This window comes from Genypterus blacodes, unplaced genomic scaffold (genome assembly GCF_046128005.1).
Source record: "Genypterus blacodes isolate CSIRO-AG114 ecotype Tasmania unplaced genomic scaffold, CSIRO-AGI_Gbla_v1 ptg000118l_1, whole genome shotgun sequence".
NCBI classification, from domain to species: domain Eukaryota; kingdom Metazoa; phylum Chordata; class Actinopteri; order Ophidiiformes; family Ophidiidae; genus Genypterus; species Genypterus blacodes.
In genome coordinates this window covers 1854254-1926342 of record NW_027466921.1, presented here as the reverse complement: position 1 = coordinate 1926342, position 72089 = coordinate 1854254, and the positions used below count along the sequence as shown (strand labels likewise).

The 72089-nt window shown below is 40.6% G+C and overlaps 3 protein-coding genes across 5 annotated transcripts; 2 read left to right on the top strand and 1 right to left on the bottom strand.

Moving 5' to 3' along the window:
* Positions 1-25167: 25167 nt before the first annotated feature.
* Positions 25168-28563, bottom strand: agr1 (anterior gradient 1). Its single transcript, XM_076161889.1, has 8 exons — positions 28450-28563; positions 27843-27967; positions 27638-27701; positions 27121-27173; positions 26629-26705; positions 26157-26220; positions 25573-25656; positions 25168-25310 (listed from the first exon to the last, which is right to left on the bottom strand). Exons 2-8 carry the CDS (start codon positions 27943-27945, stop codon positions 25261-25263), a joined length of 495 nt encoding a protein of 164 aa, XP_076018004.1. The 5' UTR covers positions 27946-27967; positions 28450-28563; the 3' UTR covers positions 25168-25260.
* A 379-nt stretch (positions 28564-28942) lies between these two features.
* Positions 28943-43843, top strand: traf3ip1 (TNF receptor-associated factor 3 interacting protein 1). Of its 2 annotated transcripts, XM_076161992.1 has the most exons (16): positions 28943-29201; positions 30617-30685; positions 32369-32530; positions 32988-33116; positions 33231-33638; positions 33727-33801; positions 33975-33998; positions 34173-34248; positions 34407-34427; positions 34655-34742; positions 35085-35177; positions 35353-35482; positions 35569-35605; positions 35709-35773; positions 41842-42059; positions 42307-43843. In XM_076161992.1, the coding sequence occupies exons 1-16, from the start codon at positions 29079-29081 to the stop codon at positions 42470-42472; spliced, it is 1884 nt and encodes a 627-aa protein (XP_076018107.1). In that variant the 5' UTR covers positions 28943-29078; the 3' UTR covers positions 42473-43843. The 2 variants fall into 2 exon arrangements, with proteins under 2 accessions (XP_076018107.1, XP_076018108.1); XM_076161993.1 differs by lacking the exon at positions 33975-33998.
* A 3012-nt stretch (positions 43844-46855) lies between these two features.
* asb1 (ankyrin repeat and SOCS box containing 1) lies at positions 46856-50533 on the top strand. 2 transcript variants are annotated; one of them, XM_076161883.1, is made up of 5 exons: positions 46856-47102; positions 48046-48184; positions 48767-49069; positions 49219-49601; positions 49761-50533. In XM_076161883.1, the coding sequence occupies exons 1-5, from the start codon at positions 47006-47008 to the stop codon at positions 49889-49891; spliced, it is 1053 nt and encodes a 350-aa protein (XP_076017998.1). In that variant the 5' UTR covers positions 46856-47005; the 3' UTR covers positions 49892-50533. The 2 variants fall into 2 exon arrangements, with proteins under 2 accessions (XP_076017998.1, XP_076017999.1); XM_076161884.1 differs by lacking the exon at positions 46856-47102 and adding an exon at positions 47132-47334.
* Positions 50534-72089: the final 21556 nt, after the last annotated feature.

Genomic DNA, 72089 nt, shown 5'->3' with positions numbered 1-72089 from the left:
TTAGAGCTCTAAATTTCAAAAAGACAGCATCTACAGGACACGAGGATTATTTCCTGTAAGTTTGGGGCAAATTTTATTTTTGGTCCAATTTGCCATAAACGACGACAGTGTATACATGGACCAAATTGTTGGTTTTTCTGAAAAGCCCATATCTCGGCGAATTTAAGGTTTAGAGCTCTAAATTTTAAAAAGACAGCATCTACAGGACATGAGGATTATTTCCTGTAAGTTTGGGGCAAATTTTATTTTTGGTCCAATTTGCCAAAAACGACGACAGTGTATACATGGACCAAATTGTTGGTTTTTCTAAAAACCCCATATCTCGGCGAATTTAAGATTTACAGCTCCAAAATTTAAAAAGACAGCATGTACAGGACACGAGGATTATTTCCTGTAAGTTTGGGGCAAATTTTATTTTTGGTCCAATATGCCAAAAACGACGACAGTGTATACATGGACCAAATTGTTGGTTTTTCTAAAAAGCCCATATATTGGCGAATTTAAGGTTTAGAGCTCCAAATTTTAAAAAGACAGCATCTACAGGACACGAGGATTATTTCCTGGAAATTTGGGGCAAATTTTATTTTTGGTCCAATATGCCAAAAACGACGACAGTGTATACATGGACCAAATTGTTGGTTTTTCTAAAAAGCCCATATCTCGGCGAATTTAAGATTTCGAGCTCTAAAATTTAAAAAGACAGCATCTACAGGACACAAGGATTATTTCCTGTAAGTTTGGGGCAAATTTTTATTTTTGGTCCAATACGCCAAAAACGACGACAGTGTATACATGGACCAAATTGTTGGTTTTTCTAAAAAGCCCATATCTCGGCGAATTTCAGAATTAGAGCTCTAAAATTTTAAAAAGACAGCATCTACAGGACACGAGGATTATTTCCTGTAAGTTTGGGGCAAATTTTGTTTCTGGTCCAATATGCCAAAAACGACGACAGTGTATACATGGACCAAATTGTTGGTTTTTCTAAAAAGCCCATATCTCGGCGAATTTAAGGTTTAGAGCTATAAATTTTAAAAAGACAGCATCTACAGCACATGAGGATTATTTCCTGTAAGTTTGGGGCAAATTTTATTTTTGGTCCAATATGCCAAAAACGACGACAGTGTATACATGGATCAAATTGTTGGTTTTTCTAAAAAGCCCATATCTCGGCGAATTTAAGGTTTAGAGCTATAAATTTTAAAAAGACAGCATCTACAGGACATGAGGATTATTTCCTGTAAGTTTGGGGCAAATTTTATTTTTGGTCCAATATGCCAAAAACGACGACAGTGTATACATGGACCAAATTGTTGGTTTTTCTACAAACCCCATATCTCGGCGAATTTAAGATTTAGAGCTCCAAAATTTAAAAAGACAGCATGTACAGGACACGAGGATTATTTCCTGTAAGTTTGGGGCAAATTTTATTTTTGGTCCAATATGCCAAAAACGACGACAGTGTATACATGGACCAAATTGTTGGTTTTCCTAAAAAGCCCATATATTGGCGAATTTAAGGTTTAGAGCTCCAAATTTTAAAAAGACAGCATCTACAGGACACGAGGATTATTTCCTGAAAGTTTGGGGTAAATTTTATTTTTGGTCCAATATGCCAAAAACAACGACAGTGTATACATGGACCAAATTGTTGGTTTTTCTAAAAAGCCCATATCTCGGCGAATGTAAGGTTTAGAGCTCTAAATTTTGAAAAGACAGCATCTACAGGACATGAGGATTATTTCCTGTAAGTTTGGGGCAAATTTTATTTTTGGTCCAATATGCCAAAAACGACGACAGTGTATACATGGACCAAATTGTTGGTTTTTCTACAAACCCCATATCTCGGCGAATTTAAGATTTAGAGCTCCAAAATTTAAAAAGACAGCATGTACAGGACACGAGGATTATTTCCTGTAAGTTTGGGGCAAATTTTATTTTTGGTCCAATATGCCAAAAACGACGACAGTGTACACATGGACCAAATTGTTGGTTTTTCTAAAAAGCCCATATCTCGGCGAATGTAAGGTTTAGAGCTCTAAATTTTGAAAAGACAGCATCTACAGGACATGAGGATTATTTCCTGTAAGTTTGGGGCAAATTTTATTTTTGGTCCAATATGCCAAAAACGACGACAGTGTATACATGGACCAAATTGTTGGTTTTTCTAAAAAGCCCATATATTGGCGAATTTAAGGTTTAGAGCTCCAAATTTTAAAAAGACAGCATCTACAGGACACGAGGATTATTTCCTGGAAATTTGGGGCAAATTTTATTTTTGGTCCAATATGCCAAAAACGACGACAGTGTATACATGGACCAAATTGTTGTTTTTTCTAAAAAGCCCATATCTCGGCGATTTTAAGATTTAGAGCTGTAAAATTTGAAAAGACAGCATCTACAGGACACGAGGATTATTTCCTGTAAATTTGGGGCAAATTGTATTTTTGGTCCAATATGCCAAAAACGACGACAGTGTATACATGGACCAAATTGTTGGTTTTTCTAAAAAGCCCATATCTCGGCGAATTTAAGATTTCGAGCTCTAAAATTTAAAAAGACAGCATCTACAGGACACGAGGATTATTTCCTGTAAATTTGGGGCAAATTTTATTTTTGGTCCAATATGCCAAAAACGACGACAGTGTATACATGGACCAAATTGTTGGTTTTTCTGAAAAGCCCATATCTCGGCGAATTTAAGGTTTAGAGCTCTAAATTTTAAAAAGACAGCATCTACAGGACACGAGGATTATTTCCTGTAAATTTGGGGCAAATTTTATTTTTGGTCCAATATGCCAAAAACGACGACAGTGTATACATGGACCAAATTGTTGGTTTTTCTGAAAAGCCCATATCTCGGCGAATGTAAGGTTAAGAGCTCTAAAATTTAAAAAGACAGCATCTACAGGACACGAGGACTATTTCCTGCAAGTTTGGGGCCAATTTTATTTTTGGTCCAATACGCCAAAAACGACGACAGTGTATACATGGACCAAATTGTTGTTTTTTCTAAAAAGCCCATATCTCGGCGAATTTCAGACTTAGAGCTCTAAAATTTTAAAAAGACAGCATCTACAGGACACGAGGATTATTTCCTGTAAGTTTGGGGCAAATTTTGTTTCTGGTCCAATATGCCAAAAACGACGACAGTGTATACATGGACCAAATTGTTGGTTTTTCTAAAAAGCCCATATCTCGGCGAATTTAAGATTTAGAGCTCCAAATTTTAAAAAGACAGCATCTACAGGACACGAGGATTATTTTCTGTAAGTTTGGGGCAAATTTTATTTTTGGTCCAATATGCCAAAAACGACGACAGTGTACACATGGACCAAATTGTTGGTTTTTCTAAAAAGCCCATATCTCGGCGAATGTAAGGTTTAGAGCTCTAAATTTTGAAAAGACAGCATCTACAGGACATGAGGATTATTTCCTGTAAGTTTGGGGCAAATTTTATTTTTGGTCCAATATGCCAAAAACGACGACAGTGTATACATGGACCAAATTGTTGTTTTTTCTAAAAAGCCCATATATTGGCGAATTTAAGGTTTAGAGCTCCAAATTTTAAAAAGACAGCATCTACAGGACACGAGGATTATTTCCTGGAAATTTGGGGCAAATTTTATTTTTGGTCCAATATGCCAAAAACGACGACAGTGTATACATGGACCAAATTGTTGTTTTTTCTGAAAAGCCCATATCTCGGCGATTTTAAGATTTAGAGCTGTAAAATTTGAAAAGACAGCATCTACAGGACACGAGGATTATTTCCTGTAAGTTTGGGGCAAATTGTATTTTTGGTCCAATATGCCAAAAACGACGACAGTGTATACATGGACCAAATTGTTGGTTTTTCTAAAAAGCCCATATCTCGGCGAATTTAAGATTTCGAGCTCTAAAATTTAAAAAGACAGCATCTACAGGACACGAGGATTATTTCCTGTAAATTTGGGGCAAATTTTATTTTTGGTCCAATATGCCAAAAACGACGACAGTGTATACATGGACCAAATTGTTGGTTTTTCTAAAAAGCCCATATATTGGCGAATTTAAGGTTTAGAGCTCTAAATTTTAAAAAGACAGCATCTACAGGACACGAGGATTATTTCCTGTAAGTTTGGGGCAAATTTTATTTTTGGTCCAATATGCGAAAAACGACGACAGTGTATACATGGACCAAATTGTTGGTTTTTCTGAAAAGCCCATAACTCGGCGAATGTAAGGTTTAGAGCTCTAAATTTTAAAAAGACAGCATCTACAGGACACGAGGATTATTTCCTGTAAGTTTGGGGCAAATTCTATTTTCGGTCCAATTTGCCAAAAACGACGACAGTGTATACATGGACCAAATTGTTGTTTTCCTAAAAAGCCCATATCTCGGCGAATTTAAGATTTAGAGCTCTAAAATTTAAAAAGACAGCATCTACAGGACACGAGGACTATTTCCTGCAAGTTTGGGGCCAATTTTATTTTTGGTCCAATACGCCAAAAACGACGACAGTGTATACATGGACCAAATTGTTGGTTTTTCTAAAAAGCCCATATCTCGGCGAATTTCAGATTTAGAGCTCTAAAATTTGAAAAGACAGCATCTACAGGACACGAGGATTATTTCCTGTAAATTTGGGGCAAATTTTGTTTTTGGCCCAATTTGCCAAAAACGACGACAGTGTATACATGGACCAAATTGTTGTTTTTTCTAAAAAGCCCATATCTCGGCGAATTTCAGACTTAGAGCTCTAAAATTTTAAAAAGACAGCATCTACAGGACACGAGGATTATTCCCTGTAAGTTTGGGGCAAATTTTGTTTCTGGTCCAATATGCCAAAAACGACGACAGTGTATACATGGACCAAATTGTTGGTTTTTCTAAAAAGCCCATATCTCGGCGAATTTAAGGTTTAGAGCTATAAATTTTAAAAAGACAGCATCTACAGCACATGAGGATTATTTCCTGTAAGTTTGGGGCAAATTTTATTTTTGGTCCAATATGCCAAAAACGACGACAGTGTATACATGGACCAAATTGTTGGTTTTTTTAAAAAGCCCATACGTCAGCGAAATTTCAGAGTTAGAGCTCTAAATTTTAAAAAGACAGCATCTACAGGACACGAGGATTATTTCCTGTAAATTTGGGGCAAATTTTATTTTTGGTCCAATATGCCAAAAACGAAGACAGTGTATACATGGACCAAATTGTTGGTTTTTCTAAAAAGCCCATATCTCGGCGAATTTAACATTTAGAGCTCTAAATTTTAAAAAGACAGCATCTACAGGACACGAGGATTATTTCCTGTAAATTTGGGGCAAATTCTATTTTCGGTCCAATTTGCCAAAAACGACGACAGTGTATACATGGACCAAATTGTTGTTTTTCCTAAAAAGACCATATCTCGGCGAATTTAAGATTTAGAGCTCTAAAATTTAAAAAGACAGCATCTACAGGACACGAGGATTATTTCCTGCAAGTTTGGGGCAAATTTTATTTTTGGTCCAATACGCCAAAAACGACGACAGTGTATACATGGACCAAATTGTTGGTTTTTCTAAAAAGCCCATATATTGGCGAATTTAAGGTTTAGAGCTATAAATTTTAAAAAGACAGCATCTACAGCACCTGAGGATTATTTCCTGTAAGTTTGGGGCAAATTTTATTTTTGGTCCAATATGCGAAAAACGACGACAGTGTATACATGGACCAAATTGTTGGTTTTTCTAAAAAGCCCATACGTCAGCGAAATTTCAGAGTTAGAGCTCTAAATTTTAAAAAGACAGCATCTACAGGACACGAGGACTATTTCCTGTAAATTTGGGGCAAATTTTATTTCTGGTCCAATTTGCCATAAACGACGACAGTGTATACATTGACCAAATTGTTGGTTTCTCTGACAAGCCCATAACTCGGCGAATTTAAGATTTCGAGCTCTAAATTTTAAAAAGACAGCATCTACAGGACACGAGGATTATTTCCTGCAAGTTTGGGGCAAATTTTATTTTTGGTCCAATATGCCAAAAACGACGACAGTGTATACATGGACCAAATTGTTGTTTTTTCTGAAAAGCCCATATCTCGGCGAATTTAAGATTTAGAGCTCTAAATTTTAAAAACACAGCATCTACAGGACACGAGGATTATTTCCTGTAAGTTTGGGGCAAATTTTATTTTTGGTCCAATTTGCCATAAACGACGACAGTGTATACATGGACCAAATTGTTGGTTTTTCTGAAAAGCCCATATCTCGGCGAATGTAAGGTTAAGAGCTCTAAATTTTAAAAAGACAGCATCTACAGGACACGAGGATTATTTCCTGTAAATTTGGGGCAAATTCTATTTTCGGTCCAATTTGCCAAAAACGACGACAGTGTATACATGGACCGAATTGTTGGTTTTTCTAAAAAGCCCATATCTCGGCGAATTTCAGACTTAGAGCTCTAAAATTTTAAAAAGACAGCATCTACAGTACACGACGATTATTTCCTGTAATTTTGGGGCAAATTTTATTTTTGGTCCAATATGCCAAAAACGACGACAGTGTATACATGGACCAAATTGTTGGTTTTCCTAAAAAGCCCATATATTGGCGAATTTAAGGTTTAGAGCTCCAAATTTTAAAAAGACAGCATCTACAGGACACGAGGATTATTTTCTGTAAATTTGGGGCAAATTTTATTTTTGGTCCAATATGCCAAAAACGACGACAGTGTATACATGGACCAAATTGTTGGTTTTTCTAAAAAGCCCATATCTCAGCGAAATTTCAGAGTTAGAGTTCTAAAATTTAAAAAGACAGCATCTACAGGACACGAGCATTATTTCCTGTAAGTTTGGGGCAAATTCTATTTTGGGTCCAATTTGCCAAAAACGACGACAGTGTATACATGGACCAAATTGTTATTTTTTCTAAAAAGCCCATATATTGGCGAATTTAAGGTTTAGAGCTCCAAATTTTAAAAAGACAGCATCTACAGGACACGAGGATTATTTCCTGGAAATTTGGGGCAAATTTTATTTTTGGTCCAATATGCCAAAAACGACGACAGTGTATACATGGACCAAATTGTTGGTTTTTCTAAAAAGCCCATATCTCGGCGAATTTAAGATTTCGAGCTCTAAATTTTAAAAAGACAGCATCTACAGGACACGAGGATTATTTCCTGCAAGTTTGGGGCAAATTTTATTTTTGGTCCAATATGCCAAAAACGACGACAGTGTATACATGGACCAAATTGTTGTTTTTTCTGAAAAGCCCATATCTCGGCAAATTTAAGATTTAGAGCTCTAAATTTTAAAAACACAGCATCTACAGGACACGAGGATTATTTCCTGTAAGTTTGGGGCAAATTTTATTTTTGGTCCAATTTGCCATAAACGACGACAGTGTATACATGGACCAAATTGTTGGTTTTTCTGAAAAGCCCATATCTCGGCGAATGTAAGGTTAAGAGCTCTAAATTTTAAAAAGACAGCATCTACAGGACACGAGGATTATTTCCTGTAAATTTGGGGCAAATTCTATTTTCGGTCCAATTTGCCAAAAACGACGACAGTGTATACATGGACCGAATTGTTGTTTTTTCTAAAAAGCCCATATCTCGGCGAATTTCAGACTTAGAGCTCTAAAATTTTAAAAAGACAGCATCTACAGGACACGACGATTATTTCCTGTAAGTTTGGGGCAAATTTTGTTTCTGGTCCAATATGCCAAAAACGACGACAGTGTATACATGGACCAAATTGTTGGTTTTTCTAAAAAGCCCATATCTCAGCGAAATTTCAGAGTTAGAGTTCTAAAATTTAAAAAGACAGCATCTACAGGACACGAGCATTATTTCCTGTAAGTTTGGGGCAAATTCTATTTTGGGTCCAATTTGCCAAAAACGAAGACAGTGTATACATGGACCAAATTGTTGTTTTTTCTAAAAAGCCCATATATTGGCGAATTTAAGGTTTAGAGCTCCAAATTTTAAAAAGACAGCATCTACAGGACACGAGGATTATTTCCTGGAAATTTGGGGCAAATTTTATTTTTGGTCCAATATGCCAAAAAGGACGACAGTGTATACATGGACCAAATTGTTGGTTTTTCTGAAAAGCCCATATCTCGGCGAATGTAAGGTTAAGAGCTCTAAATTTTAAAAAGACAGCATCTACAGGACACGAGGATTATTTCCTGTAAATTTGGGGCAAATTCTATTTTCGGTCCAATTTGCCAAAAACGACGACAGTGTATACATGGACCGAATTGTTGTTTTTTCTAAAAAGCCCATATCTCGGCGAATTTCAGACTTAGAGCTCTAAAATTTTAAAAAGACAGCATCTACAGGACACGACGATTATTTCCTGTAAGTTTGGGGCAAATTTTGTTTCTGGTCCAATATGCCAAAAACGACGACAGTGTATACATGGACCAAATTGTTGTTTTTTTCTGAAAAGCCCATATCTCAGCGAATTTAAGGTTTAGAGCTCTAAATTTTAAAAAGACAGCATCTACAGGACACGAGGATTATTTCCTGTAAGTTTGGGGCAAATTTTATTTTTGGTCCAATTCGCCATAAACGACGACAGTGTATACATGGACCAAATTGTTGGTTTCTCTGAAAAGCCCATATCTCGGCGAATGTAAGGTTTAGAGCTCTAAATTTTAGAAAGACAGCATCTACAGGACACGAGGATTATTTCCTGTAAATTTGGGGCAAATTTTATTTTTGGTCCAATATGCCAAAAACGACGACAGTGTATACATGGACCAAATTGTTGGTTTTTCTAAAAAGCCCATACGTCAGCGAAATTTCAGAGTTAGAGCTCTAAATTTTAAAAAGACAGCATCTACAGGACACGAGGATTATTTCCTGTAAATTTGGGGCAAATTTTATTTTTGGTCCAATATGCCAAAAACGAAGACAGTGTATACATGGACCAAATTGTTGGTTTTTCTAAAAAGCCCATATCTCGGCGAATTTAACATTTAGAGCTCTAAATTTTAAAAAGACAGCATCTACAGGACACGAGGATTATTTCCTGTAAATTTGGGGCAAATTCTATTTTCGGTCCAATTTGCCAAAAACGACGACAGTGTATACATGGACCAAATTGTTGTTTTTCCTAAAAAGCCCATATCTCGGCGAATTTAAGATTTAGAGCTCTAAAATTTAAAAAGACAGCATCTACAGGACACGAGGATTATTTCCTGCAAGTTTGGGGCAAATTTTATTTTTGGTCCAATACGCCAAAAACGACGACAGTGTATACATGGACCAAATTGTTGGTTTTTCTAAAAAGCCCATATATTGGCGAATTTAAGGTTTAGAGCTATAAATTTTAAAAAGACAGCATCTACAGCACCTGAGGATTATTTCCTGTAAGTTTGGGGCAAATTTTATTTTTGGTCCAATATGCGAAAAACGACGACAGTGTATACATGGACCAAATTGTTGGTTTTTCTAAAAAGCCCATACGTCAGCGAAATTTCAGAGTTAGAGCTCTAAATTTTAAAAAGACAGCATCTACAGGACACGAGGACTATTTCCTGTAAATTTGGGGCAAATTTTATTTCTGGTCCAATTTGCCATAAACGACGACAGTGTATACATTGACCAAATTGTTGGTTTCTCTGACAAGCCCATATCTCGGCGAATTTAAGATTTCGAGCTCTAAATTTTAAAAAGACAGCATCTACAGGACACGAGGATTATTTCCTGCAAGTTTGGGGCAAATTTTATTTTTGGTCCAATATGCCAAAAACGACGACAGTGTATACATGGACCAAATTGTTGTTTTTTCTGAAAAGCCCATATCTCGGCGAATTTAAGATTTAGAGCTCTAAATTTTAAAAACACAGCATCTACAGGACACGAGGATTATTTCCTGTAAGTTTGGGGCAAATTTTATTTTTGGTCCAATTTGCCATAAACGACGACAGTGTATACATGGACCAAATTGTTGGTTTTTCTGAAAAGCCCATATCTCGGCGAATGTAAGGTTAAGAGCTCTAAATTTTAAAAAGACAGCATCTACAGGACACGAGGATTATTTCCTGTAAATTTGGGGCAAATTCTATTTTCGGTCCAATTTGCCAAAAACGACGACAGTGTATACATGGACCGAATTGTTGTTTTTTCTAAAAAGCCCATATCTCGGCGAATTTCAGACTTAGAGCTCTAAAATTTTAAAAAGACAGCATCTACAGGACACGACGATTATTTCCTGTAAGTTTGGGGCAAATTTTGTTTCTGGTCCAATATGCCAAAAACGACGACAGTGTATACATGGACCAAATTGTTGGTTTTTCTAAAAAGCCCATATCTCAGCGAAATTTCAGAGTTAGAGTTCTAAAATTTAAAAAGACAGCATCTACAGGACACGAGCATTATTTCCTGTAAGTTTGGGGCAAATTCTATTTTGGGTCCAATTTGCCAAAAACGAAGACAGTGTATACATGGACCAAATTGTTGTGTTTTCTAAAAAGCCCATATATTGGCGAATTTAAGGTTTAGAGCTCCAAATTTTAAAAAGACAGCATCTACAGGACACGAGGATTATTTCCTGGAAATTTGGGGCAAATTTTATTTTTGGTCCAATATGCCAAAAACGACGACAGTGTATACATGGACCAAATTGTTGGTTTTTCTAAAAAGCCCATATCTCGGCGAATTTAAGATTTCGAGCTCTAAATTTTAAAAAGACAGCATCTACAGGACACGAGGATTATTTCCTGTAAGTTTGGGGCAAATTTTATTTTTGGTCCAATTTGCCATAAACGACGACAGTGTATACATGGACCAAATTGTTGGTTTTTCTGAAAAGCCCATATCTCGGCGAATGTAAGGTTAAGAGCTCTAAATTTTAAAAAGACAGCATCTACAGGACACGAGGATTATTTCCTGTAAATTTGGGGCAAATTCTATTTTCGGTCCAATTTGCCAAAAACGACGACAGTGTATACATGGACCGAATTGTTGTTTTTTCTAAAAAGCCCATATCTCGGCGAATTTCAGACTTAGAGCTCTAAAATTTTAAAAAGACAGCATCTACAGGACACGACGATTATTTCCTGTAAGTTTGGGGCAAATTTTATTTTTGGTCCAATATGCCAAAAACGACGACAGTGTATACATGGACCAAATTGTTGTTTTTTTCTGAAAAGCCCATATCTCGGCGAATTTAAGGTTTAGAGCTCTAAATTTTAAAAAGACAGCATCTACAGGACACGAGGATTATTTCCTGTAAGTTTGGGGCAAATTTTATTTTTGGTCCAATTCGCCATAAACGACGACAGTGTATACATGGACCAAATTGTTGGTTTCTCTGAAAAGCCCATATCTCGGCGAATGTAAGGTTTAGAGCTCTAAATTTTAGAAAGACAGCATCTACAGGACACGAGGATTATTTCCTGTAAATTTGGGGCAAATTTTATTTTTGGTCCAATATGCCAAAAACGACGACAGTGTATACATGGACCAAATTGTTGGTTTTTCTAAAAAGCCCATACGTCAGCGAAATTTCAGAGTTAGAGCTCTAAATTTTAAAAAGACAGCATCTACAGGACACGAGGATTATTTCCTGTAAATTTGGGGCAAATTTTATTTTTGGTCCAATATGCCAAAAACGAAGACAGTGTATACATGGACCAAATTGTTGGTTTTTCTAAAAAGCCCATATCTCGGCGAATTTAACATTTAGAGCTCTAAATTTTAAAAAGACAGCATCTACAGGACACGAGGATTATTTCCTGTAAATTTGGGGCAAATTCTATTTTCGGTCCAATTTGCCAAAAACGACGACAGTGTATACATGGACCAAATTGTTGTTTTTCCTAAAAAGCCCATATCTCGGCGAATTTAAGATTTAGAGCTCTAAAATTTAAAAAGACAGCATCTACAGGACACGAGGATTATTTCCTGCAAGTTTGGGGCAAATTTTATTTTTGGTCCAATACGCCAAAAACGACGACAGTGTATACATGGACCAAATTGTTGGTTTTTCTAAAAAGCCCATATATTGGCGAATTTAAGGTTTAGAGCTATAAATTTTAAAAAGACAGCATCTACAGCACCTGAGGATTATTTCCTGTAAGTTTGGGGCAAATTTTATTTTTGGTCCAATATGCGAAAAACGACGACAGTGTATACATGGACCAAATTGTTGGTTTTTCTAAAAAGCCCATACGTCAGCGAAATTTCAGAGTTAGAGCTCTAAATTTTAAAAAGACAGCATCTACAGGACACGAGGACTATTTCCTGTAAATTTGGGGCAAATTTTATTTCTGGTCCAATTTGCCATAAACGACGACAGTGTATACATTGACCAAATTGTTGGTTTCTCTGACAAGCCCATATCTCGGCGAATTTAAGATTTCGAGCTCTAAATTTTAAAAAGACAGCATCTACAGGACACGAGGATTATTTCCTGCAAGTTTGGGGCAAATTTTATTTTTGGTCCAATATGCCAAAAACGACGACAGTGTATACATGGACCAAATTGTTGTTTTTTCTGAAAAGCCCATATCTCGGCGAATTTAAGATTTAGAGCTCTAAATTTTAAAAACACAGCATCTACAGGACACGAGGATTATTTCCTGTAAGTTTGGGGCAAATTTTATTTTTGGTCCAATTTGCCATAAACGACGACAGTGTATACATGGACCAAATTGTTGGTTTTTCTGAAAAGCCCATATCTCGGCGAATGTAAGGTTAAGAGCTCTAAATTTTAAAAAGACAGCATCTACAGGACACGAGGATTATTTCCTGTAAATTTGGGGCAAATTCTATTTTCGGTCCAATTTGCCAAAAACGACGACAGTGTATACATGGACCGAATTGTTGTTTTTTCTAAAAAGCCCATATCTCGGCGAATTTCAGACTTAGAGCTCTAAAATTTTAAAAAGACAGCATCTACAGGACACGACGATTATTTCCTGTAAGTTTGGGGCAAATTTTGTTTCTGGTCCAATATGCCAAAAACGACGACAGTGTATACATGGACCAAATTGTTGTTTTTTTCTGAAAAGCCCATATCTCGGCGAATTTAAGGTTTAGAGCTCTAAATTTTAAAAAGACAGCATCTACAGGACACGAGGATTATTTCCTGTAAGTTTGGGGCAAATTTTATTTTTGGTCCAATTCGCCATAAACGACGACAGTGTATACATGGACCAAATTGTTGGTTTCTCTGAAAAGCCCATATCTCGGCGAATGTAAGGTTTAGAGCTCTAAATTTTAGAAAGACAGCATCTACAGGACACGAGGATTATTTCCTGTAAATTTGGGGCAAATTTTATTTTTGGTCCAATATGCCAAAAACGACGACAGTGTATACATGGACCAAATTGTTGGTTTTTCTAAAAAGCCCATACGTCAGCGAAATTTCAGAGTTAGAGCTCTAAATTTTAAAAAGACAGCATCTACAGGACACGAGGACTATTTCCTGTAAATTTGGGGCAAATTTTATTTCTGGTCCAATTTGCCATAAACGACGACAGTGTATACATTGACCAAATTGTTGGTTTCTCTGACAAGCCCATATCTCGGCGAATTTAAGATTTAGAGCTCTAAATTTTAAAAACACAGCATCTACAGGACACGAGGATTATTTCCTGTAAGTTTGGGGCAAATTTTATTTTTGGTCCAATTTGCCATAAACGACGACAGTGTATACATGGACCAAATTGTTGGTTTTTCTGAAAAGCCCATATCTCGGCGAATGTAAGGTTAAGAGCTCTAAATTTTAAAAAGACAGCATCTACAGGACACGAGGATTATTTCCTGTAAATTTGGGGCAAATTCTATTTTCGGTCCAATTTGCCAAAAACGACGACAGTGTATACATGGACCGAATTGTTGTTTTTTCTAAAAAGCCCATATCTCGGCGAATTTCAGACTTAGAGCTCTAAAATTTTAAAAAGACAGCATCTACAGGACACGACGATTATTTCCTGTAAGTTTGGGGCAAATTTTGTTTCTGGTCCAATATGCCAAAAACGACGACAGTGTATACATGGACCAAATTGTTGTTTTTTTCTGAAAAGCCCATATCTCGGCGAATTTAAGGTTTAGAGCTCTAAATTTTAAAAAGACAGCATCTACAGGACACGAGGATTATTTCCTGTAAGTTTGGGGCAAATTTTATTTTTGGTCCAATTCGCCATAAACGACGACAGTGTATACATGGACCAAATTGTTGGTTTCTCTGAAAAGCCCATATCTCGGCGAATGTAAGGTTTAGAGCTCTAAATTTTAGAAAGACAGCATCTACAGGACACGAGGATTATTTCCTGTAAATTTGGGGCAAATTTTATTTTTGGTCCAATATGCCAAAAACGACGACAGTGTATACATGGACCAAATTGTTGGTTTTTCTAAAAAGCCCATACGTCAGCGAAATTTCAGAGTTAGAGCTCTAAATTTTAAAAAGACAGCATCTACAGGACACGAGGATTATTTCCTGTAAATTTGGGGCAAATTTTATTTTTGGTCCAATATGCCAAAAACGAAGACAGTGTATACATGGACCAAATTGTTGGTTTTTCTAAAAAGCCCATATCTCGGCGAATTTAACATTTAGAGCTCTAAATTTTAAAAAGACAGCATCTACAGGACACGAGGATTATTTCCTGTAAATTTGGGGCAAATTCTATTTTCGGTCCAATTTGCCAAAAACGACGACAGTGTATACATGGACCAAATTGTTGTTTTTCCTAAAAAGCCCATATCTCGGCGAATTTAAGATTTAGAGCTCTAAAATTTAAAAAGACAGCATCTACAGGACACGAGGATTATTTCCTGCAAGTTTGGGGCAAATTTTATTTTTGGTCCAATACGCCAAAAACGACGACAGTGTATACATGGACCAAATTGTTGGTTTTTCTAAAAAGCCCATATATTGGCGAATTTAAGGTTTAGAGCTATAAATTTTAAAAAGACAGCATCTACAGCACCTGAGGATTATTTCCTGTAAGTTTGGGGCAAATTTTATTTTTGGTCCAATATGCGAAAAACGACGACAGTGTATACATGGACCAAATTGTTGGTTTTTCTAAAAAGCCCATACGTCAGCGAAATTTCAGAGTTAGAGCTCTAAATTTTAAAAAGACAGCATCTACAGGACACGAGGACTATTTCCTGTAAATTTGGGGCAAATTTTATTTCTGGTCCAATTTGCCATAAACGACAGTGTATACATTGACCAAATTGTTGGTTTCTCTGACAAGCCCATATCTCGGCGAATTTAAGATTTCGAGCTCTAAATTTTAAAAAGACAGCATCTACAGGACACGAGGATTATTTCCTGCAAGTTTGGGGCAAATTTTATTTTTGGTCCAATATGCCAAAAACGACGACAGTGTATACATGGACCAAATTGTTGTTTTTTCTGAAAAGCCCATATCTCGGCGAATTTAAGATTTAGAGCTCTAAATTTTAAAAACACAGCATCTACAGGACACGAGGATTATTTCCTGTAAGTTTGGGGCAAATTTTATTTTTGGTCCAATTTGCCATAAACGACGACAGTGTATACATGGACCAAATTGTTGGTTTTTCTGAAAAGCCCATATCTCGGCGAATGTAAGGTTAAGAGCTCTAAATTTTAAAAAGACAGCATCTACAGGACACGAGGATTATTTCCTGTAAATTTGGGGCAAATTCTATTTTCGGTCCAATTTGCCAAAAACGACGACAGTGTATACATGGACCGAATTGTTGTTTTTTCTAAAAAGCCCATATCTCGGCGAATTTCAGACTTAGAGCTCTAAAATTTTAAAAAGACAGCATCTACAGTACACGACGATTATTTCCTGTAATTTTGGGGCAAATTTTATTTTTGGTCCAATATGCCAAAAACGACGACAGTGTATACATGGACCAAATTGTTGGTTTTCCTAAAAAGCCCATATATTGGCGAATTTAAGGTTTAGAGCTCCAAATTTTAAAAAGACAGCATCTACAGGACACGAGGATTATTTTCTGTAAATTTGGGGCAAATTTTATTTTTGGTCCAATATGCCAAAAACGACGACAGTGTATACATGGACCAAATTGTTGGTTTTTCTAAAAAGCCCATATCTCAGCGAAATTTCAGAGTTAGAGTTCTAAAATTTAAAAAGACAGCATCTACAGGACACGAGCATTATTTCCTGTAAGTTTGGGGCAAATTCTATTTTGGGTCCAATTTGCCAAAAACGACGACAGTGTATACATGGACCAAATTGTTGTTTTTTCTAAAAAGCCCATATATTGGCGAATTTAAGGTTTAGAGCTCCAAATTTTAAAAAGACAGCATCTACAGGACACGAGGATTATTTCCTGGAAATTTGGGGCAAATTTTATTTTTGGTCCAATATGCCAAAAACGACGACAGTGTATACATGGACCAAATTGTTGGTTTTTCTAAAAAGCCCATATCTCGGCGAATTTAAGATTTCGAGCTCTAAATTTTAAAAAGACAGCATCTACAGGACACGAGGATTATTTCCTGCAAGTTTGGGGCAAATTTTATTTTTGGTCCAATATGCCAAAAACGACGACAGTGTATACATGGACCAAATTGTTGTTTTTTCTGAAAAGCCCATATCTCGGCAAATTTAAGATTTAGAGCTCTAAATTTTAAAAACACAGCATCTACAGGACACGAGGATTATTTCCTGTAAGTTTGGGGCAAATTTTATTTTTGGTCCAATTTGCCATAAACGACGACAGTGTATACATGGACCAAATTGTTGGTTTTTCTGAAAAGCCCATATCTCGGCGAATGTAAGGTTAAGAGCTCTAAATTTTAAAAAGACAGCATCTACAGGACACGAGGATTATTTCCTGTAAATTTGGGGCAAATTCTATTTTCGGTCCAATTTGCCAAAAACGACGACAGTGTATACATGGACCGAATTGTTGTTTTTTCTAAAAAGCCCATATCTCGGCGAATTTCAGACTTAGAGCTCTAAAATTTTAAAAAGACAGCATCTACAGGACACGACGATTATTTCCTGTAAGTTTGGGGCAAATTTTGTTTCTGGTCCAATATGCCAAAAACGACGACAGTGTATACATGGACCAAATTGTTGGTTTTTTCTGAAAAGCCCATATCTCGGCGAATTTAAGGTTTAGAGCTCTAAATTTTAAAAAGACAGCATCTACAGGACACGAGGATTATTTCCTGTAAGTTTGGGGCAAATTTTATTTTTGGTCCAATTCGCCATAAACGACGACAGTGTATACATGGACCAAATTGTTGGTTTCTCTGAAAAGCCCATATCTCGGCGAATGTAAGGTTTAGAGCTCTAAATTTTAGAAAGACAGCATCTACAGGACACGAGGATTATTTCCTGTAAATTTGGGGCAAATTTTATTTTTGGTCCAATATGCCAAAAACGACGACAGTGTATACATGGACCAAATTGTTGTTTTTTCTAAAAAGCCCATATCTCGGCGAATTTCAGATTTAGAGCTCTAAAATTTGAAAAGACAGCATCTATAGGACACGAGGATTATTTCCTGTAAATTTGGGGCAAATTTTATTTTTGGTCCAATACGCCAAAAACGACGACAGTGTATACATGGACCAAATTGTTGGTTTTTCTAAAAAGCCCATATATTGGCGAATTTAAGGTTTAGAGCTATAAATTTTAAAAAGACAGCATCTACAGCACCTGAGGATTATTTCCTGTAAGTTTGGGGCAAATTTTATTTTTGGTCCAATATGCGAAAAACGACGACAGTGTATACATGGACCAAATTGTTGGTTTTTCTAAAAAGCCCATACGTCAGCGAAATTTCAGAGTTAGAGCTCTAAATTTTAAAAAGACAGCATCTACAGGACACGAGGACTATTTCCTGTAAATTTGGGGCAAATTTTATTTCTGGTCCAATTTGCCATAAACGACGACAGTGTATACATTGACCAAATTGTTGGTTTCTCTGACAAGCCCATATCTCGGCGAATTTAAGATTTCGAGCTCTAAATTTTAAAAAGACAGCATCTACAGGACACGAGGATTATTTCCTGCAAGTTTGGGGCAAATTTTATTTTTGGTCCAATATGCCAAAAACGACGACAGTGTATACATGGACCAAATTGTTGTTTTTTCTGAAAAGCCCATATCTCGGCGAATTTAAGATTTAGAGCTCTAAATTTTAAAAACACAGCATCTACAGGACACGAGGATTATTTCCTGTAAGTTTGGGGCAAATTTTATTTTTGGTCCAATTTGCCATAAACGACGACAGTGTATACATGGACCAAATTGTTGGTTTTTCTGAAAAGCCCATATCTCGGCGAATGTAAGGTTAAGAGCTCTAAATTTTAAAAAGACAGCATCTACAGGACACGAGCATTATTTCCTGTAAGTTTGGGGCAAATTCTATTTTGGGTCCAATTTGCCAAAAACGACGACAGTGTATACATGGACCAAATTGTTGTTTTTTCTAAAAAGCCCATATATTGGCGAATTTAAGGTTTAGAGCTCCAAATTTTAAAAAGACAGCATCTACAGGACACGAGGATTATTTCCTGGAAATTTGGGGCAAATTTTATTTTTGGTCCAATATGCCAAAAACGACGACAGTGTATACATGGACCAAATTGTTGGTTTTTCTAAAAAGCCCATATCTCGGCGAATTTAAGATTTCGAGCTCTAAATTTTAAAAAGACAGCATCTACAGGACACGAGGATTATTTCCTGTAAGTTTGGGGCAAATTTTATTTTTGGTCCAATTTGCCATAAACGACGACAGTGTATACATGGACCAAATTGTTGGTTTTTCTGAAAAGCCCATATCTCGGCGAATGTAAGGTTAAGAGCTCTAAATTTTAAAAAGACAGCATCTACAGGACACGAGGATTATTTCCTGTAAATTTGGGGCAAATTCTATTTTCGGTCCAATTTGCCAAAAACGACGACAGTGTATACATGGACCGAATTGTTGTTTTTTCTAAAAAGCCCATATCTCGGCGAATTTCAGACTTAGAGCTCTAAAATTTTAAAAAGACAGCATCTACAGGACACGACGATTATTTCCTGTAAGTTTGGGGCAAATTTTGTTTCTGGTCCAATATGCCAAAAACGACGACAGTGTATACATGGACCAAATTGTTGGTTTTTTCTGAAAAGCCCATATCTCGGCGAATTTAAGGTTTAGAGCTCTAAATTTTAGAAAGACAGCATCTACAGGACACGAGGATTATTTCCTGTAAATTTGGGGCAAATTTTATTTTTGGTCCAATATGCCAAAAACGACGACAGTGTATACATGGACCAAATTGTTGTTTTTTCTAAAAAGCCCATATCTCGGCGAATTTCAGATTTAGAGCTCTAAAATTTGAAAAGACAGCATCTATAGGACACGAGGATTATTTCCTGTAAATTTGGGGCAAATTTTATTTTTGGTCCAATACGCCAAAAACGACGACAGTGTATACATGGACCAAATTGTTGGTTTTTCTATAAAGCCCATATCTCGGCGAATTTAAGATTAGAGCTCTAAAATTTAAAAAGATAGCATCTACAAGACACGAGGATTATTTCCTGTAAGTTTGGGCAAATTTTATTTTTGGTCCAATTTGCCAAAAACGACGACAGTCTATACATGGACCAAATTGTTGGTTTTTCTAAAAAGCCCATATATTGGCGAATTTAAGGTTTAGAGCTCTTAATTTTAAAAAGACAGCATCTACAGGACATGAGGATTATTTCCTGTAAATTTGGGGCAAATTTTATTTTTGGTCCAATATGCCAAAAACGACGACAGTGTTTTCATGGACCAAATTGTTGGTTTTTCTAAAAAACCCATATCTCAGCGAATTTAAGATTTAGAGCTGTAAAATTTAAAAAGACAGCATCTACAGGACACGAGGATTATTTTCTGTAAGTTTGGGGCAAATTTTGTTTTTGGTCCAATTTGCCAAGAACGACGACAGTGTATACATGGACCAAATTGTTGGTTTTTCTAAAAAGCCCATATCTCGGCGAATTTAAGGTTTAGAGCTCTAAATTTTAAAAAGACAGCATCTACAGGACACGAGGATTATTTCCTGTAAGTTTGGGGCAAATTTTATTTTTTGTCCAATATGCCAAAAAACGACGACAGTGTATACATGGACCAAATTGTTGGTTTTTCTAAAAAAGCCCATATCTCGCCGAATTTACAGTTTAGAGCTCTAAATTTTAAAAAGACAGCATCTACAGGACACGAGGATTATTTCCCGTAAGTTTGGGTCAAATTTTATTTTTGGTCCAATATGCCAAAAACGACGACAGTGTATACATGGACCAAATTGTTGGTTTTTCTAAAAAGCCCATATCTCGGCAAATTTAAGATTTACAGCTCTAAAATTTAAAAAGACAGCATCTACAGGACACGAGGATTATTTCCTGTAAATTTGGGGCAAATTAAATTTTTGTTCCAATTTGCCATGTATACCAGGTGTCACCAACACGCCGCTGGGGAGCTACCAGTCGCTCACAAAGCCTTTCCGAGTCGCTCACCGAAAGGTTCAAAGAATACGTATATTTGACAAGACATTGTATCTTGGTATAGCGCGCCGGATTTGCCGATGACTGCCGCAAAGGCAGGATGTTACAGCCCAGACAAAAGGCAACAAATTGCAAATGTGAATGGCAAGTATGTGCGTGTCTCGTTGTCGGTGCTCACGCGTCTGTGCAGCGCGTCATGTGTCGTTAGCGAATGCACCGGCTCGAAGAGTTCCCCTTAGTTCCCATATCATCTCTTTTAGCTCTTTTAGGTGAACGATGGGAGCCGGCTCCCGTCCGAGAGCTGTTTTCATTTTTCTGAAACTGATTACAAGACAGAATGATAGGATGGTCTCGGTCTGCAGTGCGCGAAAAGATGAGTGACAGCTGGGGGAAAAAGCAGCATTTGGATGCATTTTAACAATTGTGACAACATAAGGGCAGAATTTGCAGAATTAAGCTGTCATGTCGAGCAGGGTCCACAAAAAACCTTCACAGACATGAGAACTGTGCATCTAACAGTTCAGTTGAAAGAAAAAAGAAGCTCCACACAGGCTCTCAATCCAGTGTGTGTTCTTCCAAACAGGAAAACACTCTGAAGAAAACACTCCAAAACTGTAGGACAGAGAACGTGCTTCACTGCAAGAATTTTAATTCCTCGTGAAAACACTACCACACTCTCTGTCATCTCACTAACATCAGAACAGACTGAATGCATGTGAAGCACAGATGAGATGGGAACTACAGGGAATTCCCTGAATTACAGGGAATGTGAAGCGATATTGTGACAGTGATATGTGGAAGGACAGAAAATTAGAAATATGAAAGGTAAAGTGTTAGTTAAATAGTAAAATAAGTAATCTGAAACAGTAACATCTGAAAATGAAAGATACATAAATACATATAGCCTAGCAATCATTGAGTTTGTTGTGCTGTGTGAGTGTGAGGGCAGCAGCTATTGCCCCTAAGAGAAATGACAAATCATTAGCGGTGGTCCTGGTAAATGGTAGCTACACTCTTTCAAGGTCCACATTTCCATTTCAATTTTCTGCTCAGCAGAGTTGATGTATGTGGCGAATCGCATGGCAAGACCAGTCTGCACCTCGGCCAGCTCCAGCCCCCTGTTATTCACTGGCTACGCTACCTCTGTGACCTTGTGTGTGAGGGAGTGTGCGTGCACGTGTTTTATAGTGAAAGCATCATATCCATTGTCACTGAAGGCAAGGTAAGGACCTGAAAGTGAAGAGAACCTTCAGACAGAAGTGAGTTTATCACGACATCAAACAACAGCCCTTCAGAAGTAAAAAAAAGTATGTAGAGAATGAAGAATGAAGGAATCTGAATGACCCTTTGCAAACAGTCATCAGGCCAAAATGTTGCAACAAAATGATGTGCAGGACCATTTTCCCCAGTTCCTTTGCAGAAAGTGTTTCAGAGCTGAACGAGAACCTGCAAACAATTCTCTGACAGGTACAGGAATCCACAACGTTGCTACCAGACAGATTTGTATCGGCTGTAGCTCAGCAAATTATAAGCTCCTGTCTGACAGAAAGGAAAAAGAGGAAAAACGAGGGAAATAGGGAAATGCAATGAAAACCCAGGAAACTACGGGTAGCATCGATGGAAGCGTGTAAGGTAAAGTTAGAGGGTCTTCAGCATTAGAGAAGCAGCGGAAGTCGAGTATTTCACAAAAAAAAGGGAGTACATGAGCTGCTGTGCAGGGTTCTTGAAAATATATTTTGGCAAACTCATGTGGTTCAAGAATATAAAGTAACACAAAAGCAAATATCAATGGCAGCTTTAGATCCATAATGAGGTGCAGGCCTTTCTATTTGAAACCAGCAAAGTTGAACTTTGTCAGAAGGGCGAATGTGATTTTCTTGAACAGCTCCTGTATTGACACTGAGCATTAAGACAATGAATTGAGTCATCATCCACAGTCAAATAGTAATTGCTCTTTGGCTCCCTGTGCATAGTGCAAAGCGATATCTTGTCATTTACTCTGAGGTGATGCAAAGTGTCAGTTTGTGAGCGAAAGGCTAAGTGCAGAGGAGAAAGTGTCAAGAGGAGAAGCAGATTGGTCTTATCTGTGAGCTCAGGCCTTCCTTCGTCAGACTCTTTGAACCTGACAGGATAATTAAAAGGCAGGAAGGAAAAGCTGACATTTGCATTTTGACCTTTTTGATTTGTGTTGGGGAAAATGCTTCCAATTTCCTCCAGGACACATTAGAATATCATTCTGTCCTTGTATATGTGCGTGCATGTGTGGTTTTGTGCATTTAAGTCTGTGTTTATGTTTGCATACATAATGGTTTGGCTTTGTATGCAGAAAAGCTGTGTGTGTGTGTGTGTGTGTGTGTGTGTGTGTGTGTGTGTGTGTGTGTGTGTGTGTGTGTGTGTGCGCGTGTGTGTGTGTGTATAAGTGAAAGAAGAAAAGAGGAGATTTATGGCATATTACCAAGCCATCTCTTCATTAAGGAACTGTTTTCCTGTAAGCGGGCTGTATTTGAATAGCTAAATTGTCGATTGCAGTGTGCAAACGAGGACTAATAGCGCGTTGCCCTTGTCACAGGTGGCCCAACTGCCAAAGTCATCCAGAGTGTGTGTGTGTGTTTGTTTGAAAGTTCACTATGAACATGTAAATTCAAAGGCACTCGTTTAGTTGTAAATATGTAGATAAGTAGTATAAGTAGAACAATAAAGTACCGCTACTGTGTACTTCTGGACAAAGCTGATCAACTTGTATCCATTACATTTACATTGCATTAGATTCTACAGCTGTTTGTATTTTTTTTGTGTAAATGAGTAGAAGTCTTTCTGTAATTAACACAGCCAACATTTGCATATCCATCCAGCCTTGAGAGGATTAATCTTCCTGTCACACACTCACACTGTCCTTCAGAGAGTGTGTGAGAGTGTAGGTGAGAAACGCTTTCTCAAAATGCCCGGACTCATTCGCCCAAGGTTTAGAACCTAAGGCAGGACATTGTATTTCATAGGAGAATGAGACCCTCAGGCTTACAGTGTGTGTTGATCAGCCTTGGGTAAGTAAGATAAAATGTGTGTTTGTTGTTCAGCTAGTTGTGCATGTCTGTGGCTTGGCGTAAGGGTACAAGTGTGGGTATGAGTCAACGTGCCTGAAAAAGGTGCATGGAATTAATGCTTTGGTATTCTACTGGTAATGTTGTGCAGCTAACTCTTACCTGGGAAGGTTGTCTTGGTTATTATCTCTAACTGAGACTACCTTTTTTCCAATTTCATCCAATAAGTCTCCTTCTATTTTACCAGTGATACCTGAGTATGTGGCAGCAGCACAACAATGCCTCATATTCTTAAGGTAATGTGGCTGTATTGTGGAGGCTTGAACAGTTGGAGAGCAACATTTCTAACACAGAGCAGAGACAGACAGGGACGTTTCAGGCCCGGGGTCTAGGAAGCTTTTGTTATGATTTTGTTATGGAGCCCGGGATGTCGGGGAAGCGGTCGCAAACTTCAGTGAATTGTCCCGGCTCCATCCCAGCCTTTGTCAAAGATAGAAAACTCAAAAGATTTCAGAGAAAAACAAGCACATTCAGACATCAGATGTCTGCACAGACTAAAGGGGAAATTGAATAATTTAAAACCTTCTCACTAATCAATTCTTTCAGATGTAAAGAAACAGCAATATTGAAGAGTGAAGCTCCCTGACCCGTTTCCCACACTTACAATGTCTCTGTTTTCTATATTTGGGTGAGTTGAATGGGAGCTAAAATAAAGGATTTGCTGGTATAAATTACAGCAGTTTGGTAGGAGCTTTTAGCGTATGTTGACACTGTTCCAAGCTGAGAATATTGATTTCTCCTGATGCACAGTATTACACTAAACTACCATCTTGATTTCCTCCAGAAAGCAAAGGCACAACAACAACTGTGCCAATTAAAATCAGCTCATTAGTCCTTGCTATGACAGCAGAAAACTGCATGTGGGCTATTTGTGGCAATGCAGCACGGTCCCATTCTGTCTCAGCCCGGGTTGCGAGCCGTGTTTTGCAGTTGTCAAGGAATTTTACAAGAGAAGCACAAATACAGCGAAAAACCAAACTCACTCATTTGTTGTGCAAAGCAATTAAGAAATACATTAGAAGCAACACACCAAGAACTCCACGATAATAATATACAAGGATATAAATCAATTGTATATTAGTTTTCATGGTAGTTAGCCACCATATGCAGTGTTCAATACCCATCACTCTGGGTATTGAATAGAAAATCATTTCTAATTTGATGCCACTCTTATGTTGTAAGTGCCATGATTTTAGGAAATGGTGGTGTTGTCATAGTTACCATTGGTCCCTCACTGGGTAGACCAAATATCACCTGAAGATTAAGATTATATAATGTATTTTAATGTAAAGGGCATCCCAGTTAAAGGCACAGAGGGAATATCAGCAGGAAGAATCACACACCAGAGAAGACCTTGAGGATTTGTGTTATACTGCTACCTAGTGGTTGAACGATATCCCATCCCTATCTGGGAGCCACTATCAGTCCTAACATCCATTCAGACACTCTTCCCTGTAATTATCAGTCATATATTCACTCACATTGTACATCCAAAATCTCTTACTTAAACCCAACGATGATGCCATTAAACAGGCTCATCGTGATCATAATAAATAAACATTAATGAATTAATCCATCCAACAAACAACCAAAGAGACTTTCAGTACATTTTTATCCTTTTATTTAGCTGTTATTGAGCTGCAAACATTCCAGTGCTGGTGACTGGGGCGGCGTGAGGACGTCACAGTGCAGCCACGTTACAGTTCAGAATGCAGAGTGAGTTTGGCTCTCTTCATGTTTGTGGCCACTGTTGAAATAAAAGAGCATACATTTGTCAAAGTTCCATGTTTGCTGTATTGGTGTTGTAACTCTGTGTAACAGAGAGTTTGCTTCCATTTAAGCTCCAAAAATTGCCCTATGAAGGTTAAACTCGCCTGCCTTCTCAACTTAAACTCCTGCAGAAATCTGAAACCTCCCCCGCGGAAATCCATACCCAGAGTTCTGTTTTGTCAGAGCCATCGCACAAAAAGTTTCCAAGCTGTCATTACAAGGAGTAGGCAGTCACTCACGTAAAAGCAAATCTTTGGGCTTATAGGTGTAGAGACGGTTGTCGTACTTCCCGGTGATGTCTGCACGCACAGTCAGAGATGGATCTGCGGGAACACATGACACATGAAGAGTGCGAGGATGAATTTGCTTATCTGCAAAATCAACTGAAAGTGACTGTCAGTGTTGCTGTACTCTTCCTCATTTCCTAACCCTCATCAAGACAAATGAGACAAACTGACAGAGAGAGAGAGAGAGAGAGAGAGAGAGAGAGAGAGAGAGAGAGAGAGAGAGAGAGAGAGAGAGAGAGACAGAGAGACAGAGACAGAGACAGATGACAGATGACAGATGTCACTTACAATGGGAGGACGTCTGGTTAAGTCTTATATTATGGAGTCAAAAAGTCCCAGAATCCCCAGCACTTCCCTGCACCATCATTAAATATGCATCTCTAATGAGTCTGTCCGTCTCCATTCCCTCCATTCTCTCCACCTGCACTCCTTCCTTGTGAATATCACAGGCCAATCAGATCTGACAACCAAGTTAACCAAGTGTCAAAACTACAAACAATTTTATCCAAATTATGATGAACCATGTAAATATTTACCGACAAAGAGGATTCTGGGAACATAGTGGCCATCAGGTGCCATATTCTCGTCAATCACCTCAGTCTGAGAGAAACAAAATGACGATGATGATGATGATGATGATGATGATAATGATGATGATGATGATGATGGTTACAATAATGATTCCAGTGCAGGTGGTTTATTAAAAAGCGGTCAAACAGGAAAATAATCTGCACCCATTTGTGCATGATTCTAATCTCTAATCATTTTATTCACAATTCATCTTTTGACGTTTCGGCTTTGTTGGTTCACACAATGTTAAACAGCAACACATAAACAGAACGATCCAATTCTTTGCTTAAACTGAAACAAAATGATGCAGTTTCCAACGATTCAACATTCTATTTAATTTCCTTGCCAGTGTGTATCATATAGTCTAGAGTTATATTTCCATAGTTTCTACACTGCACACTGTTTTAAGCTTCCTTATATGTGACAAAGGTTCATTACCTCCAGGTTGAGCATGACGAAATTCTGTTGGGCCATTTTCTGGATGGTTTTGTGAGCCACAAAGGCTTTCTTCAGCTCTGTTCACATGACACAATACAGTTTCACTGTTGGAATGGAGTTCAGAAACAAATACTATACTATACTATACTATTAAATGCTAGACAAATACAGGGGTCATAGACAAACTGAGAAAGGGAAAGTTAACAATAAGTGATTCTCTCAGTGTGAAACACAGATTGAGCTAGAAGCAGGTTTTTCAAGTGGGACCTGTAATTAAACACAGACGTGGCACAAGTCTGTTGCCACGTCTTTTGTCTGCTTATAAATGTATAAAACTCAAACTGTTCAAACAGAGTAATAATAGATTTCAGTCTGTTCATCTTGTACATATTGTATGCATTCGAGGAGATTGTGAAATATCTGCATCCTTGTGGTCACAGCAGGAAAAGAAAGTTAAGTTCTCTTAAGTCAAAGTAAGTTCTATTGCGGTACCTTGACTATACGGGCAGTCTTCTGTATGAAATATGACCATCAAGGGCTTGTTACTGTGAAAACAAAACCCGCAGAGAAGAAACTGAGCACATTCTTCTGCAGAATAAGTACAGGAAACGCACAAAGAATTCATGGGGTGTGAACACAGCTTGACACCGTCCCACTGCAGGATTATTGATGACCAATGACAAATGGAAAATTTCACTTTTTGTCTTTCAAGGGACAATAATGGAGCTGTTTTCTGTCAGAGAAGTGTGCAGAAATACAATATCATAGAATAGATCATCTCTGTTGTACAGAATTACCCCCATATCCCCAACAATATAATGTAACATGTTTTATTTCCAAATGTTCAATGCAGACTAAACTTTCAAAGATATATTTCTATTTAATATATTCCTGTTTAATCACTTTTCTATTTACATTCTGCTGTGGTACCCTAAATCCACCCATCCGTCCATCCATAAAAAGAGCAATTTAAGTGGATATCAAGGTTCAGCTATGAAGAGGATCTCACCTCTTAGACATCTTTGACAGGCCGGCCTCATACGACGCCATCCAGGTGATATTATTCCCCCATCCTGAAAGAGCAAGTGGTGAAATCTCCTTAAAAGATGATTTCTTTCATCCACAGGTGGAATGGGCAGTTTGCATCATCAATGATTCTTCGAAAGGAACCTACAGTATGTCCTGCGTCTGCTGGGCTAAAAAAAGAATCTTACCTCCTGAAATGTCTTTGGCCTTTGCTTTCGTCTTTTTCTTCTCTGTTGCACCACTGGGCCAGACAACGAGGAGCAAAAGGAACAAGGGCCAGCAAGACATCATTTCCAGTGGTTTCAGAGTAGAACTGCAAGGTCAGTCAACAGCGGGATCAGAGGGAACTCGACTGAGATCTGTGTTTTGGATTCTGGCGTGCATGAACGACTGTTCTTCTTCTTCTGCGAGTGGTTGGAATGCTTTCCCTTTGTTTCAACCAACTCACCAAACAAGCTTGACAGGGAATTATTCCGGGAAACAAGCGAGAGAATCAAGCAGTGAAGCAAGTTCTCCTACACCTGGACTGAATTTAAAATCTGTACTCAGCATAGTTACAGCTGCTGTATAGCTACAGCTGCTGTGATATATTGCATTATACAGGCTCAACCTTGATACAGAGGTTTAGAGTATTGTGCCATATTCAAATAAGTTGATAACACTTTCAGCTGAGTATTCACAAACTCTAAATCTTTCACAACATGTGCAGTAATAACCATTCAACTCTCTGGAAGCCATCAAATAATCTTTTATCAGTAAATAAATTCATAATTCAGGTATATTTCTGTCTCTTACCTTGTGCGACATCAAGCAACCAGCATCTGCACTTCCTCCTCTTTGCTCAATCATAGTCATTTAACTGGACTCACCAAACAGGTATATCAAACTACGTCACACCGATGGAGGCCTGATACACACACAGAGACTGATAGTGCCAATAAAGCCTGTTCAAACTACAGCCAACCACAGCCACATAAAGCGATGTAATGTGTAATGAGCAGCAGAAAGGAGGACGAGCAGATGGTCCACACACACACACACACACACACACACAGACACACACACAGACACACACACACACACACACACACACACACACACACACACACTCCCTAATTTATGTTATCAGAACATTACATAATACATCTATCTATCTATCTATCTATCTATCTATCTATCTATCTATCTATCTATCTATCTATCTATCTATCTATCTATTGTTAGGGGTTGCTATAGTCACAGCCGCTTAGCAACCGTAAAGCCATTGCGCGTGCGCAGTAGGAGTTAATGATGCACTCTGGGATTGCAGAGTATTGACATTAGCAACAAGCGAGCGGGAGTCGTGAGGGTTTTCACCCCGTTGCACTTGTTGCTTTCTCTCCGTGATACTTCTAAGCGTTGCTTTGTAAAGTCGTGCCTCCGCCATGAACGGGGCGATAGCGAAGAAGACTCAGGAGACACTGGGGAAGGTGATAAAGAAACCGCCTCTCACGGAGAAACTCCTAAGCAAACCGCCGTTTCGATACCTACACGACATCATCAGCGAGGTAAGAATAATCTGCTAATGTCCTTAAACTCTGTCGTACTCTCCCGGAGCAAATGATACCCTTATATGTGACTTAACCATGAGCTTAACTTCATTTATAAGTACAAACCAACGACGTAGCTAACCAAGCTTCCGCTATCTTAAGCTAACAAGCTAGCTGCGTTGCCATGGCGGCTTTTCAAATCAAATCTCAAGTGGCCACCAAGATCCATGAAAATCAACCAGACAAAAACAATGTTCATTTAACAAACTGTCAATTGTTAGTCAGACTGTCAAGATAATATCCTCAGGTTGTGTACGTCTCGTTGCTAGAGGTGTGTTTGGAGTCTGCAAAACCATCAACAAACCAGGTAGAATGAGTGAAGTAAGACGATTGGTAATAGTTTTGTCTAAAGTGTCACACACGTGGCCAACACGACTGAGCTGTGTGATAGAATATCGTTGTTAGATTCTGTTATAATGTCATTATATTGTTATTGACAAAGATGAGGGCCCAACATAAACACAGGCACGATGCTCACTGTGATCCATATGTAACTCAAGTTTCTAAATCTCTGCCGGTTGATTTTCGTAGAGTCAACATGAATAAAAAGTAGAATGGCTGGCAGGACACATGATGTGGAGGAGATGGATTAAAACACACACACCCACCCGTTGGCATTATCGAGGCCTAATGATTATCTTGGTCTGATTTCTTGGCAGTTATGATCAGCTTGGCAACTCATATCAGCTGTTACTGTCAAGTGAGCCTTAGGAGTGAGCAAATAACAGCTGTAATAGAATATAAAAACACTCTCTAATACACGGGAGGGAGGGAGAAATGTCAGGAAAGATGTCAGTCACTGTAAATGAAATCTAAACTACACAAAGCTGAATTGCATCGACTTTCCTTCAGCTCTCTTTTTGCTTAACTCAGTCACAATCAAACAAAGCTACGCCACCTTATCTCCCTGTGTTCCTTTGCCATTTGTGTGTCAACTTAGCTTTGTGAAATCTGTTTTGCTTCCCCAACCAGCAGTGAGGTGTCATCCTCACCCCCTCCACCTGTGGGATAGTCTCATGTTTCAGTGTAGATTCATCTATATTTGATAACGCAAAGCCACCAACATTTTCCTCTGAATAGCCACATGTGTGTCACTGCAGGATTCGGCTATGAACACAGCTGAATTTTCACAGTGCCAGTAGAAGTGTGTAGACTAGTCTAGGAATCTAAATGATCATTTATAGCCTCAGTAAACTAACTACATATGTATTTGCTTTTGCTGGGTTTCATCAATTGTGATACTGCACCTCAACAAGAACAATCAAACCTGTACTTTGGTATTAAAGTATTTTTATTTTAACTTCAATGCCAAACAACTAAGTGCAACTTAAATGACAACTGGGTGTTGGGTCAATATTTCATTCTATTTTCAGGTAATCAGGACAACTGGTTTCATGAAAGGGCTGTATGGAGAGAATGAAATGAAGTCCGATAATGTCAAGGTAAGATGACCACACAAACTGTTTAACTACTAATGTTCCTACTGTTTAAACAAATTGTTCTAACGATTCTTTAGCTGATGGCATTCACCAATTACAAAACCTCCACATGCACGCATACAGAATATGTCTTCTGACCAACTGGATCCTCGTGTCTGAAAACACCTGTGTGTGACATGACACAGTCTGTGAGTGTGTGTGAGGGTGTGTGTGTGTGTGTGTGCGCACGTACGTCAAGCTGACAGTAACATTACACACTGCTTGTGCGACACACAAAGGTTCTGGCTGGGCATGAGGGTTTGTAAAGGTGTCAGAACTCAGATCCACTGACTGAGGTCTGACCCCATAATCAATACTGAATAAGAAGATGTCATGTCAAGAGAGAAGGTTGACTCCGACTGACGTTAGAGAATGTCAATACCTTGCAATTTAAACCGTGCCATTTAAAATGTAACTTGTCAGCATACAATGTTAATCTGTCAATCTGCAGGAGATGAAAGCTACAAAGTCACAGAGGAGTGTGAGCCAGTGGATTGTATAAACAAAAGAAAATGTCAACCCATAAAATCAGCATCTTCAAAAATAGATTGTGTAGTACTTTTATAATGTTGCAGAATCAATCAATTGTTTTGTTAATTGTACGGAACAGCTTGAGTTCTGTTGTGTAACCATTCCACCATCTTACTGTAAATGCTGCCCCTGCTTCATGTTTAACATTTCCTGTAATGTGAAACACTCCTTCACATAACAGGAAAGACATCGGATTCTGCTACAGAGAGAAAAAGAGAAGGGTCTTTAAAAGAAGGTGGAACAAAGGGACACAAACTTAATTCAGCTTTAAAACACATTTAAGCCAAGTAAAATAATTGGGGCATCATAGTTCCTTTGTCACGATGTAAAGATAGTAAAGTAGGTTGAGCGTGAAGTACTGGCAGTCTGTCTGAGGTGATATCTTGACGTGTAAGATGAGAGAGAGAATGTTTTAGAGAGGATAAAATGAGGTCAAGCACCTTGCAAAGCTCTCACACATGATCCCTCTGTGTGTGGCAGACAGCAGCGCCCTTCACACACTCCCACTGATACTGCAGCACCACATATGAACTCATTTCCATAATTTCTCTCGAAGGTACAGGCCAGAATCAGACAGATTTACTCATTTAGTTAGCCCACACACAGCTAGAAATTCACTTACAAGCAATACAAAGACATTTTGATGTATCTATGAAGATCAGATGACATTATCATAGCACCACCACTGTGCCTCTCCTAACACTGCATAATTCATTCAGTCTGTGTATAACCCAGGTAAACTAGTCTTAGACAAAGATTCTTGTGTTTATCATCTGAAAGTCACATTAGACACAGATTAGTTCCTCACAAAGTAAATGTTATTGGATACAAATGTCATAGATAAAGGGATCAACAGTGCAAAGGGCAGGCTGGCAAGGGACCAGGTGGTTACACTGGGGAGAAGCCCTCAGGTTACACATTTGGCTGACTTCTCCGATCCTTCATGCTGTTAACGTTAGAAGCACAGCTTACATGGTCCACTGGTCAAAGTGCTTGCCTGGGATAATGTCTTGCATGTTGGACAACTGGACAAATATGATATTTGTATGTTTATTCACAAACCACATCCCTATCTTTTGCCTTTTCGTCCTTGTCCTTCCTCCTCTCTTTTTCCAGGAAAAGGACTCGAAAATAGCTTTCCTCCAGAAAGCAATCGATGTGGTGACACTGGTGAGCGGGGAGCCCCTGGCAGCAAAGCCAGCGCGCATTGTGGCCGGACATGAACCTGAGAAAACCAATGAGCTGCTGCAGGCCATTGCCAAGTGCTGCCTCAACAAGGTCTGTCTTCCTGAGAAATCACACACACGCAAACACAGCTTTATAAACATTGCCTTTTGAATGAAGCTACACACTACACTTCACTACACACCGCCTGTGTTATGGAACTACATATATGAAAAGCCAATGTTTATAATTTTTTCCACATCCAACTGTTACACTCTTGGGAAAGTTTGCTGGCTTCAATGTTTTAATTGAACCCAGGAGACGGAGCACCAACAGATGATTTGGTGTCTCTGGAGGCAGTTTTTCCTTTACAGCCTTAAGCTAATGTGTGATGTTAAGATGGCAAGCAAGAGGAAAGATTTAGTGTTCTAAACAAAACTCTCAACCATGTTTAACCTTTAAATGAATGCTTTAAATTTCTCAGTTCACACACAGCTCGGGAAGCACAAGAACTTAAAGTACAATTTCATGAAAACGTGCTGATATGAGCTCTCCTGTTTTCGGTCTGCAGATGTCCAGTGAGGATGCAGTAAAGCGACTGATTACAGGTGAAAAGGTGGACATAAAGACCAAGGCCAGCACCTCCAGGTCCCAGGACAAGGAGAACAGGGAAGGACCTGAGCGTCACCGTGAGGGAGAGGTGAGCGGCACGTTTAAAGCATGAACGTGGTACAGTATGTTACACAAACCTGTGTGACTTAGATAATGCCGGCCACTGAATCTCCGGTGTTTGTTTGGGTGTGATTTATTCCAGGAGAAGAAAGAGATCAAGGAGCACAGTGGAAGCAGGGACCGCAAGGATGCAGCTCGACACAAAGAGCAGGAGAGCCGGCGCAAAGAGGGAGAGAGAGAACACCAACGCGACAAGGAGCGCGGTGACAAGCACCACCATGGTGACAGGGACCACGGCAAAGACCGCGATAAAGACAAGAGCCGCGATCTGGAGCGAGACAAGGATAAAGACAAGGGGCGCGTGAAGGACAAGGACAGGGAGAGGGATAGAGAGAGGGACAAAGACCATGAAAAGACACGAGATAGAGACTCTCACAGGGACCGGGAAAGAGGCAAGGAGAGAAGAAGAGACAAGGAGCGAGAAAGGGAGAAAGACCGACATAAAGAGGGAGAAGAGAAAAGCAAACCTGTGGAGAACACTAACAGTAAAGTATGTCACTGTCCTAGCTGACCGTCACACCGCCGGGAATGTTAGCGGCAGATGCTTATTTACATTCTTTGTGTGTGTTTGTGTTCAGTCCAGAGTATCAGAGGAACCACCTCAGAAATCCTCCCCTGAAGAACCCAGCAAAACAGCCAAACCTGTGCCAGCGGTAAACTGCTCCTTTTATAACCTCCCTCTTAATATTCCTCTTAATATTCTGGTGGCGGTCAGGTATGATGTAATCTATCCACCCAATGGCATCTTAGCTGAATTATGAACCAAGGTCAATGCTTGTTCTGCAATGCAGTTCTTGGCCCAACGCTGTGTTCTCTGCCTGTGTAGCCAGCAGAGGGCGTTGAGAACCAGGTAACAACTAGACATCTCATGCATTCGCCCGCACGCACACACACTATTTAGCCACACACAGGAAGTCTTTTCCAAACAATCCTGACAATTACTGTGTCATGTGTTCTCTTCCATAAAATATTGTCTCAAAGTTTTTTTTTTTTTTTTTTTTCCTTTCCATCTCTCCGGTCGCAGTCTGGCAGTCCAGCTAGAATACCACGGCCTTCATCTGCCAAAGGACAGAGGCGGAGGCCTAAAATGGGAGGCCAAGGTAAGAAATCTGCCCTGTCTTCTTTTACTTTCTTTAGTTCCACAGTCAATAGAAATGTGATATGTTGTACTTTTGTGCATTAAATTTGTTTTGAATGGTTTTTACAGTACTTTTAGAGGGCAAACTAACAACGCCTTTTATATTTATTATGTCCCCAGACGAATCAGACAGTGACGGAGGTAAGTCACTGAAAACAGACATATTGTGATTTTTTTCCTTGGTTCAAGGAGGAATCTCTTTGCAGTGGCGTTACAGTGCACATAATGGACAGTAACACACAAAAAAGCCCCACTTTTGGGTCAGCGAGTGGGTGATAGAGTGCAAAGATGTTCCTCTGAGCAAAGATAGTCTTAACTGAAGCGTCTGGGCGGTGAGTTAGTTACTAATCACTTTTCTCTGTTTGTAGATGGAGATGCTCATTCAGCGCAGAAGCAAGTCTCTCAAGAAAATGGAGAAGCTGCAGGTTCTTCAGCACTGCCTGACAGACCCACGAGGTGAGCAAAACACTGCACACACCCTCAGGCTGCAGTCCAACAATTTCTCAGTTACTTGGAAAACCCAGTACTCTCTGACGTTATGTGATAGCTTTGGAATAAACAGAGGTTATCTCCAAAAAAAAGTACATTTCACTTTAGAGGCAGTGTGTCAACATTCCTAGTCTGCCCTTTGAATGGTGACATTTTGGCAAACAGAGCAAAGAACTTGTCATGTGAGCAACCTGGAGGTGAAAGGACATATCTGATGAACTAACAACCTTGTCTTATTGCAAGTAATATCAGTTTGCACTAAGGAACAGCTTGTTCCAGCGATTTATGAGTTGTTGTCCCAATCCACAGCAACAGGCAGATACCACGCCCCAGCAGCGCTCGCCCAGCACCTCCCAGAGTCAAGAGACAGGAGAGTAACGCAGATGTGATCACAGCAGAGAGGTGAAGTCCCTGCACACACTCATTTATATCACTTATATCAAGCACTAAAAGTCCCTCTCCACACGTTTAGTTTTTGTTTATTGCTATGAATAAAACCAAAAGGAATGTATGTTGCGGTATTAAAATTAGTTGTCATTTTATTTAGATTAGCAGTTAACCGAGAGATGTGTTTCAGGCTGTCTAGTGTCAAGCCCTCCGCAGTCATCATGGATGGGAAGAAGCTGTCAGACGAGGAGGATGAAGACGAACAGTTTCTCGTGCAGGAGGCTATGGCTCCGCCCATAGACATAAATGAGATGAGGGTGGTAAAGTGGCCTTTAATAGCAAGTTGTTCAAACACTATTGGGTAAAGAAAGATGACAGGTATCTCACATGACCTTATCTATTACAGGATCCTACAAAAACCGTCGATGGGGACGAGAAACATGGTACACTGTCTGATTTCTCCTTTCTCTAAATTTTAACAAGGCGTCAACAAAGTGTCTCCTGATTTCCCTTTGTGCTAATCTGTTCACCTTTCTCTCGCCATAGGTGGCCTTGTAAATAAGATCCTAGAGACCAAGAAAGATTATGAATCCTCTCCTTCCTCCCCAAAGGTATGTAAAAGTGAATAGTTCTAGTAGTTCTCCACTAGAAGGCACTCTCAGCTTACATCTCGCGGCCTCTTTCCTTGTCTGTGACTCAGGGCCTGTGTTTAGCCTCTCCATTAGTTCTCCATCTATTCTTACTGGAAAATCAGCTCCCTAAGGCAAACATTTAGCACGTTAGAAAGCCCTGTGCAACACAGGTTATTATCAAAAGCAAGATATTAACAACCGGTGTAGAGAGCCAAAACTGCAATGCTTAGGAACCCACAAAAATGTTCCCCTCCAGTGACGCCTAAGGGCTAATAACCAGACAAGCAAATACACCCTTCATCAGACCACACACAACTGATAACACATAATCAAGATGTCTGGAGCAGAAACATGCTTGTTTTCTCTGGAACAGATAGAATTGCTCAATGACTTAAAGTTTGCTTGAAATTCTTTAGGTAATGGGTTTCACTGTTGCATGTTTCAGTCTCAGTCGGCTTTGGGGCAGTGGTGTTTTAGAGCGCTCTTTCAAACGGTACACACTCCCTCACCACCTGTATTATGACAGCATTAGGTATTTGCGGGGGGGAAAGATTGTGTACAACTGTATTTTTACATCCATATAACTCCACTCGTCAGACTACGATTAAGCAATAAATCAATCTGTTTCAAACATGTAAACAACATAATGGAGTTGAAATCACAGAGGGCACAAATCAAAGTGTGTTGTCTCTGAGTAACACACCTAGATAAAGTGATTGCAAATTGATTTATTCAGGCGTGTAAATGTCAGCGTAAGCCGCCTCCACTTGCATTCCCTCAATGGAAGAACTTTCCTCATACTACAATCACACAACAAGTCATTTATACTGACAGAACAGTGGAATCTCATTAATTCTGCCCATGTTTATGGCTTCATCGCATTTTTGTCTTATTCCCAGAAAGGGAAAAAAGGTTTTCATTCCCGCTACACTTTGTCACTGAGCAGTCTTGATTTATGGAGGGAATTTATGGATGGGAGTTGGTCAGGAATTTCACTAGTATCTCCGAACCACTGAATGTCATCTTCATCTGAACGTTTTCAACTTCTGTTCCTTTCTATGACATCCCCATCCGTCCCTTCTGCCAGTGTATTTATACTCTGTCATCATTGGTATTTGAGTAAATCAGGCTGAAGCTTACAGTTTGGTCTGGACTGTAAGCTCGGGCTGGTGTAGGCTGTCTGCTTTGGGTGGTCCTCTGCACTGAAGCATACTCTTCCCTTCTGAGCTGACCACCCTGACTGTGATGAATGCACTGTTTTGGACTGTCACTCATGCAGAAAGGCTCCCTGTCTCTCCCCTCCCGATGGTGACCTCAGCCACCATCTCCCCATAACTCATACCTGTACACTGTCTCAGCTCGGCCAACTGATGAAGTCAAACACATTAATAGGAGCACATTGAGTCAGATCAATTTTCCAGTTTCTATTTCTGTCTATAAGCATCAAACCTCCATAGCAGAAGTACGTGGACACCCCTTGTGATTGTTTAGTTCAGGTGTTTGAGCCATACCCATTGGTAACAGGTGGATAATGTTAAGCACCTAGCCACACACTCTCCATAGACAAACTTGGCAGTATTTTAGGTTGTACTGTAGGGGCATACTCTTGTCCTTGGTTTTGGGATGAGATGTACAACAAGTTCATATACTGTAGGTCAGGTTAGGGTTAGGGTTAGGGTCAGGTTAGGGTTAGGGTTATACTAATGACCATATGGCATATCTACTACTTGCTTGTCGCCTGCATGCAGACACAAGGAGCACATGCAAGCTTAACACAGAAAAGCTCGAACTGGCTGGCGTGAGTTCAGTTCAATGCTACAGTTCATTTCCTTCTTCAAGAAACTTTGAGATTCCAACCCCACACACACACACACACACACACACTACAAATACAACACATCCAAAATGATGAAGCCCTCTGGTGTAACCGGAGCGTAGCCTTGTAGAGGTTATCCTAATTTACTTAATGCAGCCTCCTCAGTTTTCAGGAGATCCAAGGCCTCATTTCAGGGTGACTCGTATGGTCTGCTGGGGCAGTTTGCAGCAGGTATGTCTGCATATGGTTCAACCCTCCCCTCCATTATTGGCCTCGCCTAGTCAGCTGTATAAAGAACTATAATGACTGTCTTCCTGACATGAAAGGGTGGAGAGGTCAGCTTAATGGAGTTGTTTTTGCTCTTAATCACAGTAAAACACGGAGGGTACAAAATGTAAATATTGAGCTTCCTCATTCTCTGGGCAGTCGGGGTTTGAAATTTCAGATGATGCGATCTGTTCTTTTTAACACTGATGTGAAACCCTTTGAGTTAGGATTGATCTCCAGGTTCTTTCCCAATCTATGGACCATTTTGTGCCTTTAATGGAACTCTTCTCTCACTCGTTGGATTCTCTCCGTGCGTACCTGCTCCACTGACGCACCGGTGTAAATAAAGGGAATTCTCAAACAGTCAAAGCAATTGTTTCTTACCACGTCCCTCCACCCTGTGTACCACCAAAGAATTTGCTGTATATTTATGGGGACGACCTTTCCTCGTGACCCCTCGGCAGCATTGTATATTATTCTAAGATACTTCTCTTTTTATTTAGACAAAATCTGCCCCTTGCAGCAGCTGCGTTTTCATAAGAATTTTTTGTGTACTCCGTTTCCCTTTTCTTTACCCCCATCAAATTAGCCTTGATGAAGGTCTGTAATGTATAAATAAACCCTGTGGCACACAAATGGACGGCTGTTGAGTGAGAGTCACGGAGGAGAAGGGCCAGAATACTTCTCTGCAGAATCGTCAGGAAAATAAATACTCCTCTCTGCAGGCCCCTGTGTCTTCATAAACATCCAGCGTTTTTTGTGGAAACATAAGGAAATGACCCTGTGGCATTCCGCTCGCCGTATTGCTTTTGTAGAGGTCATGTTGACATATCGGAGAAATTGAGGCAGGTTTTCAAGGAATACCACGAGTCGGCACGATCTGATATCAAGCTAGACTTTAAGCATTGACAGCGTAATTTGCTTGTGATTAGAAGCCGTTTGCCTTTAAAGCCCTCAGAGTTGCTTTGTCTCCGCTCCCGTGTTTTCTTTAGGTGATTTTTTCCGTTGTCAGTTACTTCAGTGAGCTAGCGAGGGGTCCCCTTGGAGGTTCCCCTCAGTTCAACCCAGAGCCCAGGGTGTTGATCTCAGCTGTGTCCCTGAGGGGCTACAGCGACCTTATAACAACTTCCTGTAACCTACGAGGCCCCAAGCCTTTCTCCTCACCTCACTGACTCCCAGCTATTTTTATGATGTAGTTGGACCTCTGAATGGCCTTTTTATGAATAATGAACGAGGAAGCCGTAAACAAACCAGAGAGTTAGTTTTACCGTCCTGTATTACCGTCCACAAATGTGTAATAACCTCAAATCTGCGTCTCCTAACGGGGCCAGAAGCTGAACTGTTTCCCACAAGCTTTGAGGTCTTTTCTATTCCCAACTGACGTTTGGTTATCTAATACGTGCTTTGATCAATCATATATATGCTTTTTTTTCATAGTAGTCAGTAGAGAGTAGTTCCTAAACACTGCTGTTCTTCATCAAATGTCAGAAAAAGCCCTTGACCTCCCACTACAACTGTAAAACTGCCATTTGACGATGCTCTGCATATACAACAGCTAACCTTACATTTTTCTACTGATGGTTTAATGAACTTATCTGTCCTTAATTAATTCTTCCAAACTAATGACACCCTAGAGATTGCTTCGCCTCAGACACTCTTCAGGCGAGCATGGCATTTTTCCTGTCAGATCGCTTTGATGAATGTTTTCTTCCCCTCCTCTCAGCAGCTCCCTATAAGCGCAGCGTTAATCATATGGTTTTGATGCATTTCCTCCTGTAGCTGTTTAGGCATGTGGTGACCTGATGAATTCCATACTGTAGTATAATTTGGATTGTTGTACCTTATATAATAATTCATTATGTCAGATTTCCTTGTGGTTTTAGTGTTTCCGTCTTCCTCAAAGGCGTAAAGTTAAGAAGCTAAAGATTAAAGCCATTCTCATGAAAACAACACTAGTTAAAGATTTAGCTTTAAAAAACTCAATGAAAAATTACAACAAACTCTTATTTACAGGATCTGACTTAACAAGATGGCGACACCATAGATTATGGTATTACACAGTACTTGACTTACTTGTCTAAACACGCTTAATACTGATTACATCAAACCACCTGCTCTCACCAGAGCAACCTTCCAACCCGGTCTGAGGTTTCATCACAGGCTGAGATCATGGGAACTCTGCCCCCCCGCCTCTTCCCACCTCCCTCTCCTCAGCGGTCATCATATATAAACAAATATTTTTCAGGGATCGGGGTGAGAAAAAGGGAAAAGTACGAGCATACCGGTGTTATAGAGCCTGACTCAGGACGCTGTAAAGCTGTGATTTATATCCTTCTGGACAAAGTGCACACAAACTGGGGGTCGGGTTTTTTTTCACGCTAGGATTTTTTTTTATTTTCCAACTGAGAAGGGAGAAGGGGGCCTGAGGTAGCAAAGGGACGGCAAATAGAATTAAGCCGCGGGTCCAGTCTGGGCTACGCAGGCCAGACCGCAGCCATGCAGACAGAATGAGCCATAGAGTGTTTGTCTAGCTGCAGGGTTCACAGCTCCCAGTGGAAAGCCACCCACCTTGTTGGGGGAACACTCGGCCCCAACGCGATTCAACCCTCAACACTCCTGAGCCACCGCAAACGGGTCAAAAAATGAAAAAGAGAGCGAGGTTGTCAGAAAATTTGCGCACGCTTCCTGAAAAGAACTTAGTGGTGAAAAAGACGACGTTTGATGTCCGTTTATGCAGTGGGGTCCTGTCTTGTCAGGTTGCCTCTCAAAGTCCTAATTACTCAGACGGGCGGTTTGTTTTAAGAGATGACTTGATAAGGCGAACGTTCCAAGCCTACGCGTAGCTAAGCTGCGCCGAAGCATGCCGAGGTCCGCTAACCTCAGCGGGCTGTGTGGCAGACGGCGTGTTTTTGGAAGAGGAAGCTGTCATTTAGTTTACACACTGGTGCAAAGTTTGATTTGGGCTGTCTGGTGAAGGCAGGTGCTCCCATCTGAGGAGCCCAACGGCACAAATTGGACCAGGAGTTGAACTTGAAAGGAGACATAAGTGTTGTAGTTGTTACTCAATACTGTAGTAAAATAACCTCACTGCCACAGCTTGTTACTAAAATAAACATGACTTTAAGACCAAAAGTGCAGGCTGTGTGTGTGCGCGCGCGTGTGTGTGAGAGTCCCCTTCCCATATGTGTATGCACCTACACCTCTGAGTGTGTGTTTACATGCATGTGTGCGGTTGTATTTATGTCTGCCTGTATGTGTGTGTGTGTGTGAGACTTTAGGGTTGGCATGGTTAGTGCTTTATCATTACACATTTATACACACACACAGACACAGACACACACTCACGGAGGCCTTGCAAAGTGCAGCTGAGCAAACATCCTTGGGTCAGGCCTTTGCCAAGGGAGGTCCTTCCCTGATACCTTCCCCTCCTCCCCATCAAGGAACTGAGTGTAATTGGGAAATCGTGAACCCCTCCTCCCCCTTCCCCCCTCCCCCCAACCGCACACACCAAACACTGGAGGCCTTCACCAGCCAGTCAACCAGTCCCCCTACATTAGCCAACACAATTCAGCCATACGTTTGATCTTTATATATACAGTTAGGTTGGTAGAATTCCTGCCTAACATTTTTAGCCTTGGAATCCAAAACCACTAAATGCAGCTCTGCTCTGGGCATATGAGACTTTGCTGGCAAGGGTAGAATTCCTAAAGAGGGTTTATTATGATTTGGTCTAGGGGGACACAAGTGATTTTGTGTGTGTGCGCTTGTGTGTGTTTTCTTATAACAGCGTTAAGTCACACAGGTAACCCCTTAACGTAATACTGTTCAACTTCAAGAAATCTTTTTTTATTTCCAATGCTGCTAATGAAATGAGTTACATGCTTTTCCGTGACAAAGCGGGAAAACTGAACTAACAATGTTGTTTGTCTACACACGCCTAACCTGCCGCTTCTGCCACATCCAGAAGTTGGTGTCTGAAGCGGCGCAGAAGAAAGAGCGAGACCTGGTGTCACGAGACATCGAGCAACTCCGGACGTCCATCCAGACGGTTTGCCGCAGCGCCATGCCTCTGGGTAAACTCATGGACTACATCCAGGAGGACATGGACGCTATGCAGGCCGAACTGCAGAAGTGGCGAAAAGAGAACGGCGAGCTCGCACAGGCTTTGCTGCAAGAACAAAGGTATTGTTGTGGGAGTCGACACAAAGTCATTAATTATCTCAAAGTGAAAGTATTTGGACCCAGGTGCCTAACAATTAAGGGTTCCTTATGGATAGAAAGAGTTGAATTTTATAAATGACTGAGGAACCCTTGCTCTGATTTCCATCAAAAATGTGTTGAAGTAATTACTGTGGGCAGTTTTCTGACCCTGCATTCAGATGATAAAGTCCACAATCACCTAGTGTTTGCATGTGTGTGTGTGGTACAGAGAGACAGACCTGGTGTTGGAGCCTCTTAAGGCAGAGCTGGAGCAGCTGGAGCAGCAGATAAAGGACCAGCAGGACGTGATTTGTGCTGTGAAGGCCAACATACTGAAAAATGACGGGAAGATCCAGAAGATGCTGACCGGCATCAGCTTCTCTTCCAGAAACTAAAGACACAAACCAGGTCTAAGAAAGGAAATCCACTATTTTGGGGGGAAAAAACTGCACTGAATTTTTTTGTCTGTACTAAAATCAAGATCAGTTTTTGTTGGAGGGGTTCACAAATTGCACTTTTGGTGGCATTCGTCTCAGTGGCAAAGAGATAGTCGTAATAGTCTGGGGGCATCATTCTCCCACTTTTCTCTTCCCGTATTTTCTGTCTTTCTCTCCACTGTCCAATCAGCAATAAAGGCCAAAATGCTTGAAAAAAAAAACAAATCCTCTTCCTGTAATTAGAGAGGTGAGTTTGTGCGCTTGTCTGTAGTTTGCACTGCTGCCACAGGTAGGCGCTGTACTTCCATAAACCTCAGCAGAGCGTCTAAGCAGTGGTGTAGCCTGTTCTCACTCCTGGAGGTCAAGTGATTTCTGATACTGTTAAAGATCCCAAACACATACAATTCTAATTTACAACCCCAGACAAACTTGTGCTAATGAATTTGGCTCCAATCTATGCAGCCGCAACAGGTAGCCAACTTAACGCTTAACGCTTAAATATTTCCCTAGCTGATGATTGATGATGACTTTAATTGATCAGAGCCATTTGTCCTCTTTAAAAGCACCACTGCACTTTCCATGACTGTGAATGATGATGGTAGATTGGAGTGCGTTGGAAAAAGCTTTTTGGGAACATTAGATCACATATCTTAGCCCTTAAATTAGTTTATTTTAATATCTGCTATCCAGTCTCTATGCTTGAATAGTTGTCTATCCTCTTCCTCTGCTAGGCACAGTGCAGGAGTTGCCAAACAGCTGAACTATACGTGTCTGATCTTTAAATTCTGTCTTCTTTCACCTCTTTAAAGCACCTTGTTTACTTGCGAGGGGGTTCTTCATATATGTTGCTAATGTGGTAGTATGAAGCAATAATTACGATAGAGAAGTTAATCAACAAAAAAAGGACCAACAAAGTTTAAATACTGTAATAAATAATGTTATCACACCTTTAAAGTTACAATTGCCACATTTTATCAATAAGCATATTGAATTATTCCGTGGTAAATCTAAAAGCAATGTAATCTTGTCATTGAACTGATGTCATAACAAACTGTATGTACAATAGATATCCTCCATTTTCACGTCAGTATTAAAGTTCACCAAATGTAAATATGAACAGTAATATATCTATAAAGAGACATCAAAGTAACGATGACAATAATCTGCTTTCCAAGTATCCACATATTTTGTATAAGAACTATTTACATTTTTGTATCATGTCCTCTAAAACTGTACATTATGTATATCTGGAGTCTGTATCATAGTTGACATAATTATTATTTTGTAGTGGAGTGAAATAAAGGAATACGTTTCAGTAAATGATGATAACTGTTGTGTGGTTATTTTTGCTGCAAACTTAAACTTATACCGAGGGATCCTAACACCATCTAGATGCTGGGACTGATATTCTAGCTTTTCAAATTGAAAAGAATTGTGTCCATGGTTACGCTGGTATGTTTTTGGAAAATTTCAACAAAATTCATAATGATCCTTTTAGATTAAATGTCAACATAAATAAATAATATAGCCCATAAATAAAATAAAAGATTAGTGCCAACAGTGAGCGCAGCCACATCCAAGCCAGTCCAGCAGACAGCACATTAATGAAAAAGACCAATAGAGAATGAAGAGGATGAAAGGCACCTACTACATCCACTCAAGTTGATTTGTTTTGATTTGCACAATATATGGTATACATTTTATACTGTTCTTGAATTTTGCACATTTTCAAGAAGGATTTGATTGAAGTTGTCTCATTATTTGCCTCCTTTGTTTCCTTTTATTTGTCACTTGTTTGTCACATTGTATGAACACTCTCATTAAACATAATTTTGGTTGTTGATAGCTCAATAACATCTGACCTAGTGTGAAATAATCATTTTGATACATGTACTGTAGATAAATATTTAATTTACCATGGGTTAAGGTGTTTTTAATGCTTTAAAATCCTGGAAAAGTGCAAACCCTGATGACTGTACTTGTGATTTTGACAACCTTATGTCAAGCCCTTGTGCTGTTTGACCAAATCACTTTCAAGGAGACACACTTCTCTTCTGAGCCTTGCCTGACACAACACATGCTGGACATTTAACTCTCTTTAAGGACCAACTTTTCTCTGGAGCACTATGAAACAGCTGCAATGCACACAAAACGTATTAGGAAGCCCTTTAAATGGCTATTGAGCCAGATTTGGGCAGAGCATTTGTGATGCAAGTCAGATTTAGCCGAAAGCCCCCTCGCAGAAGGCACGGACACCTGCTTTAAGCAAAGCTGCTGGCCCCAGGCTCAGCGGTGGAACGACAGCACCATTGTCCATCTGTGTTTACCTTTTCACTGTGGGGTTCCTGAAAGAAAATGCAAACTTCCCTAACCTCTCGATGGTGTCCAGAATAAACACACAGTGACTTAAGCCACGACTGCCTCTTCAGCAGCCTCAGTTGATTTTGGCCTTTGAATTTCATAGTGGTTTGCACTGCTAATGAGTGTCTACACCTTTTCCTCTTCACGACTGTGGTCTGCAGTTACCCACTAATCCTTACATTATGCCAGGCTGAGGGCCTCACTCACTCCACTCTGCTGGGGTAAAACACACGGGGCGACATTGGAGTGGTGAAGTATCCTCTCTCACGTTGGTCCTTGAAGCACAGACGCAACTATATAATTGAGGAAATGTGACTTTTTAGACTTGATAATCATTATTAAGGCATTCTTATTATAGATGGTCACTTTGTAGGTTCTTTAGCTTTAATAACAACACTGACTTTTTGGGGTCCTTGATGAAATTTAATTTTTGACAGGACAATCATGTTTTAAAATGTTGATTGTATGATTTATGATTCAAAAGGATAAGGAAAAAGTGGTAATAACAGGCTGACTGGTACCAACTTTTAATGGTTTCTTCCCTAGATCGTGTCCAACCTGTCCACAAAGATGTTTCATTCTGTGGTCACATCTTCTGCCTTCAGACTGACTCAACTCTGTGATTCTGCTTAATTGACTGCACCTGCACAACTGATTAACAAATGGCAGCCCCAAAGGATTTGAGCTGTAGCTGTCACTCAAACTACTTGTTATTTCTTCCTTCATACAGAAACCATTCAAACAGTCTTTCAGGGTGTTTTCAGCATTTTTCATGGGTTTTAGATAGCACCAGTCTAAAATGCTTCCAATTTGAAAGTATTCAGCCATTCCCTCTTAAAAAACCTTAATATTTCCTTCAGGCTTTTCATAATTTCAGGTCCTTCTAACTTCTACATACTTTCAGGTACAGAAACCATTCAAACATTTGTCAAGCCCTCACACTTCCCACTTCAGCATTCAGCAAAACCCTTCAACAGTTGCAATCACAGCACATTTTCTTCAGGAAATGCATTTCTAGTTTGCATTGTTATGAACTGATCCACTGTGTCAATGCATACAAGGTAGCAAGGCATCCGATCAGTGTGTTTCCTCTTTCAGCTGTATCATTTACAGAGCTAGAGGTCTGCGAAGGCCCAGTTAAGGGGACACATGACACTGTTGACCTGTGTGTTTATTTTTAGAGTACCACCAGAGCTGCAGTGTCTATGGTTTGCTGCCCCGCCTTAAGTTAACCACCACAGAGGAAGAGCAAAAACATAAATTGCTAAATAAGCCTTTTTTCAAATGGATTGGAATGAGCAACAGATTTTTTTTAATTGATCTTGTTTTATCTTTGCTCTCTTATTTTCCACTAACCCAAACTTAGTGTCCAGGCACAATAACACACACCTGATGATGTTATTGTTCCCTTCTGGTGCTGGAAACCGACTTTTCTGTTTCTGAGCTCATTTATGCTTGGTGGAAACGTTTGGAATGGTTCAAAATTAGATTTGTGAACCAGAATAGAGAAAGTTGATGTTGGTTGAAACAAAGAACAAAAAAACGATTTTAATTTGAAATGTATCATCGGTTAAGATTCCCTGTTATTAATAGGACTTTCCTTTTCAATCAATCAATCCATCAACCAACCAATCGGCCAATAAATCAATCAATCAACCATCCAATCGATCAATCGATCAATCAATTGACTGAACTCAATTTGCTGAATACTTTTATTGAAGAAAGCTTCTGGCATTACAATTTACATCCAGATATGGGACAATTCTTGAGAGTATTTTACAGAATGGGAGAAAAGAGAACAAGAAAAAATAGAAAAAAGGAAAAAGAAGAGAACAAAACGTTTAAGTGGCAGATTCTTGAAGCACATCAGCGGCGATGACGGCAGTTATCCTGGCGTCACTCTCCACATTTATTGACGTTTCTCCTTTAAATCCGTCCAGCTGGGCGCAGTCCGGAAGTCGCGCAATGAACGCACATACGTCATCAGACAGTTACGTTTGTTTATTTTGATGTTTGCGTGGCTCGAACGCCGTCACATTACTGGGTCTCATTGATTTAGGCTGAACCGCGTTCGACCTCATCCGCCCCCTAAACGCGGCTGTAATAGCGACGCTTTGACCTCAGAGGATCATGGCAGACGGTCCGGAGGCGGAGGGTGACGATCCGCCCAATATCCACTTCCCTCCGCTCATCACCGTGTCCGATCTGCCCGGTCCGACTGCTGCAGGTAACAATGGCTGGCATTAATCAGAGTGATGATTCATTGGCGTGCACGGTGACGCACAGATACGGATCAGTAAGCATGATAAGATGACAACACCGTCAAGATCCAAACATCCACCACAACAACATCGACAAGTGTTGTTGATCCTCTGTAACAAGGCGCAGTTCGTTCATTCAGTGAAGAGATCTGGATTTATTCTGGTTAAAATATTACATTTGTGGATCATCACATCATGGTAAAGCTTCTATATGAGTCTTAACAGGTTTAGCTTTGTTTAGATTGTGTTAAGATGATGATGATAATTGCAAAATCACTATCTTGCAACAAATTCTAGTTTTATTGATACAAAAACAAGTTGAGTGTTTACATGAGTCAGTATAGAATCTGTTTTTAACTGACAAAACTACAGAAGGAAGCTCAAGCAGCTGCCTGTTTGCTTAATATTTGGGTCCAGCACTACTGATACTTTATCAACATCACATTAAACTGGGAGTGAAGGGAATCGTAAATCAGATGGATGTTCAGGCTACACAGCTGTGCAAAGGAGATCATATGATCAGCCTCAGGATCAGTCTCAGGGATGCAGCACTAAAAGTGATTTGTCATGATGCTCGTTAGTTATGGCAAGAGTGACAGGGGTAAATATAGTCTGCTGCTTAGTAACTAACATTTCTGGGCATTTTTGTTCCTCAAGGTGTCCCCAGGATCTATGGTTGCCCATAGAAACCCAAGACACTCATCATGTCCACTTCCTGTATAATCAATGTTCGTCCTCACATACAGTTACACAACTTAGTATCTAGACCTTTAACAATCAGGGGCCTAATCCTTCATTTCAGTGTCCTGTAAAAGCTATGACTGAAGATTTACTGATGACATCAACAAAGCACAATGTCTGACTGTCTTTGGTGGTTCAACATCCTCTTAATGTTTGTGTCCACACTAGGCCGTAACCTGAAGGAATGGCTCCAGGAGCAGTTCTGTGATAAGCCTCTAGAGCAAGACGACATGCGACTCCATAACGCCGCCTACGTGGGAGATCTGGACACTCTGAGGAACCTGCTGCAGGAAGACAGCTTCAGACAGTAAGACGCACGCTGAGTGATTACATCATTCGTTTAGGCCTCTCTGCTATGATGCGACCCAGGATGGGAACTGGCATTTATGAATCAGCCCAAAATAGTGTTATGAGTAATTTAGCTCCATTATTACCAACACACACATGATTTCTCTCTCGCACTTGTTAAGGACGTATATTAGTCTGATTCTTAGTCTTTAGCTGCAGCAGGCCACTGTGCTGCAGAACTGTCATCCTTTGTTTAGATGGTATTCACCTTAAGAGGGATGTTCATGTGTGGCATTAAGTGGTTTGTGGTTTTGGTTAGCAGTTTTGTTGAGTGACAGCTCGAAACACACACACACACTGTATAGAATATGTCCCCACCACAAACCATTCTCATGCTATATAACATACACCATATGCTCTGTGTTGATCCATTTGCCCCACAGCACTGTGAGTGAACAAGTCCTCTATTTTACCTAAATGGTACTCAAATGTTAATGTTAATCTGTGTGTAAAGTATTTGTTATTTCTTATTCATACCTCAAGTATTGTTTTGTTTTTTTTCAATTAACACAACCACTCACCTGTCTCCCTTGGGTGCCAGGCGTATCAACGAGAAGTCGGTCTGGTGTTGTGGCTGCCTCCCCTGCACCCCTTTGCGGATCGCATCCACAGCTGGACACGCTGCCTGTGTGGCCTTTCTGATCGCCCAGGGAGCTGATGTAGATCTAGTGGATGTCAAAGGTCAAACAGCTCTCTACGTCGCCGTGGTGAACGGTCACCTGGATTGCGTTCGGATTCTCCTGGAAGCCGGAGCCGACCCGAATGGAAGCCGACACCACCGCAGTACCCCGCTGTACCACGCTGCACGGGTGGGCAGGCTGGACATACTGGAGGAACTCATCAGGTGAGGTTAGGCCAGGAGGGTTGTGGACACAGAGGGACCTGACCCGAGTCGCACATGTTTTGAGATGTCAAACTCTATTTCACATTCAGCTCGCCAACAGTTAAATTTTGGCTTCAAGGTCAAAAAGGTTAACGGTTTCCTCTTTCCAGGTCTAAAGCCGATGTTGACATGGACCATCAGCTTGGTCCCAGGCTCCTCTTAAGTGCTCGCACCCTCAACACTCTGGTGGTGTGTCCTCTTTACATCAGTGCCGCCTACCACCACCTCCCTTGTTTTCGCCTGCTGCTCCAGGCCGGCGCTCAGCCCGACTTTAACTACTCGGGCCCCGTTTGCCACGACGCTCTGACCCGTGGCCTGGCCTCCTGCATGCTGGATGCAGTGCTGAGACACGGCTGTGAGGTGGCCTTTGTACACCTGCTGCTGGACCACGGGGCTAACCCGGCCCTCGTGCCCTGGGACGAGTCCGAACTGGAGCCTGCGAACCGGAGGAAGATGGATCCAGAGGCACTCAGCGTTTTCCTGGAGGCCAGGAGTGAGTAAAGCTGAATGAAACACAGTGAGAGGAGAAATGTTAGATGATGACAGGTGATACTGTGTTAGTATCAACCAGTTATGATGCAAGAAAGAGTTCAAACAGAGCAGTTTTTCCGTGTTGTCTTCTTCTGTGATGTGCCCTTGTTCTCTTTCTTAGGATACCCTCGTAGGCTGACACACGTGTGTCGGATCAGGATCCGCAGGGCAATGGGCAAAAGTCGCCTTATCCACATACCCTCATTACCCCTACCACAACCCATCAAGAACTTCCTGCTCCAGCAAAACTGACAGCCACCCAAGATCCTCCTGACGCTCCACCCTGACGCTCCCTGCTGTCCGTCTCCTCACCAAAGCCCTCCATCGATTATTTTGCAAACCCAGCTTGCTAATTGCTTTACATTTCCTAATTTCCTTACTTTCCAAAATATTTCCAGGTCAAATGTAACATCCTTGTATTTGTTTGGTTGGTTGGGAGAACTGTTAACAGATCACTGGGAGGTTTTATGGTCACTACTTCTGATAGCACTTTTCATCTTAATACCCACAGATCCAGCAACTTCATCTTCTCATTGATACGTTTTTCTTTATGTCCATCAAAATTTTAGGCATTTAGCACACAACTACATTTAAAGGGAGGAATACATGGAATACCGTACCAGCTATATTTTGATGGCTGACCAACTAGTAACATTCTTGGCCTCTGCCTCTTTTACTGCCACATCCTTCAACTTTGAGTTCAGAGGGAAAATATGATTTGTTTTACTGATCAGAACAAAGCAAATCAGTTCTTTGATATCAGATTTGATCCACTTTCATTTGTGATCTTAGGTCTTAGCAGTGAAAAAGCAGTGTTTGTTTGTCTTTCCAACATCTCACTCCTCTGTCAGGCTCAGATTGCTGATGTCATCATTCAGTGTCAGCACCTCACAGCCTGCTAAAAAATAAACATGGAGGTCAGCAAAAGCAGCGACAGGGGGTCATCAGAGAGACGAAGAGGGTTTTCAACAACCTCACAGCAGTTTAATGAGAAATTACACAACAAACATCCCAGCAGGATTCAAACTACCAACATGTGTAATTTCAGCTATTGGTAAGAAGGGAAATGAAGAAAAACATCAATGCGCTGTTTAAAGTTCTGGATCTGGACTGAAACAAGAGTAGCAAGAGAAATGTTTACATCAAAGAAGGTGGAGACTTTGTAGAGACAAAGTTAAGCCGATTATTAAATTGCTGACAATCTTAAAATCTATATATGACTTAACTTTGTATTTATTATCCAGAAAGCTCTTTTTTGACATGTATGTTTGTAATATACAGTTCTGTGTTGAAATGTGCATGCATTTTGCGTTGAGTGCCACATTATTATTATTATCTGCATACAGTAAACGTGCAACAATCCAATCAGTCTGTTTGGTCCTTTTTCTGTATTGATGATCTGACAGTAGATGGGAGGGGCACAACGCCACCACAGAGCCCAGATTCTTCACATGTAAGATCACTTTCCATGCTTCCTGTGTCTGCTCGCTGTCTCATGGAGTCAACATGAGAGAATCCCTCTTTCTTACAACCGCTTCCAAGATCTGATTTAGTGCAAAATCCAGTGAGGGGAAAATCACCAGCATAAGCTTCGGCAAAACTTTGAGCTAATCAATTCTCGGAGGAGGGATTGCGCTCGTATATTCGCGATATATCATTGTGTGTTTTGGATCCTTTACATGGGTTCACTGCAGGCGTGGAGATACCCGGAGAACATGGAGTGATTGAAGCTCTCTGCCACTGGAACCACATGTTGACCCTCAGTGGCCCAGGATTGAATCTCACCACAGCGTTCTCTACTTTCTCTTACTCACTAAATAAAACACAAATGGAAAATGGAAATTGGTTGTAAATATTGGAAAACAATTAGATTTGCTTGTGTGTTAGCTGTTTTTAAAGTATGAAATTAACAAAGTCCATGATTACCAAGATTCTCTACAGACTGAAGAAACATCACGTAAAACTTAAGCATATAGTAAGTGATCAGTGGTAAAATTGAGACGATACTAATATTAGATTTTGGGGGGTTCCAGTAGAGTCCATGAATCACTGAAGCCTCCGTCTCACTGTCTCGCTCCTTTCTCATTTCCGCTCCCAGCTGCCCTGTAACATTCAATCACCTTCCCTGGGAATGAATAAACTTCAACACGGGGTTGACAGAGGTCTGCACGGGGGTTCGTTATTATTTATCGTGAATTTAACTAACTGGGCAGAAAGTCCCGATGGTTGAGAAGACATATGTGCCCCATGGAACATGTAGAGCCTGGGAGCCTGAGAGGAACCAGCGGGGACGAGCTGGAGGCCCAGGATCTGAATTGTCCCCACGGGGGACGCAATAAGAACTATCGAGTTGGTGGGAATTGAAGACTTCATACCTCAGACATTCTTCCGACATTGTTGTGGGTTTTGTGTTGCTGTGTTGTATTACAGACTGACAAAGTGACAAACCTGTGGATGTCTTTGTGCACTGATGGCACCCCGAGGTCTCTAGATGGCACTGTCTTGCTATGGAGCATGGCAGACGTCCTCTCCCCCCTCCCTCATTCTCTCTGTCCCATCTCTCCTTTGTCTCTCTTTCTCTCACTCTGTCCTCCCTCCCTCCCTTCCTTCTTTTCTTTCTTTCTTTCTTTCTTTCAGTCTTCCCTACTCGGTTTGGCACACAGAATTCAGCTGTGGCCCTCAGCTGTCTGTCCTCAAGAGCCTCATCCCTTCAGAACTCATTAAAGCAAGTCTTTCATTAACAGAAGCCACAGACAAACACACACACACACACACACACACACACACACACACACACACACACACACACACACACACACAGAATAAGCCCCTTTGCACCAGCGGAGGGTGAAGCAGCGATTGCACAGTTGGTAAACCGCTCTCTTCCTGTGGGGAGTTTCCATTACGGGACGCTTCTCTTTCAAGTCAAACGTATAGCTCTGATTTCATGTTACAGTTTATTTCCCTGTGTGTTTATTTGTTCACTGTGAATTACTTTGTGGGACGAAGAGAATCGTTCATGAAGCTTACAAGTGGTCAAAGATTCAATCTCCAGAGAAAAATACATTTTGATTTATCGTGACACTTTTACCTGTTTGGGAATTTTGGGATCTTCACCATAATTCCTGGACGTAGTTTGGAAGCATGGAAGTAAATTTTTGATCAATTTTCAGCACGTGACGGAAATGTATTGCGTATTCTCAGGCTGTTTCACTGTCTAATGCAGATAAAGCTCCGGAAATGGATGGTTATTAGTATTTGTCGCATTTAAACACTATAACAGCTTTACTTTGGTTTTGCCTCAACGACACAAACATGCACAGAGATGGCGAGTGGTTTACGCCGCTGGATGATTACTGGGAGCCTGGAAAAGCTGAATGGTGTTGTTCATTCCTGGGGTTTGATTTTCACCGCAGACTACAATCAAAGTCTCAATGGTCTCTGCTAATATCACCGCAGTTTTCCACATCTTTAGGGGAGCAGGAGGCGTTTCAGGAGGCTGCTCTCTCAGTGAGGCAACCACAGAATTTAAGACGCGGATTAAAGGTTGTTTCCACAGTTCTGGTGTTTTCATGTTCGAGGCGTACACGTGTGTGTGTGTGACGTGAATGTCTCAGTGGTGTTGGCTTTACAAATATGGGCCTCGTTTGTGTGAATAAAATCCAAGGTTGTTTAGAGCAAAAGTCACCTGTAAGTTGTTAAGCAGTTCCACCACAATCACTTTGTGTCTCGCTCTTTATCACACCGCCTGCGCTCTCACACTTGTATTACCATTTGGTAATTGCCACGCACTTTAATTGGAATGATCTCATTCCTCAGGCGTTCCGGAACTCTTAGTTTCCTCCAATGACCGCATAACTCTGTGTTTACAGCTGACGCACACACGCACATTCACACACAGGTATTCTTCCTCTAACCCCGTGCATTTTAAGCTTCGTCGTTGGTGCTGCTTCTGTTGACACGCAAGACAGATGAGTCGAGTTAATCCCACATGAAGAAGTGGATGGTGACTCACCCATGATCAACATCCTTCACCTCTCCAAGAATCACAATATTTTCTACTCATCAGATCAGTTGAGCAGGAAAGCCTGGGTGTGGACGAGCGATTATGTAAATACTGATCATTTTCATTTTTGAGTCATACTGTTACACGGCACATGTGGAGCTCAACCACACATCCGGAAGCACTTTTCCTCCATTAAGGCCGTCTTGCTCTATGAACTCCTCAATCAGTGCAACAAACACGGGGACACTCTTGAGCTTTATTGACATAATTAAGAAGTAGATGGTTGGAAATATTGTAAGAATGTCACTTATAAACTCTGTTTTAATTGAAAACCTCAAAGGGGCTTAATGAGTCAAGTTAATTTGACCGTTTTCCAAAAGGATCCGGTAGTCGTGAAATCTGGCAAAAGCAGGAAGGATGTGATGTGATTGCTTCTGTAATTATTGTCACAGTCTGTAACTTAGCTCTTATACTTCATTAGTTCCCTCTCATTTGTGTCATGTCTAGTTAATGATGTGTGTGTGTGTGTGTGTGTGTGTGTGTGTGTGTGTGTGTGTGTGTGTGGTTGGTTGGTATGGTCTGCCTTTCAAAAGTAATGAAACTGTAGAAACAAAAATGATTTTATACAAAATGTCATTTGCATTAAGCCAAATGTGTGTGTCACGTTCACACATGAGCAGTGTGGAAAATCAATCGAGTATAATTGGCTGGAAAATGTTCTGTCTTGTTTTGATTGTGTACATGAGTAATTTATGCATCTACAAGCTCATTATAAGTAGATTAGAGACTGAATATGACATTGAACATATTGTGCAAACAATGAGCTGCTCTCAAAATGGATTTTGTATTCTGCTCCACAAGCTGCTCCTTTCCTTTTTACCTGACTGATTCTGACTGCTGTGCTACTGTGTTCTATTGAAAATCCATCAAATGCAAACTTTCATACTTTCTTTTTATCGCTTTGTCAAAATGAAAGTTTAGCAACAAACTTTCTTGGACGTTTGTCAATACCACATAATGCTGTGTATCTGGCCTGTAGAGCCAGGGGATCAGTTAATGGCACTATGACAATGTCCATTACATCAAACTACCCATGTTTAATTACTTCCGCAGAGCTTGGTTGCTCATGGGAAGGATTTTCCGCCACTGAAAAGATCCCGTATTTGGGAGTGGGGTGGGTATCTTGGATGGGGAACAAAGCTGCGGAGCTGTTGTGGACAGTGGGCTGGAGGGACTGTGGGTTGGAGAGGGGGGTCGGAGTGGGGTTCCCTCCCCCTCCTCCTCCTCATCATCCTCCTCACAAAATGCACCAGGAACCATTGGGCAACTTCCCAAACCGCTTCTTGACAGCAACATGGGCAAGCAGAGACCCCAGAAAAGAGAAATGGAGAGGAGGAAGAGAGTCATTCGGTGGCCACCACTGTGGGAATGTTATAAACTGTGCTTTCCTGAGGCCTTGGGAATCCCAAACCAGAGCTGGAACCTGCAGGCATGGAAAAGGAGGCCTGCTTCTCCCGAGAGAGGAGATGTCAGTTGGAGAACAACATCAGTTGATCTCGTAGTGGGGGAGCTGGCAGTGACGCACTTTCTCTACTCTGCAAACACACACAAGATAGTGGTGGTGGTGGTAGGAAGGGGATGGAAGCATTATATGCAAAGATAGAAATGCACTCAGACAGAGGCTAGTGCCACAAGTTCTGTGAGTGGCAGGTTCAGAAGTTGGCAAAATTATAGCACCACCACCATGTCAACTTTTCATATCCATCATATAACTTTTTTTACAACAATTCCTGTAAAAGCTATACCAGTCAACTCCAAATGGTCTTAAACATGCTCCTAAATGCCTTTCTTTCTTTCTTTTTTATAAAAGAAAACACTCAAAATCACACAAGATTGTGTCTATGTGGGCCTCCATAAGGGATTCAGATGCAAACTCCAAACTGATTCCAAAGGGTACAGGAGCCCCCAAAACGGCTCTGAACTAAATCCCCGACCTCCAGCTTAAACCCCAAACCCTAACCCTAACTCTGAGCCTTAACCATGATCCCAACACACAACTAAAGCTGAGAAAGTAAAAAACTAATTCTGCCCTAGCATCAGCTATGGTGGAAAACCAAGCTTGTAAACTTGATGCACCACAGACAATCTCACGTCAACTCTCTGGCCAAGCAGCACCAGTGTCCCAAACTGGTGCTAGATAAAGCATCATTCAATCTATTAGTGTTTCTTATCTTATCTCGGGTTTTAAGTGCAAAAATGTATCAGAGATCAGATCAAAATAGAGACGCAAAAATGACAATATCTCCCCTTGAAAGGAACAGAAACAAGCTATAGGGTCACAAAACCGCAATATTAACTGTACTGCTGTACACCAAATCTTTGAGCAAATTAGACAGTGGTTTCATTTTATTTCAAAGCAACAGTTCACTAAGGAAGGTTTACAATATCTGTGCTTTGGAACAAAGCAGATTTTTATTATTCAACCCTTTTGTTTTGTAAAAGAGCATGAAGATTTACTCAGAAGATGAAGAAATGCAGAGACGTTTCTTTCTCAGGTACCAATAAGTCTACAATCAAGTGTGACTGTGCGAGCTCAACTCAGGGCCTCAGTGGAAAAACCACATCGAATCGACCATTTCCTCCCCTGATAAACAGATTCCCAGATCTGCCAGAAGAAAAGCATCAAATACTGACAGAGACGTTCACGGAGCAGCAACACTTTTGTATCACCACACGATAAAACGTTATTTACTCCATACTGGAACTATTGTTTTACTTATAAAAGATGAAGGAGATTTGTAGATTTTACACATCCTTACATGGCTTTTGAACTACTTTAAGAAAGACAAAGTTTAGGTTAATAATGATAAACAGGCTGTTGAGTTAGAATTTTTTGCAGTGCATTCCCCGCTCCAAAGTTCTTCTCCTGTCTTTAAATGCATCATGAAAACATTCACCACATGTAAAGACTGTGACTTTACAACCATCTCTGCCAGAACAACTGAGAATCTAAACGAGTGAAGTGAAAGAACGTCAGCAGAATGTTTGTTAGACCGATTCCATTTCTGAATGTAAGATTGTTTTTACTGCTGAAAGGATACTATTGGAATATTTTTTTATTCTACTATTTGTGTGTGTTTGTGTATTTAGCTCAATTTCTCAGCAAAGCATTGAGGAAAACCTTTAACCTTTAAATTTTATTATCCTAGAATTCACATTTTTTTATACATCAAAATATGTATACCTTTTTTGTTTTGTGAAGCCCAAGTCATAACAAAAGTGTGTACACAGTGTGTTACTTGTGTTTTGTTAATTTATTTTTTCATATCATTTGTATTTTAAACATCGGTCTGATTGATTTTACATGGAAAGCAAAATAAATTTTTGTTTTTTGATTTTTCTTTGTTTCCTGCTGATTTATTAATATTTCCACACATCTAAATGTTTAATTTCATTTGAGTCATATAACTTAAAAAAATAAGGTTGTTGCTGTCGCTTTGTGTGGTTTGTACACCTTTAAAAACAGGCAGATTGTGTTACCGAGTTGTGTAAACGAAAGCACATTACAGTCCTGATAATATTTTAATCATATAATCAGTAATCTGTAACAAATTAGAATCCCCTTGAACTGGCCGTGGCTGCGTTATGACATATTATCTTAATTCATCACGCAGATTGCAGCGATCCATTCTGGCATTGTTCAGGTTGGGATGATGATATCATGCGGAATGGGAATAGCGAGTGTTGGCTGGGATGAGTGCAGCATTGCGTGACCGTGAAGCCAACATCCTGTCCTCAGTGAATTCCATGGAGGAGTGTGCGGCTCCTTTGGTTTCTGATGCTTTTTCGAGAGTCCCAGTGATGAAGAGTGGGAGGAAGGGGGGGAGGGGTGTTTGATTTATGTTTTCAGAAGTCATCTCTTGCACTGTGACCATCCACTGAGAATAAAGTGAGAGGATATAAACCATGGCTGTACTCATACACGGGAAGCTGTTTAATTTTTCCGTGCTTGAGATGAGTCTGCATCAACATATGGATTTTGCAGGGCAGGGGTAGACGGAGAAAATATTTATGATAAATTCCAACATGTGAGGATCAGCGTTTGATGAAACAGGCGGGAACTTCGTGATGGACGCAACCACCAGTGCAGGCCAGATTGTTCCACCTTGTTGGAGGCAGTGATCAGCAACCAGACAAACTATTTCAGCATGTTTACATGCATGATTCATTCAGACATGTATATCACTCTGATCTGAGTATCCTGTCCATACAAATATAGTGAGTGTATAGTGCTGAATGAATTACAATGCTGAGATTTGAGTGAGTGCAGAGCTCCAGAAGTGAATTGTCACCCCGCTGATTTGCAGCTATATGTGATCCTGCAAACAACAAATCCAAAACAAGTCTTAAAGCTATGTTTAAGACGGGAGGCTTCTCTCCGTTCTGGGCTGCTTTATCTGTCATGTGTCCTCCCCTGTGGTCCTGGAGCTAGGCAGCCATTAGCACAAGCTGTCTCTTTAATCGACCCGCTGGAGGAGGTTCTGAAGGACGCTCTGTTTACCGCAGTATGGCTCCTCTCTTATTTTCTCACCCACTGGCACACCCACTGTGGGAGAGTTCTGAGGTTTGCTGGAACCCATGGTGACAGGTGGACAGGTGGCACTGTGGTGGCACAAACGGAAAGCAGGAGATCCTCACGACATTCATTCATGTATATGATATGAGGTTTTGGTGCCAGTGCCTTTTTCCATCCATATAAACGCATTGTGCATTTCTGCCACACAGTTCAACCTTTCAACAAGTCAAGAGATCAACCAGGGAGCACTGACGGAAATTCCTTATCCCGCTTTTCCAGATTGCAGCCTGAACGATAAAGTCCGTTCTGGAGATTATGCATTCATAGCAGAGAGGAGAAAGGGAATGAGACACACATGAAAGCTTAAGAAGAGAAAGGCACCCAAAAAGAAGTAGGGCTGTAGAAGGAAAGACAGAGAATCACATGGATGGATGAAATGAAGAGCATGAGAGAGAATAATAAGTAAAAAAGTGATTCTCTGAGTAAACTGCCACAGAATAAGTCTGGACTGCTCCACGTTGTCTGATGATATCAGTGGCTATTTCTGAGGAGAATGCTGCTGGGACCAAACAGGGTCATGATTTTTAATGCAATCCAAGAAACAACAGCAGCTGTTTGACTTGAAGAATAACACATTTCAAAACAACCCATAACTGATGTGCTGCAAAAATGTATTCAAAGGGAATTTTAAATCAGACACATAGAAATGGGTAGAGTACAATTAATTTCATGAGGCAATATTTGTCCAGAGCACTTTGGCTATTTTCTACAATAGAGGAAAAATAAACCTTTTATTCTTCATTATATATTCTGATTTTATTTCTTATTATTTTTGTTCGTTTTAACTAAAGAGACCAAACAGTCAAACACATCCCGAAATCAAAGATGTCAGAGGAAAGTCTCTGGAAGAATATATATTGAGAAATATTAAAGCCAATGTTGAAGTTGTCAACAAGTTGGGGTTGGGCACAGCCAGGTGTGTTTGCGTGTATGTAAGGTAATGCTGAGTTTGCCTGTGTTTGTGTGTTTTATTTGGTCTTCGTTGGAAGTGAGAGGTCGGAAACAGTCGAGCTCCAGTTCCTCTTTTAACGGACCACATAAACATTTCAAATCCTGATGCCTTTTTATTTATCACAGCGCACATCCACATCCCATGGTAATGGGCGCCATTTGTGGGATAAAAGTGCATGCGTGTGTGTATGTGCCAGGGAGTTTGTTGATAGGTTGCTGTGAATGAATGAGCACATGTGTGTACTCTGGAGCTGGTGTGTGTATGTGCATCTATACAGTGTTTGTATGGCTGCGTGTGTGCATGCACGTGTGTGTGTGTTTGTGGGGGAGGGCGGGGGGGTCGCATACAAGTTTGTTGCATGGAAGCTGTTTTGTTCTCTGTACTTGGACAGTTTTTTTATCATCATTTTACATGACATTGCGCATACAATTATAGGATATTTTGGAGACAATTTTTTATACAGAAGGAGGGGGAAAAGGGGAGAGAAAGATAGAGGGAAAGAAGGAAGGTTGTATTATTATTACTATTGTTGTTGTTAAACTTTATAAGTAGACCCTCAGGTAAACTAGGCAATATAAGGTTCAAGTCGATTGAAATTGAAACAGCTGGAAGCCAAGGCCGCTGCAGGTTGTGAGAACATGGCACAGTGGGCGCAGAGTCCAGGATGGCATCAGTGATGTTGATGCGATGATCTCATAGGGTAAATACAGTTTTTACAGGATGATGTCAAACAGCAATTAAGGCTACTACAAATTGCATCATATGCTGTGGTAAAGAGGAGGAGAGATGAGAGAAACAAAAAAAACAAAGAGAGGACATCCCACCCAGAGACCCAACCAACCCCGCATCCATACAACCTCGTCCTGGCCCGCCTAAGATGTAAAATAAAATGAAAAAATAATAAGGAACTGTTCGGTGTTCAGGTTTCCAGTCACTGGTCTGGCATAGTATATATATATATATATATATATGTATATATATATGTAAAGTAAGAGAGAGATGGTTGCCATCTCTGATAGAACTTATCAGTGTGGTCCCTCATAGTGTACTTGATTTTCTCGAGTTTAAGAAAATACATGGTATCCTTCAGCCATTGCGAAAATAGAGGGAGGGGTAAGGGATTTCCAAAGCAGAAGCAGGCAGCGTCTAGCAAGCAGAGAGGTGAACATGACCATTTCCTTTTGTGAGGTGTTAAATTGGCGTGAGTCAGATGGGGTGCCGAAGATGGCAATATGAGGGGAGGGTTGAACTTGCATTCCCAATATGGTAGACAATGTGTTGAAGTAACCGGACCAGTAGTTGTGGAACCTGGGGCAGACAAAAAACATGTGGCTTAGGTTACATTGAGGCTTCGAACATCTATTACATTTGTCCTCTACCACTATGTACATTTCGGCCAATCTGGATTTAGAAAAATGGACCCAGTGTACGACCTTAAACTGGATGAGAGCGAGACGAGCACAGGACAGACAGAATGTAGATGCGTATGACTTCGTCCCACCAGTCTATATCTAGATGGAGTTAAAGCTCAGTCTCCCTGGCGGCCACTGTTTTAGAATTAGATTAGAAACTGAAAGCATTAATGGGGTAGATAGTTAGGTTTTGTAGCCAGAAAAACTGCTGAATATATCAAGGATGGACAAGACAGCTGGGGGGTCAGTTAGGTAGGGCAACAAATCCTTCACATATAGTGATAGTCGGTGTTCGACACCATTACAGATAACGCCTTAAAAGAAAGTGGAAGACTGTAATGAGATGGCCAATGGTTCGATGGCCAGGGCAAAGAGGAGTGGGGATAGGGGGCAAACCTGGCAGGTCCCCCGTTGTAGTGTGAAGTATTCTGAACGAATTTCGTTTGTAAGGACACTGGCCTGTGGTGATGAGTATAATAATCTAATCCAGCTGCTATATTTGTTTCTGAAGCCAAATTGCTTCAGTACTGCAAATAAATATTCCCATTCTACCCTGTCGAAGGCCTTTTCAGCATCCAGGGAGATTACAATCTCTGGTGAAATTACAGAGTGAGAGGAGTAGACAATTTTAGAAGGGTGCAAGTATTAAAACATAGTTGTCAACCTTTAATGAAGCCATTTTGCTCATTCGAGACACTAGTGGGCAAGAGTCTTCCCAAGCGAAGAGCAATCGTTTTGGCTAAGATCTTAACATCAGCATTTAATAGGGATAGAGGGCTATAGGAGCCACAGGCGGTGGGGTCTTTGTCGTTTATAAGTAGGAGAGCTATTGAAGCTTAACGCAATGTGGGCGGAAGTGTGCCTTTCTCTAGGGATTCATTAAACATTGAAATGTAGAACTCCTGATGGACAGGAGTTCTACTAAAGAATGTGTACTGTATGTGTGTGTGTGTGTGTTTGTGTAAGAGCGCACGCACGTGTACTTGCACATTTGTGTGTTTACTCTGTCAAATGTGTCCCACATGTGGTTGCAGGTCTGAGCCTATACACACTTCCTCTTCTCTCCATTCATGCCTGCCACCAACAAACTTGTAAAATTTGCCAAATTCTTTTTATAGAACCTTTTGAGGTTCCAAATGGTTTGCATTTGTGACATGCAAATGGAAGGTGCCTGTAAGGCTTTTGATACAATAAGGTCAGTGGATTCTCGTCATTCCTGCTTCTCTTCTGCTCTGATTATGCTGACCAGAGGTCTTATTGTTGGTTAAAAAAGATCAAATAAATCTCTGTCTGTATACAATATTGGAGTTGCACAAGGTGGTATACTGGGTCCTCTGCTTTTCCTTCAACTGTACAAATGTCTGAATACAAAGTTGAATTTGTTTTTCTCTCAATAAGTGTCCAGGTCCAATTCCACGTCATGATGTTCCTCCACCAGCTGGTTGAGGTTTTGTGTTGCTGTTCAGAGCCTTTTTCCATCCAAAGATCAACATTTGTCAAATCAGTCCACAGAACATTGTCCCACAAGTGTTGTGTTGTAGAACATCCAGTTGGTCTTTTGGAAACTTGAAATGTAGAGTAAAAGAAAACTTGAGAACAGTAGTTTTCTTCTCCAACCTCAGTACATTTTCTTCTTATAATGAACACAAGAAGAGAGATTTCTGCTTACTTTTGGGCATTGGCCTTTGGATCTGTATTATCTTTAACATATTCTCCAGGAGAAGCAAAATTACTGAATTCTCTCTCCTGAATGGTATTTTGTGGCATCACAGTTTCACAAAAATAGGAGTTCTACAATTTGGACGGACTCAAATCTCAATCTTAACATTTTACATTCCAACTCTTACACCAATCTCACATAATGTGATGCCAAATAAAAAAACACAACCGTTGACTATGCATCCATGACACTGTTAAAAGGTTGGAAAATGTTAATGGGAGCAAGGAACAAGATGAGTCTGAATGCTAAAATTAAAATCTTAGACTTTGAAGTAGGAACAAAGGTATCACCTTTCCACCTAATGTACTGGCTAAAGCACAACTACAGAGACTTCTTCCATACAGCAGCTCTAGACAATTCCAAATGGTTTACATTATATATCTTAGAGCTGCAGAGGTCACATGATGATCTGTCAAAGGCTCGTAGATTTCATCTTTTTAACAGAGTGAAGCAGACACACACCGACCCAAAGTCCAACTAAATCATTCTTGCTGGACGCAGACACAGAATGGTTCAGTGGTCTTGACAATGTCATAAAGCAAAACTTCATGAAAAGCTGAGTGCGCAGCAGGTGAGTTTGGAAGGTGGTGCACCGTCCCGTAATGGGCAGTTATATGTCAACATCCCAAAGCCTTCTCACAGACATTCTGTATCGTCTGCAAAGCTCACTACAGTTTTCATCAGTATAAAAAGAAAGAATCTTGTGTGTCTCACATTTCTGTCTGCAGAAATATTCATACTCCACCAAACTGTAATGCGCTAAAATAAACTAAAAATGTATACTTACTATACTTTATTGGAAGTTGAGAATTCTTTACATGTGATCCTTTGGTTCCTCTGCACTTGAAGAAATTTGAAAAGGAAGATGATGTTGGTGACATTGATTCTGTAGAGGATCATATTCGCATTCCAGGATCAAAGCTTCAAAGTGAGGAGGAAATATTTGTCGACTAGCCTCTGAACTGAGGCTTCAGGCCATTATTTATTATTTGATTTGGCTTGAATGAAGAAAGTGATTATAAACCCTCCTTACAAAGCTTATGGTGGGGTTGACTGAAGTTAATCAGTGTGACAAATCTTTAGGCTGCATTCTTTTGATTTGATCGTACTTGAACCTTGAGCCAAGCCATGACACATTCTCATTCGGTTCTTTTCTTTGTTCTGTAGTCGGGCCGACCTTTGTAAACGCATACCCTTTGGTCAGCATGACGTCACTCAGTTGACCACACTCCTTCCCCATCTATCCTTACTGCAAACATCATGCTCATCATAAACATTATCCTTATTCACAGTCTAAACATAAATTGTAGTTGTTAAAAACTATGACACATCAAATTGACATGTGAGTGAGAGAGAGAGAAAGAGAGGGAGAGAGACAGAATGACTTACTCACACAGGTATTTACAACCAGAAAATGATATACACAACAATTCATATGTACATTACGACACTTTGCACATGCACACATGCACCCAAACACAGCACACAAATGCCTTCAGCTATATGTAATTAGAACCATAATGACATGCATACACACACACACACACACACAAACACACACACACACACACAGACACACACGTGTAAACACTGACTAACACAACTCGCCCACACACTCCATACTAACATAAGCATAATCGGCCATGAACTGCATTGAAGCAAGGATATGCAAATTACATCTTACGCTGTACACAAACAGTCCCAAACACACATGTACGTCACTGCAGTGTTAGTCATCAAGTGTCGTGAACACATCAGTGAACTGAACACAAAAAGAGAGAACATCACGCACCACAATGATACGTTTACTTTACCGAGTCAAACCTCCAGCACAAATCCCATCATGCATCTGTTTTGTTTTTTTGCCAGCAAAACAAACCAATCGTGGGCGAATTCACTGGTCAAAAGCCACAGTGATCAGATGGTTAAGAGAAAATAAATAGTGTTATGATTATGTATGATGGAGAAAGGTTTCGAAAGGAAATGGGAAAAATAAATGTGTTTGTTGTGCAGTGGTTGGTGGTCTGACCATGAGATGAAAGTGCAACAAATGGCTTCCGCCCATGTAATGTCTGTATTTATTTTTATCACATTTTAACTTTTAATACTTTTAAATACTAACTACTGTATATATACATTTTCTGCAAACTAAGGCCTGATCTGACCCAGCAACCCCTACCAACCAAAGTCTACCCTGAAACTTTTAAAAAGATCTCTGGACTCCAATTGACCAAAAATACACACATTTTATATGATATTCAACTTTCTTAAATTGAGCTTTTATTAACAAATGTCCTTGTATATTTGATTGAATCTTGAGACTTTCAGTCATTTGATTTGATTCATTTCCTGGATTCGACTTTAAAAAAAACAGTGTGGCCACCATGTCAGCATCTCTCGCCCCCTCCCCTCCATCTCTCCTCCTCTACCTCCCCCTCCCATCCCATCCTCCAGCCTAATTCAAAGCATCTTGTGGGGTGAGTGCAGCGGAGAGAAGGATGTGGCTAAGACAAATAAAAGAATCATAACGACAGGATCAAAGCAAGCCTGCAAATCTATTCCTTCTGGGCATGGCGGCGTTTGGATAAAACCAAGAACGATAAATAGAAGAGAGGCAGATAAATGCATAGAATGAGAATAGAGGGATAAAAGGAAAGAAGAACTGAGAGGAGGGGAGGGGAAGAAAGGCACATCCTGACCTCAGTATCTCGTGGAAAGGGTCATCAGCAGCGCATGCAGCTGTGTGATTGATGCAACTCTGATGCAGCTTCACCGTCTCTCTCTCTCTCTCTCCACGTCATCTTGTATGTCGACGACGCCCACTGCTTTCTCTGTGTGTATGATCAAAAAGACATGTCAAGACTTATTCACAACTCTGACTTGTCAAACTGCTCTTTAATGCCGCATTCATCGGTTTACTGGCATTCCTATTTCATGGTGTTGAAAAACAATGTGATTCAGCCCAATTTAGTCATGGTGCTGGATGTACATTACATGCATGTAAATTTACACTATCTAGCTTTTTAGTGTGCATGTAAAATGCTACAATTATTACAGTCCAGTAATGTGTGTATTTCTAATGAATTAATTTTTGTATCCTCATATTTGCATATACAGACTTAGACCCAGCAGCTCTCCAATCCAATCACTTTTAGTGCTATAGACCTTAGTGCTGCTTTCCACATCTGTGATAATGAAATAATGCATGCTTTGAGAATTAATGTCCAGAAAACAACCTTGAAATGTTTGTCTCTTAATCATCACAATAGAACTTTTTGTTCATGTCTGTCTTCATCTCTTCTTCAGCCCCTTTCACTTGGGGTGTCCCTTAAGGTTAAAGTTTGAGTCCAGGCCTCTTCTGCCTCAACGTCTCTCAAGTCTATCTTGGACTTTACTGTAGTAACTATACACAATTGTATCTCCCCTCATAATGCAGTAGCCAGTGCTTTATTAAGATGCTTTTGGATGGTTGTGTTGCTTGCTGTCAATTTTAAACTGACCTAAACACAACTAAAACTGATGGAAATGATGTATGCTAAATACAAAAATATGTTGGGGGAAAAAACTCAACTATATATGTTTTTTTATCTCCTCTTGATCTTGATAAGACCATTTTATTTCATTAAACTTCTGTAATTTTCTGTATACAAGATTTGGTTTAAGTTCTTTGACTTGTGTTGTGGCACCTGTTCTGTTCTTTCTTGTGAAACACATCACATCTGGCACTGAAGTCCACTATGTCTTTCATTTTTATTGATATTTATTTCATCCCTTGCATCTCTGCAGGCCATCAATGAAAACAATTACTGACTGCTTTAATGGGAGGCAAATACAAATTAAAGACAGAGGGATTTCTGCTGTGCAAATCAATCACAGACATCAAGACGTTGTTTTGCATGAATCCTGCACCAGAATCAATGCGGGACTCATTTACAGAATATTTTCAATCAGTTTCAATCATTTTGATATGAGAAAATGTGCGAGTAAAAGCTCAAAGGTTGTTGTAAATAAGTTTAGGCTTTTCCTGCGCTCAGGCTGAGACAGAGCATTCTGGATCAAAAAGAGAAAAAAAGCCAAATCCGCACTCTGCACGAACTGCATATTTAGATCATGATGCATTGATCCTTATAATTCACGTGGTTCTGTCATTTTACACTCAATTTACAGTATGTTGAGCCTGGGAATCCACAACACATTTTCTCAGACACCAAAGACGAAAGGAAATTATGGCCAGACATGGGATGAAACCAAACCAGCGTACAGCAGCTGAGGCCGGGCACCGTCACTTGGACTCCTCAGTCCGTTTCGCAACACATCAAAGGAAATCAGGATTTTGCATGAAAAACCACAAAACGACGAGCATCTTCCCCCGGCTCCTCCAAACTGCCGGCTCCCTCGTGCAAAGGAAGATGTGGATTCTCAGAAGAATTATTCCAAAAAAACAAATCCTCTACCCACAAACAGGTCTAGAGTCAGAAATACATAATCTGGATCAGTCAATAAAATCCTCACAATGTTTGGATTTAGGGTTTCTTGTTTGATTTTGTAAAGCAAGGGGGTCCGGAAGGATTGGCAGGTTTACAAGTGTGGGGTGTTTGTTGGGAGGTTGGGGGTGTTTGCTGTGTAAAGAGCCGCCTCCTGAAAGTCTCACAACAACAACAAAGAAGTGGCTGTGTGACAGTTTAGTGCAAACTTTCCAGTCACTGTACTGGCCTTTGTTATCCTCACAAAAGAACATACCAGCAGAGTAAGTCCATAACTCATCCACGCAAACAAACTCTGATGTTAGTAAATGAGGCGAACACCAACCCCTGAAGGGTGAGGCGTTGCTTTTGTGGTCTTGCTTGATGAAGGCAAACAATGCAGCTGTATGCCGATGAGAGGACGGAAAAGGAAACGGGAAGTTGGCGAGAAGTTACGTCCAAAGCGAACAATATTGGCGTGAAATTTCCCAGCCCTCCACGGACGGCAGATATTTGCTTTGCGGTGAATCGTAGAGGTCATATCCCATTTATGCTGCTGGGTATTTGTGCAATCACTTGTGTGTAACTAGATGGTGATGACAACAGTTTGGATGGCCTCTAAAGCTGCAAGATGTTATATTAGATCACTTGGATACGTCTTAAGATGCTTTTCCGCCTGTGTAAATAAACAAAGTACACAATCTTTAACAAAAGACTCTGTATGTGCTACTTAAGTATGAATTAAGTGATTCTTTAAACCCGTCTTTTCTCCTTCATAGCTCCTTCATTTTTGGCAACACGACCATGCAAGTTCCAATCAGTTTCTGCATAAATTCAGCAAATTAGGATTAACACATTTTTTCCGTAATTAGTGTCTGAAGCTATTCAATGTCCGCCAAGCTGTGATGTGCACGCTTGCAAGTATCTCCTCTTTGGATTGTTGGAATGGACTGCTCAGCTTGGGTGGCAAACGTCAGGGTTCGTCTGAATGTGTACGGTGCTGTGCAATAACCTGCTGGGTGTGACCGCTGTTTATGGTCTTATCAGTGTACGGTTAGACGGCTCTGCCAAAGACCTCACAGACTGCACGTGAAACATCAGTGAAACTCAGGGGCCTGAACAAAACCTCGGTCAAGGCCATCCATGACAGCTGGCACGCCGCACAGCCTAAAACAATACACAATCTGTCCCTCCTGACAGCCATTAGTACACACTCGTACAGTCACGGCAGGGAAGAACACATGCTTGCCCTGACATCTCCAGACAGCGAAAAATAAACTGGAAAAAGAAGATACATAATGAATACCAGTGGTCTGGGAGAAAGGAAAACTGATCTTCTCCTTCATGCAGAAATGTTGAAGCGACGGGGGTCACTGTGGAGTACAGACGTCGCCCTTTTGAGTCAAGAACCCGGCCGTGTGTTGGCTCCCAAAGTGTCATTGGAGCGTTAGCACTGGGACCTTGAAAGCACGAGCCGCAGGTCATTAAAATACCTCTGAAAACATGGGATGCTTATCAAATAATAAGAACCACATTGCTCCACTTTCCCCCCTGTGTAAATGGGGAGTGGGTGTGGGGTTCGGGCAGATATCTCTACCTTTTCAAGTGCTCTTTGAAGTCTGGGCTTTAAAACGAGAGCCTGGGAAAGCCGGAGCACTTTATAGACTAGCAGAGCAGAGCGCCAGCTTCTGTAAAGGTCACAACCTCGCCGTGTCTCATCTCTCTCCGTCAGAATAAGAGTCACTTGAGTGGATCGTGTACATAGAGTTGATCCAGGTCGTGACTCAAGCGAATGATCTGCAAATTGAAGCAGGCGGTGGCCTTTTTACCTCAAATAAGGATGTGCTCTCATCTTTGTTTCTGTTTGTCGACATGATGTCTTCACAAGTAATGAATGGATTCAGGTTAGATTTTGTCAATAGATGGGACTGGAGGTCAAACAAAGGGTTGATTAGATCTTGAATGAAATCTGGATTTAATTTAAATTTAACCTTCAGAATTTTTTTGTGCATATTTTGTTGTTTTTAAAAAAACTAAGATGCCAATGTTGGTTTGAATAATACATGTGTCAGTAAGGAAGGTGTCACTGTCTACATGAAACATATTACATGTATGTCTATATCTATATATACACAATATATTGGGGAAAATAGAAATTAGAAAAATTGTAAATATTGTCTTGGTCAGTTTTACTCATTATTTCCATAATAAAAAGGCCTTTAGATAAAATCACTGACTTTAAATAGGACAAAACATTTTTGAATACCCACCATCTTCTCCTTGTGAAACAAAGGGTTGGACGCTCAGCTTGAGGGGAAAGTGGAGGTGGGGGGATGATGGTCTTTTTCCGAGCTTCAGTTGTCCATCTGATTTAACAAGAGACAAGTAGTGGAACAACACATCAGTACTGAGAAGATGGAATCTGCCAAAGTGTAATTGTGGCATTCTGCTGCCATAGTGAAAAAAAAGCCGAAGTATAATTTCATTATTTGGATTGTCGTTCTTCAGTTCTGTGACATATGACCCAGTGGAATGTGCAGAACCCAAGAAGAAAAGAACACAAAGAAGAAGAAGAAAAAACACAATTTCAGCAACAGAGCGGCAGATCGCTATCCAGCCCAAAGAACAGGTGATGTCACTGTGATAATATGTATGTTGGTCAAGAGAAAAAAGTCTGCCATACCAGAAATGACAAATATGGACAAAAGCTCTTATGTTATGTCTTATGTTATGATGATTATTATTAGTATTGAGGTGAAAGTATGAATTAGGATTAAGATAAATGTGGATATTAACATTAACACAACAAATGAGAGATGGTTGGTGATTGCAAATTGCAGCAATACAAAACTGCTTTGTTGCACTTTAACTATTGAACAGTTTGTACTGGTCATATTGGAAATATGACATAAGAACATTGCTGACTTAATGCCCTGTAAAACATTCAATTCTCCCAATAATACTGTGGGATAAAGAAAATAAGCATATTATATAATATCATCCATAAACTTGGTCCTGTCCCACATTTCTGCCCTGATCTTTGCAGACTTGATGCCTGGCGTTTGACTCGCATTCTCCTCTGCTCCAGTGCATGCGAATGCAGAATTCCTTCATGGTGCCGTTTAATCAGGCTTTGAGTAAACAGGTCCAGAGCACAGCAGCCCAACGCCACTGTCTGTCTTTAACATTTCCAGTCACCTCCACTTGGAATTCCACCGGCATGGCTCCCACTCCTCTGCTCGGGGCCAAGCCGTATCCTTAGGGGCCCATCTTCAGGAGGAAATTATTTTTCATTGCCCCCAAAACACCACGACTCCTGCCAGGTTGGCCCGGTCCTCCTCGTACTAGCCCTCAGGCTGCAGGTTCCTTCGTACCCGCCTGGTGGCAGTTGTGGGGTCAGGCCCTTACAAACAGGGGTCACCTAGCTGGGATTTGATCCTTCGACCACCATAGTCTGAAGCGTAGCAGCACAAATTCTCTCCAACAGTAGGAGCTTCCAATAAGCCTTCATAGGGTCATCGCACGATCACTTTTCAAGCTTGATCTTAGCTTTTTCCAATTCAAGCTGGGGACACAGCGGTTTTATTGTTGAAAAGGGTTTCATGTTGTGCTGTTAAACTTTCTGTTTCAGCTGCTGAGTCTGGGAAGTCTCACCAAAAATATGTCAGTCAACATAATCTCCATTGGCAAAATACATTTTCTTTTTGTTGTGGTTTCATTTATGAGGCCCAGAAACACTTCATTTGTGTTTGGGTTTGTCCATTTCTGCTTTAGTGACTTATTCTCCTCTTGATGCAGGTCCAGTAATTGGGAGGTTTGGGTATCAAAATACAATTCCCGGTGTGTCACGGCATGACTTTGGGTTTGAGAATGCGACGACTCAGCAAATTGGCTTGACGGCTCCAGCGTGTCAGGTGACTCAGCAGGAAATCTACTGAAACTGTTGATGGTCATGGCTGTGCAATACTCAACTTTCTCTCTAGAGACTCGAACATATTTCTTGGTACGAGAGGAAATCTCTGTGAAGGCCAACGAGGGAAAAGCAGAAGCAAAGAGAAGCATCATTACAAATTAAATCAAAGCATCTCGGGGCAAGCAGAGCTCCTCATCATCTTAAATTCACAGTTTGGCTCTGCGATGGAGACTCCTGGTCCTTGGAGTGGAAAACTGGGCCTCTGCGCTGTGAATTTCTGGCTCCTTGCAGCGTCCACAAAAAATGAAGCTTCTCAGTCAAGCAGGTCAGTGAATATCCAGCCACAGTAGTCCAAGGCAACTGGATTGATGTTAAGTCTTGAGGACGCCCACTCACACCCGTAGCTCCTTCTGTTTTATGTGGAGGTTAACTAGGTTGAAATTGGTTTAAAATCCAGAAGAACATCAAAGGTAGAGCCAGACCAAAGAACTTAACCTATGAAACCTCAGTTCACTGCTGGAGCCAAATAAGAGATGCTTTCCTTGGAGTGGCTTTATGATAATTCCCAGCTATAAGGGATGGCTGGTGGCTGATAAGCGCACAAGAAGAGGCGGAGGTGCACCTTGTGTACCTTGCACCTGCAACATAGGAGGGCAAGATCGTCAGGTCAAGACTATCAAGTATCAGATGAAGAGAGGAGATGAGGGGGTCAGACAGATGGATCCCCCCCATTAATGTTCTTTTCCTGGTTTCTGACACACCAGGAAAGAGGCCTTGGAGTGTCGTGAATCTCTTTCTTTATTTCCACTTTTATTCCTCTCTGCCTACCTGTCTCTCATTTCGCTTCCTCCTCTATATTTCTGTCTCTTTTTCTGCCTTTCCTCTACCAAACCAGGCAGGCAAAACACAATGATTCATTGATACTTCATTTCTCTCATGGATGTTATTTTCCAGCTCCTGGGAATCTAATTTCCTGTTTCTGCTCCCGTCAACTGATTGGTGTTTATGTTTAGCAGTCTGTTTCTTATAATCTTTTCGTTTTCCAGGCCTTTATTGCTGCTCTCCTCCGCCTCATCACCCTGTCTCTCTCTCTTTTTTCCCTCTTTCTCTCAAGTTTGCCTGTATGAAATGTTCCAAGATTACGCCTAGTCAAGGATAAGAGGGGTTTAGTTCTTGGCAGCAGTTTAAACAGATAGGGAACAGCAACACCTACAGCCTGAGCCAGTCTATCCATGTGTGTGTGCGTGTGTGTTGGAGGTGGGGTTTGCATGAAATGGAAAAAGCACATTGCCCAGGGATAGACAGGGAAGTTGTTTTTGTATTTCCTAGATTGTACCATGTAACCCTT

Excerpts from the sequence above, each read along its gene's own strand:
- agr1 (XM_076161889.1), bottom strand. The coding sequence starts at position 27,945 with ATGATGTCTTGCTGGCCCTTGTTCCTTTTGCTCCTCGTTGTCTGGCCC. Across the intron at positions 27,702-27,842 it reads GGCCAAAGACATTTCAGGAG|GATGGGGGAATAATATCACC; the intron begins GTAAGATTCTTT and ends TTGCTCTTTCAG. Across the intron at positions 25,311-25,572 it reads GCCCAAAGATTTGCTTTTAC|TGGCCACAAACATGAAGAGA; the intron begins GTGAGTGACTGC and ends TTATTTCAACAG.
- traf3ip1 (XM_076161992.1), top strand. The coding sequence starts at position 29,079 with ATGAACGGGGCGATAGCGAAGAAGACTCAGGAGACACTGGGGAAGGTG. Across the intron at positions 29,202-30,616 it reads TACACGACATCATCAGCGAG|GTAATCAGGACAACTGGTTT; the intron begins GTAAGAATAATC and ends TTCTATTTTCAG. Across the intron at positions 33,117-33,230 it reads AGCGTCACCGTGAGGGAGAG|GAGAAGAAAGAGATCAAGGA; the intron begins GTGAGCGGCACG and ends GATTTATTCCAG.
- asb1 (XM_076161883.1), top strand. The coding sequence starts at position 47,006 with ATGGCAGACGGTCCGGAGGCGGAGGGTGACGATCCGCCCAATATCCAC. Across the intron at positions 48,185-48,766 it reads CAGGAAGACAGCTTCAGACA|GCGTATCAACGAGAAGTCGG; the intron begins GTAAGACGCACG and ends CTTGGGTGCCAG. Across the intron at positions 49,070-49,218 it reads ATACTGGAGGAACTCATCAG|GTCTAAAGCCGATGTTGACA; the intron begins GTGAGGTTAGGC and ends TCCTCTTTCCAG.